The following is a 72,089-nucleotide window of genomic DNA, read 5'->3' on the forward strand; positions in this document are numbered from 1 at the left end:
GCTGCCGCTCCTTCTTCTCTTTTATTAAGGATATTTTCCAATTTAGTCCACCAAATGTTACCAAACTCGATTGTCAAAATGTGTGAGTGCGAAAATTTATGTTCCATGTGAATGGCAAAGATATTCCTGAATGCAAAAAATAAAAACCAAAAGGACTTTCAATCTAAGTTCAACATGGTTTTCTCCTGACTTTAATAACCGACATTTATCAGAGGCAAAAGGTTGTCCTACTTTCTTTTGCCATACGGGTGTTTTTCAAAATTGTTTTTTTTTTTTTATTTTTGCAAACGATTGATGATGGTAGCATTATAAGGCCTGCAGGCTGGCAATACCATTAGCTTATATTCTCCAGTGACTGCTTTATGTAGCCTGTTGGTTAAATGTTTGGTGTCAATAAATGGGCAATATGCCAAAAATTGTTAAGGCTGATGACATTTTGCCAATGCGTACCACATATATATTTTTTTTGTTTTCCTTCTGCTGAAGAAAAACTCCGTTCAAATCGTAAATTGCAGTAATAGACCTGGAATAGAAAATCATTCCATTTCATTGCAAATGTCTTAGAAAGTAAGTTGCTTCTATGAGACAATGTAGAAGGCATACCATTTTAGCCAAGACACACTGTAGACAATAGTAGTACTCTATACGATTCTTAGATATGAAACGGAAACTAAATGTAATTCTCAAACTCATACCCATAATTCGAAATGGCAATAGCTAGAGTTTTGAGTGCAGATGTTTGCAAAAAAAATGGGTGTTCCATAATTTATTTTTGTCACTTTGAAACAGTGGTATCAAGAAATCAAACTGAGCTTTTTTGCAATGTTGGATGAAAAGTGTTTTATAAAAACTAGGTTTTTCGACTCACTCGGCCTCAACTCCGACTCCAGGTAATGTGACTAAAACCCAGTCTATTTGTAATTATATGATGGAAGGTATCAAAAACAAACAACAACAAAATTAAATCGATATAAATGGTCATACTTTATGTGCCCAAAAAAGCAAAAAGTTTCAACTTGGGCGCGAATTGTACACCGAAAAATTTTAGCAATTTATGCATTTATAAAAACACAAAATTTTGAATTTGGGCGCAGAGAAATGGCTAAGGTTTCTGGGGAGTACAAAGCAAATTGGGTTGGAGAGCTTTGATCCATACGAACCATATATTTTAAGATTTTATACGCTCAAAAAAACGTTTACGAGAATCCAAAGATTTTGACCTTCCCTTAAGGATTTTTGGGAGCCACCGTGGTGCAATAGTTAGTATGGCCGCCTTGCATACATAGGATCGTAGGTTCGAAACCAATTTCGACCAAACACTAAAACGATTTTCAGCGTTGGATTATCCCAACTCAGTAATGCTGGTGACATTTCTGAGTGTTTCAAAGCTTCCCTAAGTGGTTTCACTGCAAATTGGAAGGCCTTTCGGACTCGGCTATAAAAAGGAGGTCCCTTGTCATAGAGCATAACATAGAATCGGGCAGCACTCAGTGCACTCAAAAAAAAAAAAAAGTTTACTTGGATCCAAAGATTTTGACCTTCTCTGAAGGATTTTGGTATTGACTCCGAGCTACAGGTGTGGCTTCTTTAAAATAAAGACATTTTTAGCGACCTATCTGGCCTTAAATCTAGGATCAATAAAATTAAAATTAGGATTCAGATATCATTTATCGAATTTAAAATAAAGACATTTTTAAGCGACCTATTTGGCTTTAAATTTAGGATCAATAAAATTAAAATTAGGATAGAGATTTGATTTATGGATTTTTCCGGAAATCCAAATTATAACAGATACTTCCAAGTAAAAACTATTTTCTTAGTTTCAAAAAAAAAAAAAAAAAAAAACTTTAAACCAAAAATGCTGAATCCTCAAAATAAATCTTAGCCTATATTTGACGCTTTTTATACCCTCCACCATAGGATGGGGGGTAAATTAACTTTGTCATTCAGTTTGTAACACATCGAAGTATTGCTCTAAGACCACATAAAGTATATATATTCTGGGTCGTGGTGAAATTCTGAGTCGATCTAAGCATGTCCGTCCGTCTGTTCAAATCACGCTAACTTCCGAACGAAACAAGTTATCGACTTGAAACTTGGCATAAGTAGTTGTTATTGATGTAGGTCGGATGGTATTGCAAAAGGCCTCTTAGAGGAGCAAAATTCATCCTATCCGGTTGCAATTTGGTACATGGTGTTAGTATATGGTATCTAACAACCACGCAAAAATTGGTCCATATCGGTCCATAATTAACATATAAGTAGCCCCCAAATAAACCGATCCCCAGATTTGGCTTACGGAGTTTCTAAGAGAAGCAATTTGCATCTCATCCGGCTGAAATTTGGTACATGGTGTTAGTATATGGTCTCTAACAACCATGCAAAAATTGGTCTAATTGGTCCACATCGGTCCATAATTATATATAGCACCCATATAATTCGATCCCCAGATTTGGCTTGCGGAGCCTCTAAGAGAAGCAAATTTAATCCGATCAGGCTGAAATTTGGTACGTTGTGTTAGTATATGTTCTCTAACAACCATGCAAAAATTGGTCCATACCGGTCTTAATTATATATAACCCCCATTTAAACCGATCCCCAGATTTGACGTCCGTAGCTCTTGGAGGAACAAAATTCATCCGATCCTGTTGAAATTTGGTACGTGGTGAAATTTGGTACATTGCGCTAGTATATGGCCGCTAACAACCATGCCAAAATTGGTCCATATCGGTCTTTAGTTATATATAGCCGATCACCAAAAATAATCTACCAAAATTTTATTTCTATAGAAAATTTTGTTAAAATTTTATTTCTATAGAAAATTTTGTCAAAATTTTATTTCTATAGAAAATTTTGTTAAAATTTTATTTCTGTAGAAAATTTTGTTAAAATTTTCTTTCTATAGAAAATTTTGTCAAATTGAATTATATGTTATACGTACTTAATCGGCCTTTTTTAAAAAGACGATGTACAAAGTTTTAAGATACCTTGCCACCGGCAAGTGTTACGCAACCCAAGTAATTCGATTGTGGATGACAGTCTGCAGTAGAAGTTTCTACGCAATCCATGGTGGAGGGTACATAAGATTCGGCCGCATATACTTGAGTATCTTAAATATAAAGATTGAATTCAGCTAATTTAAGGACGATTTCTTTAAATCAAAAACATGCGACTATAACGGAGAGACGCAAATTTAGAAAATTTGTGACCTAAATTTAATGAAAAAAATTTTTGAAATAAAGGTTATAAGCTTTGTTTTAATTAAAATGTCATAACTTTAAAGAAATTTGTCCTTAATATTTTGTAAATTGCACATCCTAAAATTTAAGTTGCATAATCCTTAATATCACGTAAATATTTTTACAGTGTGATAAAAGAGAAGTTCACCACTGTGGTATCACAGTGGACTGAATAGTCTAAGTGAACCTGATACATTGGGCTGCCTAATCTAATCTAAACCTACCTACACTCAAAAAAAGTTTACTTGGATCCAAAGATTTTTACCTACCCTTAAGTTGTTTGATAATGATTTCGAGCCAAAGATGCGTGTTCTTTAAAATAAAGAAATTTTTAAGCGACCTATCTGGCTTTAAACTTAGGATCAATAAAATTAAAATTAGGATAGAGATTTGATTTATCGAATTTTCTGAAAATCCAAATTATAACAGATACTTTCAAGTAAAAACTGTTTTCTTAACCCTTTCACTACCGATGTCCACTTAGAAGGACATTCGAAAAAGACACCAAATTCTATTTTCCCACTTAGTTTCGATTTATTTCTCGATGTTATTTTAAAGTAGAGTCTTTAATCTAAATAAGCTATAAATATTTTCCATATTGGTGAGGTCGAAAATACATTTTTATAAACTTCTTTAGCAATAAACGAAAAATATGAAAATTTGAGACAATTTTTCTACCATATGTTACTAGTAAATGTAAATTTATACAGAAACTATAGCCGATACTTTTTCGTTTTCTTTTTGTATTTTTTCTCACACTTTGCAGGATATTATAGGCCAAATAGCGCTTATTTTGGTAAGGCCATTTGGTCACAATTCAAGAATCAAGTTTTCAGAATAAGCTCATATATCTCTTGAAGTAATTGAGGTAGGTTTTCAAAATGGTAATTTTTGTTCTACATGCTGTTAGTACAAGTAAAAACAGAAGAAAAATTAAAGCTTTTAGCATTAGGTTTATTTCGGTAGTGAAAGGGTTAATTCCATAAAAACTTCAAACCAAAGATATAAAAATCCTCAAAATTAGTCTTAACTTATATTTGAAGCGTTTTTATCTGAAATCTTAGGATTCAATATTTCAGTTAATTTAAGAACGATTTCTTTAAATCAAAAATGTGCTTCTTTACTTTAAGGAAAATGTACCTTATTTCAAAGACATGCAGCTTTAACGGAGGGACGAAAATTTCCCAAATTTGCGCCCTAAATTTAATGAACAAAATTATTGAAGCAAGTTTATAAATTTTATTTTAATTAAAATTTCATTGTTTTTAAGAAATTTGTCCTTAATATTTTGTCAATAGCGCATCCTAAATTTAGGTTGAGTAATCTTTAACATCACGTAAACATTATTTTCAGTGTAATCTAAGGATTTTGGAAGCCAAAGGCTTCCTTAAAATAAATAGTTTTTTAGCGACTTATCTGACTTTATTATAGGATCAATAAAATTAAAATTATCGGATTTTCATTCTTTTTTCGCGGCATATTAATAAAGCTATTCACGTACAAATAAATGCAAGTGTAAATATCAAAATTGTAGCGGATACAAAATTTAAACTGTAAAGGATACCAAGAAAAAAATGTTTTCTTAACTCAAAATAAAAAAAAAAAAAAAATAACCAAAGATACTATATCCTCCAAATTAAGTCTTAAAGCTTTTAAAACTAAATACTAAATATTTCAGTTAATTTAGGACAATTTCATTAAATTAAAAATACGTTTCTTTACTTTAAAGAAAATTTGCCTTACTTCAAAGACATACGACTTTAACGGAGGGATGGAAATTTGTGTCCTTAATTTAATACAAAAAAGTAAAACAAATATTATAAACTTTATTTTAATTAAATTAGATCTAAACAAACTTGTCCTTAATATTTTGTAAATTACGCATCCTAAAATTTAGGTTGCCTAATCTTTAATATCACGTAAATATTTTTTTTCAGTATGAAGAATCTTAAGTTTCTCTGCTAAATCATATGCAGCTTAGTTTAAGCCAACTGTGTACGAGGGTTGCTTCTATCTTAGAGCTTGACATTTTTCAGGCTATGCGTACAGAACGTTTTGACATCACGGTTGCCACAGTTGGTAGAATTCTACCAAAAATAGTAGATTTTTTGGTAGATTTTTCAAAATATTCCTCTCTACAGAAAAAAAATTTTGACAAAATTTTCTAAAGAAATAAAAATTTGGACAACATTTTCTATAGAAATAAAATGTTGACAAAATTTTCTTGAAAATAAAATTTTGACGAAATTTTTATTTTCGTGCAAAGAGGTACTTCAATTCTCCAAAGAAATAAAACATTGACAAAATTCTCTATGGAAATAAAAATTTTGACAAAATTTTCTATAGAAATAAAAATTTTGACAAAATTTTCTAAAGAAATAAATATTTTGACCACATTTTCTAAAGAAATAAATATTTTGACAACATTTTCTATAGAAATAACGTTTGGACAAAACTTTTGTCAAAACTCTATAGAATTTTGACAAAATTTTAATTGTCGTGCTAAGAGGTTCTTCAATTCTCTATAGAAATAAAATTTTGGCAACATTCTCTATAGAAATAAAATTTTGACAAAATTTTAATTTTCGTGCTAAGAGGTACTTCATCTCTAAAGAAATAAAATGTTGACAACATTCTCTATAGAATAAAAATTTTGACAAAATTTTAATTTTCGTGCTAAGAGGTTCTTAAATTCTCTATAGAAATAAAATTTTGGCAACATTCTCTATAGAAATAAAATTTCGAAAAAATTTTAGTTTTCATGCTAAGAGGTACTTCAATTCTCTAATGAAATAAAATTTTGACAACATTCTCTATAGAAATAAAAATTTTGACAAAATTTTAATTTTCGTTCTAAGAGGTTCTTCAATTCTCAATAGAAATAAACTAAATTTGGACAACATTCTTCATAGAAATAAAATTTTGGAATTTGAGATTTTGGGAAAATTTTGTACAGAAATACAATTTTGACAACCTTTTCTGTAGAAGTAGTAGAGATCAAAATATATAGCAGAGATCAAAATAAATAAACATCTAAAATAAAATAATAAAACATTTCTTCCGAAGAATTTTTTTTTATACTAAGCACAAAAATTTGATCAAAAACTTCAAAATAATTTTTTTTTAATGTTGGATGATTTTTGGTAAAATTTTCTTTAAATGTTGGTCAATTATTTTTGGCACGAGGGTATTTGACATACGAGCACTTTTTGTGCTACACTCAAAAAAGTGAACCCTATATGGAGCTAAAGGCAATTTAATTATATTTTAGTTCATGGAGTTATTATGTTTTGAGTAAGTTTTTTTTGTCTTCCGATGTGTCTTGGAAGAAGGCTCAAACAATTAAATTTTTGAGCACTCAAGACAACGATATGATGAATCATTCGCCTTATAGTCCTGACATGGTACCGAATGACTTCTTTTTATTCCCGTCCATAAAAAATAAAATAAGGGGTCAACGTTTTCTGACACCTGAAGAGGCGGTTGATGCGTTCAGAATGCAAGTTTTGGAGGTACCTCAATCAGAGTGCTTCGAAATATTTTGAAAAACAATTAAGTGATTTTCGATTATTAATATTTGTTTTTGTTATCTAGTCGCGAAATATAAAAGACAACCCTCGCATGAGGAAATCTTGCAGGAAGCTCCTAAAAAAGGTGAGTGGTGAGCTGATGGGCGAAGAGGCGGATTTTACACACCATAGGGTAAGAAATAATGCAAAAGCAAGTGAACACGAGCAGAAGCACTTTCAACTTTACATTGGAATAATGCGATAAACAGTCTTTTGTTCTCTCTAGAAAATTAAAAGTTGAAAGTGGTGCCATTTTCAGATGGCGACTGCTTGGGCCAAGTCAGGGTTAGGCAATTCATACGATGAGTCCATTAGATGAATGAAAAATTGGCAGTAACTGGAGGATCGGTAAAATGCTAGCTTTAGTCAATTGTAAGGGATTCTAAAACACTGGACACAAAACTGGATTTGGCTTAAGTAATTTTTCTACTTCCAACATTTTCCAAACCACTGTCAATTTAAACAACAAAAAAATAAAATTGCACAACGGAAATGGTCCACAATGTTTGGGCCAACTATAATTGATATTACTGATGTCGACGTTACCGCTACTGTGTTCCTTCGTCTGCCTATTCATTGGCCCATGTTGTTTGTTGACGGGCCAAAAGTGTCACAATAGGCCAAAAATTTTACATTCCTCATGTTATGGCGGCAAATGATTATGAAATGTCATTTGTGTCAGGACGACACAAATACCATAGCCATAACAACTAACGATAGCTTGGCTGGAGTTGGGGCGGTGCAAATCTTTACGCTATTGCTCCAATTTTTCTTGGCATCATCTGTTCGTTTGTAAATAATGGACGTTATTGATGGCCGTTGTTGCCGTTACTCTGCTCTGCCTATTCTGATGACGACGATGATGTAGGCGGCAACGATGGAGGTGTATTGATTGGTTGGTGTCGTATTCAAAATGAATTATTTAATTTTTATACCCTTCACCACTACTGTGGTACAGGGTATAATAAGTTTGTGCATTTGTATGTAACGCCAAGAAATAATTGTCATAGACCCATCTTTTAGTATACCGATCGGCTTAGAATTAAATTCTGAGTGGATTTAGCGATGTCCGTCTGTCTGTCCGTCCGTCTGTCTGTAAATGTAATTTTGTGCACAAAGTACAGCTCGCAATTTAAGTCCGATCGTCCTCAAATTTGGCATAGGGACGTTTCTTGGGACAGAGACAATCGCTATTGATTTTGGAAAAAAACGGTTCAGATTTAGATATAGCTGCCATATATATTTATCCCCGATGTGGTCATAGTTAGCGTGTTTATCAACCGATTTTTTGAAATACCGTACATCCAAATATTTTATGAATCTCGAAAATCTTGCAAAATATCAGCCAAATCAGTTCAGATTTAGATATAGCTCCCATATATACCTTTCGTCCGATTTAGACTCATATGACCACAGAGGCCAACGTTTACTACCGATCTTCGTGAAATTTTGCAGAGAGGGTAGAATTGACATTCTACTAATGCTTGGTAAATTTGATTGAAATCGGTTCAAATTTAGATATAGCTCCCTTATATATCTTTCGTCCGATTTGAACTTATAAGGCCACAAAAGCCAGACTTACATATATATCTTTCGCCCGATTTGGACTCATATGACCAGGGGGGCCGAAGTTATACTCCCATGTACGTGAAATTTCGCATAGATAGCAGAATTATTATTCTAACTATGCATGTCAAATTTAGTCAAAATTGGTTCAGATTGTATATAGCTCCCATATATACGTACACCAGAGTTGGGGATATGGTAGACTGTTTCATATTTTAGACCCATTTTCAATAGGATTTTCCTCCAATTGACTGGATAGTTTCCTCAGAGAATACAAATATGGCCAAAATTCTCACACTTTACACAAAATTCTGTGATGATTTCCCCATATCTTAGCCATATCCTACACACTGCAATGCCAAAATTTCCACAGAACGGATGAGTTTTAAATAAGGCTCCAAGTCGCTCGACTAAACCAAATAATATATCACAACCCACACTTGACCACATATCTTGGCGAGATCTAACCAATATCCTTGTAAAATCGCCATTGCTGAGTAGCAAAAATTTTAAATATTACTCAAATTGTCCTTTATCTCGAATACATATGTATCGTCTGAAAAATCATAAATCTCTTTTATACAATTTCATTAAAATTTCTATCGCTTCATATTTCCCATATTTACTAACATTGTGTTTCATCCCAGGGCGTTAGCCGATTTAAATTTTAATTCTAGAGTTTTTGTAGAAGTACAAAAAATTGTTTCCATTAAAAGTATTTGTATCTGGAAATGCAAACTTTTATATAGCTCCCAGCAAATTTTAAGTAGTTGAGATGGTAACACAAATGTTTTTCTACATAGTGGTGAAGGGTATAATATAGTCGGCTCCGCCCGACTTTAGACTTTACTTACTTGTTTTATTTACTTTTTATTTTTTGGTCCAATAGGAAATTTTATTTTTCAATTGGCGACGGAAGTTCAGTCGTTTCATATTTTCGTATTGCCCTCTATCACACTGAAAAAACAGTGAACCCACCAGGAAGAAAACTTTCGGTTAATTTTAGAAAATTTTGAATATTTGTAGAAAATTTTAACTAAACAGTATTACAAACGTTGGGATCAAGCCGATGTCATAAAAATAAGTACATATTTTTCGACAAATTCAAGAAAATTTATTAGACATAACTAAGTTTTTTCACTTGTTAAAGAAAATTTTGTAGTTTGAAGGAAAAACTTGGTGTTCAAAATTGCAAGAATGTCTTTAGTGACATACGAAGTTCATGATGGACGCATTTTTAGTAAAATTTACAAATTTAAAGAAATTCTGAACTATTTTGTGGAAGACACGAATTTAGTTCATCTTTATGCTTCATTGGAGTATATTTTTTTCCTCGGGTTTAGTTAATTTAACTAACGTACATAAAAAATTATTAGAGTAAAGAAAACTTTCTCTAAACATAATAATTCCATGAACTAAAATAAAGTTAAATTGGCTTTAGTGAAATAGAGAGTTCACTTTTTTTTGAGTGCATGACCACCGAAATAGAAACTCAGCAAACAAGATTGAAAGCTAGGGTGTCTAACAGACCAATAATTAAATATTGGAGACACCTATTTGTGAAACTAATATACCACTAGATTTCCAATTTCAGCCAAATCGGGTAAAACAAAATGATTTCTAGAAGCCCAAAAAGCCAAATCAGGAGGATCGTCTTTATGGGGGCCATTACGAAACATAGACCGATCAAAATTGTATTTGAAATTCTACCAAAAATGGTAGATTTTTACTGTTTGGTAGATTGGTAGAATTCTTGATGTTTTGGTAGATTTTGAAAAATATTCACCTCCAATTAAGAGGTACTTCACAAATTTTCTATGGAAATAAAATTAGGACAACATTTTCAATAGAAATAAAATTTAAAAAAATCTACAGAAACAAAATTTTGAAAAAAGGGGTATGTGCCGTGGTCAAACGTGTATGGGGAAATAAAACGATTGGTAAGTAAATATGCTACGTTCAAAAGTTATGATAGTATTTTACGAGATATCTTCCACTTGTTAGTACACACAAAGAAAAAAAATGTTTGGAAAACGTGTACCGAAAACGTTTTTCTTTTGTTAGAGTTTTTTGAATTGCTTCGAAAATTTTAAACTTTTATCACCAAAAAAATTCGTTTGTTACAAAATTTTTATTTTTTCAATAAAAAAAGTTATTTTTGAAACAACAACACAGTCCATTTCGTTTATATCGAACACTGTTCTTTTCTGACTTTAGGTCTTTAAGACACATTTTACACTTTTAAGACACATAAAATTTAATATACTACAATGTAATGTTGGGCGGGGCCGACTATATTATACCCTGCACCACTTTGTAGATCTAAATTTTCGATACCACATCACATCCGTCAAATGTGTTTGGGGCTATATATAAAGGTTTGTCCCAAATACATATATTTAAATATCACTCGATCTGGACCGAATTAGATAGACTTCTGCAAACTCTATAGACTCAAAATTTAAGTCGGCTAATGCACTAGGGTGGAACACAATGTTAGTAAAAAAATATGGGAAACATTTAAATCTGAAGCAATTTTAAGGAAACTTTGCAAAAGTTTATTTATGATTTATCGCTCGATACACGCAAAGAAAAAAAACGTTTGGAAAACGTGTACCGAAAACGTTTTTCTTTTGTTAGAGTTTTTTGAATTGCTTCGAAAATTTTAAACTTTTATCACCAAAAAAATTCGTTTGTTACAAAATTTTTATTTTTTCAATAAAAAAAGTTATTTTTGAAATAACAACACAGTCCATTTCGTTTATATCAAACACTGTTCTTTTCTGACTTTAGGTCTTTAGTAAGACACATTTTACAGTTCAAAATTTAATATAGTACAATGTAATGTTGAACATTTTTTCGGAATCTTCCGAATATATCTGGAATATATGTAAAAAAAAAAACAAAAGCAAAAAAAAAAAACTTTGGCCGAAGCAGGGATCGAACCCACGACCTTTGGCATGAGAGTCGGACGTAGCTACCACTGCTCCACGGTGCCAAACTAAATGTTTTTTCCGGTAAATAAACTTTGTTTATTCGGTTTGTGGGCGCCGCAAGCTATGCTATATAAATATAACTTATATGGATATTTATCTATTGATGACCATAACAGGTACATAGCTCAGTGGTTAGTGTGTTGGCTTACAATGTGCATGGTCCGCGGTTCGATTCTCCGTCCAGGCGAAAGGTAAAAAAAATTTTAAAAATTTATAAAATCGTATAATTTCTTCAACATTGTTGGTATTACAGGAAAAGGTGTTAAGAACTAAAAATCCTCGTGGATGTGAGAAAGATGTGGGGGACAATGCAATTAGCAAGAAAATAATGTTTTTTTTTTGAGCTAGTCTTTATGAAATTGTTTTTACATCCTGGAAAAGAATAAACGTTTATCACAAAAAGTATATACTTTTCTTCCAAATACACTTCCTTACAGAGAAAAGCAAATGAGAAACGAACTTTGTTTGTCTAAAATTTCGTTTGGGAGGAAAGAATTATTTTTTTGCGTGTATATATGTATTAAAAGTTTAGGAAAATTAGAGTCATTTTTACAACTTTTCGACTAAGCAGTGGCGATTTTACAAGGAAATTGTTGGTATTTTGACCATTTTTGTCGAAATCAGAAAAACATTTATATGGGAGCTATATCTAAATCTGAACCGATTTCAATAAAATTTGGCACGCATAGCTACAATGCTAATTCTACTCCCTGTGCAAAATTTAAACTAAATCGGAGTTAAAAATTGGCGTCTGTGGGCAAATGAGTGTAAATCGGGCGAAATCTATATATGGGAGCTATATTTAAATCTGAACCGATGTGGCTGATATTTTGCAAGTTTTTCGAGACCCATAAAATATTCGGATGTACGGAATTTGAGGAAGATCGGTTGATATACACGCCAATTATGACCAGATCGGTGAAAAATATATATGGCAGCTATATCTAAATCTGAACCGATTTTTTACAAAATCAATAGGGATCGTCTTTGAGCCGAAACAGGACCCTATACCAAATTTTAGGACAATCGGACTAAAACTGCGAGCTGTACTTTGCACACAAAAATACATCAACAGACAGACAGACGGACAGACAGACAGACGGACATCGCTAAATCGACTCAGAATTTAATTCTAAGCCGATCCGTATACTAAAAGGTTGGTCTATGATTACTCCTTCTTGGCGTTACATACAAATGCACAAACTTATTATACCCTGTACCACAGTAGTGGTGAAGGGTATAAAAAATATGATAAACATTTAAATCTGAAGCAATTTTAAGGAAACTTCGCAAAAGTTTATTTATGATTTATCGCTCGATATATATGTATTAGAAGTTTAGGAAAATTAGAGTCATTTTTACAACTTTTCGACTAAGCAGTGGCGATTTAACAAGGAAATTTTTGGTATTTTGACCATTTTTGTCGAAATCAGAAAATCATATATATGGGAGCTATATCCATATCTGAACTGTTTTCAATCAAATTTGGCACACATGACTATATTTCTAATTGTACTCCTAGTACAAAACTTCAACCAAATTGGGGCAAAACTCTGGCTTCTGGGGCCATATAAGTCCATATTGGGCGAAAAATATATATGGAAGCTATATCTAAATCTGAACCGATTTCAATCAAATTTGGCACACATGACTATACTACCAATTGTACTCCTTGTGCAAAATTGCAAGCTAATCGGGATAAAACTCTGGCTTCTGGGTCCATATAAGTGCATATCGGGAGAAAGATATATATGGGAGCTATATCTAAATCTGAATCGATTGCAACCAAATTTGGCACGCATAGCTACAATGCTAAATCTATTCCCTGTGCAAAATTTCAACCAAATTGGGCCAAAACTCTGGCTTTTAGGACCATATTAGTCCATATCGGGCGAAAGATATATATGGGAGCTATATCTAAATCTGAACCAATTTCAATCAAATTTTGCACACTTGACTATTCTATACTACTATATTACTAGTGCAAAATTTCAACCAAATTCGGCCAAAAATCTGGCTTCTGGGGCCACATAAGTCCATATCGGGCGAAAGATATATATGGGAGCTATATCTAAATCTGAACCAATTCCAATCAAATTTTGCACACTTGACTATATGACTAAGTGTTATGTTTGTACAAAATTTCAAGCAACTCGTTATAAAACTCTGGCTGCTGGGTCCATATTAGTGCATATCGGGCGAATGATATATATGGGAGCTATATCTAAATCTGAACCGATTTATTCCAAAATCAATAGGGTTCTATTCTGACCCAAATCAGGAATATGTGCCAAATTTGAAGGCGAGTGGACTTAAATTGCGACCTAGACTTTGATCACAAAAATGTGTTCACAGACAGACGGACGGACGGATGGACGGACGGACGGACATGGTTATATCGACTCAGGGACCCACCCTGAGCATTATTGCCAAAGACACCATGTGTCTATCTCGTCTCCTTCTGGGTGTTACAAACATATGCACTAACTTATAATACCCTGTTCCACAGTGTGGCGCAGGGTATAAAAACAAGTAAGGAAGTCGGGCAGGGACGACTATATTATACCCTGCACCACTTTGTAAATCCACATTTTCGAAACTATATCAAATCATGCATACTTAGTATTTTAATTTTACTCTCTGTGCAAAATTTCACGTAAATCGGTCTACAACTTTGAACTCGGTGGTCATATGATGGAAAATCGGGTGAAAGATATATATGGCAGCTATATCTAAATCTGAACCGATTTCAATTAAATTTAGCACACTTGACTACACTACTAATTGTACTCCTAGTGCAAAATTTCAACCAAATTGGGCTAAAACTCTGGCTTCTGGGTCCATATAAGTCTATATCGGGCGAAAGATGTTTATGAGAGCTATATTTAAATCTGAACCGATTTCAATAGAATTAGGCATACCTGACTATAGTACTTATTGTTCTCCTGGTGCAAAATTTCAAGCAAATTAGAGTAAAACTCTGGCTTCTGGGGCCATATAAGTCCATATCGGGCGAAAGATATATATGGGAGCTATATCTAAATCTGAACCGATTTCTTCCAAAATCAATAGGGTTCTATTCGGACCCAAAACAGGAACTTGTCCCAAATTTGAAGGCGATTGGATTTAAACTGCGACCTAGACTTGGATCACAAAAATATGTTCACAGACAGACGGACAGACAGACATGGCTAGATCGACTCAGGAACCTACCCTGAACATTATTGCCAAAGACACCATGTGTTTATCTCGTCTCCTTATGGGTATTGCAAACATATGCACTAATATGTTATATTTAATACCCTGTTCCACAGTGTGGCGCAGGGTATAATTATAGAAAATTTTGACAAAATTTTCTGTAGAAATAAACTTTTGAAAATATTTTCTAAAAACAAAAAACAACATTGACAAATATATAGAAATAAGATTTAAACAAAATTTTCTATAGAAATAAAATTTTGAAAAAAAAAATCTATAGAAATTAAAAGTGACAAAATTTTTCCATAGAAATAAAATTTTGAAAAAAATTTTTATAGAAATAAGTTTTAGCAAAATTTTCTATGGAAATAAAATTTTGAAAAAAAAATTCTATAGAAATAAAATTTTGACAAAATTTTCTATACAAATAAAAAGTGACAAAATTTTCTATAGAAATAAAATTTTGTAAAAATTTTCTATAGAAATAAAATTTTGAGAACATTTGCTATAGAAATGAAACTTTGAGAAATTATTCTATAGAAATAAAATTTTGGGAAAATTTTCTATAGAAATAATATTTTTAGAAATAACAGTTTGAGACAATTTTCTGTAGTAATACAATTTGAGAAACTTTTCTGCAGAAAAAAATATTGACAAAAATTTTTATAGAAATAAAATTTTGAGAAAATTTTCTATAGAAATAAAATTTTAGAAAATTTTCTATAGAAATAAAATTTTGAAAAAATTTTCTATAGAAATAAAAATTTGAGAAAATGTTCTATAGAAATAAAAATTTGAGAAAATTTTCTATAGAAATAAAATTTTGACAATATTTTCTATAGAAATAATATTTTGAGAAATTATTCCAAACAAATAAAATTTTGAGAAATTTTTCTATAGAAATAAAATTTTGAGACAATTTTCTATAGAAATAAAATTTTGAGAAAAATTTTTATAGAAATAAAATTTAAAAAAAAAAATTCTTTAGAAATAAAATTTTGACAATATGTTCTATAGAAATAAGCTTTTGAAAATATTTTCTACTAAAAAAAAATTGACAAAATTTTCTATAGAAATCACATTTAAACAAAATTTTCTTTAGAAATAAAATTTTGACAATATGTTCTATAGAAATAAACATTTGAAAATATTTTCTAACAAAAAAAAAAAAAAAAAAAAAAACATTGACAAATATATAGAAATCAGATTCTAAAAAAATTTTCTAAAGAAATAAAATTTTGACAAAATTTTCTATAGAAATAAAATTTTGACAAAATTTTCTAAAGAAATAAAAAAATAAGAAAATATTTTCAAAATATTAACAAAATTTTCTATAGAAATAAAATTTTGAGAAAATTTTTTATAGAAATAAAATTTAAGAAAAATGTTTGTAGAAATAAAATTTTGACAATATGTTCTATAGAAATAAGCTTTTGAAAATATTTTCTACAAACAAATTGACAAAATTTTCTATAGAAATAAAGTTTTCTAAAGAAATCACATTTAAACAAAATTTTCTTTAGAAATACAATTTTGACAATATGTTCTATAAAATTAAGCTTTTGAAAATATTTTCTACAAAACAAAAATTGAAAAAAATTTCTATAAAAATAAAATGTGGCAAAATTTCCTCTTGAAATAAAATTTTGACAAAATTTTGCATTACCATCCTACATTAATAACAACTACTTGGGCCAATCCTATAGATTGTTTCTTTCGGAAGTCGGGATGATTTCAACAGACGGACGGAAATCGACTCAGAATTTCACCAAGACCTTGGTTTCAGGAAAATATTTCGATGCATTGCAAACGGAATGACAAAGTTAGGATATCCCCCATTCTATTGCGGAGGGTAAAATAAGTTAATGAGGAGATGTGTATTTTGAGCACAGCAAAAAAAGCGTCGCCAAGGTAGTGAAAATGTTCATTTTGGATCCGGAAGTGGTGCAAACTTGACGCAGAAGGGATGAATTTAACATGGGCTTGTCATGGGACGAATGTCCACCATTTCAACATCCGTTGCACTGCATCACTTCTCAAGGTGTGATGCGAATTCAGTGTTTTGGATGTGAATTAAGAAATTTTGTGATATTTTGACGAATAAATAATTTTTAAAATTTTTCATGATTTCTAACGCATTATAACGCTTGACTGGAACGTTTGACATAAAATATTTTCAAAAATTCTCAATTTTTCCAGAAAAGATTTAGCATTTTTTTTGGCAAAATTTAAAGAATTTGCAGTATTTAATTAATTATTACGAGTAATCTGTTGTTAACCTATTTGAAATAATAAAATTTTAAATTTCCCATTAAAAATATGAAAAAAGCGAGTAATAAAAAAAATTGACTCAAATGAATTTCCTGTGCAGTTAAAATAAAGAACATCTTTGGGAGGACATTTTTGGAAGTGCTTTTAAAGTTGTGCCTTCAGAATTCCAATTTTTCCAATTTTTTTGCTGGGAAATATAGTATTTTCAACTGCAAAGCGCTATCGTCATAGTTGTGTTTCTATCTTTAACAATGTAACTTTGAAGTTTGTTTTATGTGTTACTTGTCACTATAGACATTATTAGTATTTATTTGTTTACAAAATAACAGGGATTGGGAAATGAATTTGCTAATAAAATATTTGTTAATTTCGATTTTTTCATGTGCTATTTTCAAAGATGGTAATATGCGATATAAATCAATATAATATCTAATAAAAACTATTTGTGATAACCCTCTTCTAGTATTAGGCATTGAATGCTTTTCTTGCAATACAAGAGATGATGAAGGATGTGAGAATTTAAAAAGATCGGACAATACTACTTTTGTGACAACATGCGAAGGGGTCTGTGCCATGGTCAAAGGTGTATGGGGAAATGAAACGAATGGTAAGTAAGTTCAAAAGTTGTGATCATATTTTAAGATATTTTCGACTTCCTAGGAGAAGAACGAAAATACGCAATAAGGCGCTTCTGCGGTCCCATTGATTACTGTACACAGAATGATGCTCTTTGTTGCCACTGCACTCATAACTATTGTAATTTTGGAAATGTTTGTTTCAATCGTGCTGGTATCTTGGAAGTGCCTAATATAATGGTCTTTTGTGTCCTATTTCTAAAATTATTATGTATAGTAAGTAATTGGTAAATATATATGTATGACAGAACAGAAAAATTTCAATGTTAACACTAAATGTGTTAAAAGATGTGGAGGTAATAGTTTTAAGTACCAATTGAAGCCTAGATTATCTACATCTAGTAATATCCCACCGACTTTCAGTAGTTTATCAGTTCTTTTCTTGTTTAGGTCACCTAATTACATATTCTTTGTATTTCCGATATTCTACGACAAAGATAGGCTATATAGGACGAGGTTCTGATGTAGACCCCATATAAATCGAACTCCCCAATTCGGTTTCTTTGACATCTACACACCGTAATTTTTATCTAATTTGCCTGAAATTGGAAATCTTAGGTTTACAAAGACCAGTGCCCAATTTGGAGCTTTACTTGTTTAGGTCACGTAATTATATTTCCCTTGACGTTCCGATTTGATCATGACGATCTTGCAAAAAAGTATGAAAATAATACTTTTGGATCCGGAAGTGGTGCAAGATTGGCGCAGAAGCGATGAATTTGACATGGACTTGTCATAGGACGAATGTTCTGCATTTCAACAGCTGTTGCACTGAATTTGCAACACTTCTTAAGGTGTGATATTCAGGGCAACTAGAATCAGTTGGTCTGCCTCTGGCTACATGCAAGTTCATACTTCGTGAAAAGGCTGTTATGATGGCGAATGTCCGATGGGAGCAGTGTAAAGGTTGCAACGACACTAAGCAAATATGGCCCCCATCTAAACTTAAACCGCACACTAGATATCTTAGTGTTTTCAAGACGTCAGATATCACTCCTGATATCAGCTATAACGGGTCGCTGCCTGATAGGCGATATATATTCTTGCATGTGTGTGAAGATAAATTCGAATTTAAAATTGCGGCAGAGGCCTTAGCCGAGACACAAACCAGCACCTTGTATGTAATTTTAAATTCGAATTTAAATAATTAAATTCGAATTTAAAATTTATAAATATATTATTTTCTTGAAAACGCTAAGAATTTTTAAATGGAATTTGATAGAATTCGTTAGAGACGGATCTAAGTATCCTTAATTCGAACAAATTTCTCACAAAAATAATTTAGAAACCGGCAAAATTAAAATGTTGTTTAACAAAAAAAGGGACAACTGTGCCAAAACCGTTCGGGGTTCCAAAACGGGGTTAGTGCGTACTATTCAAATTCGAAATAATTTCATTAGAAAAGTATTTCAGAAAGCGGAAAATTGAAAAATATTTTCAGAGTTAATTCACATCAACGAGGCCACTGTGCGAAAATGGAAAAATACTTTCAGAGTTAATTTACATCAACGAGGCCACTGTGCGAAAACCCTTCGGAGTTCCAAAACGAAACTACCACCATTGGATAGGTCTTAGTGTGTACTATTCAAATTCGAAGTAATTTCATTAGAAAAGTATTTCAGAAACATATTCCTTAAAGAGAAGAAAAAACTATTAATTTTCATAAATTTTCTTCAATGTGACAGAACTAACTTAACTTATTTGTAAAATGTTGCAAATTGAAAACTATTTTACTTAAAATTTTCTGAAATAAATCTACATTTTCTTTCATGGTGGGTTCACTTTTTGGGTGTACATTTTTTGACAGTTGACTGGAATATTCCAAAAACTCATTTAGTTCTATTCGAATATTCTTAGAGACTGGTTTTACTCACAAATCGAGGAACAATGGAATCTTTTATTTCATGCTTTCTCGATGTGAGAAGTTCTCACTAAAAATACAGAACATGGGTATAGATTTGATTTTCGAAGCTTTCTGGAGGGGCAAATTTCATCCGATCCGATTGAAATTTGGTACGTGATGTCAGTATTTGCTTAATATTAATCATATAAAATTCGTTTCACATTGGTATAGCTCCCATATAAACCGATTCCCAAATATGATTTCTAGAGCCCCATGGATGTACAAATTTCATCCGATCTGGTTGCAATTTGATTCTGTACCGTGCGAATATTGTTTCATATCGGTTCATAATTATTTATACACTCCTCTATATAAACGAGTTAAGAACTCAATTGGCTTACATTGGTATTTAATCTGTCTTTTTTTGTTTAATATAGAATCTTTACAATTTAGAAGACAATGTTAGCAAAATCCAAGTAATCCGATTATGGACGACAGTCTTTCGTATAAATTTTTTTTTTTACGCAATCCATAATGGATGGTACATTAGAGTCATACTGGCCCAATTATACGCGAGATTTATTCGTTATATATCTTTGGAATCCAGAACCTGTCACATATTTGACTACCTTAATTTGTATTATGTGAGAAAATTAATTAACTAACACGTTGTACAAAATATCTTAAAACAAAAGCCAAAAACATCATGAATGTCCTCATGATCTCATACATTATTGTACTGGACTACTTCATGGAAGGAGTACACACACGTATACTAAATACATTTTCCGTAATGACATCATTTTTGTCCGTTGATGGGGCTACATAAAACCAGACAACAGGACAACGATAATGATTGTGTCTCTTGACCTGTGTTCTTGAATGAAGAAAACATTGTCCAACATCTGCTGATGATTGCAATACTTTGCCTTTCACAACGACTATGATACGGTATATGGAGGAATACGGAGCTGAAGATAGACTAATTTGTAGAACAAATGGTAACAACTGTTAACGTAAATCAGTTTATGTTCGTTTCTTCTGTATAATTATAGAATACTGGATTTTTACCTCTCTCCTTCGAAATAATGGAAAGGGAAAAAAAATTGTGGTATATTGTGAAAGGATGCAAAACTATTAGGATGTCTGGTATGTGGTTTTCATATGCCATTAAAATACCTGTACTTATGATGTCCTGTGGTATTTTGTTAATGTTAATTGTTGTCTAATATACACAAAATTTTCTATGGACCAGGTAAATGAAATGAATTTCGGGAACAACTGGAATGCATTGTATGGGATGGATTATTAAAATTTAGATAAGACGGACTGACGCTACTGTATTAGACAATGTTTGCTTATTCTGGGTGATATTAACATTTGGTAAGGGAGCCACCGTGGTGCAATGGTTAGCATGCCCGCCTTGCATACACAAGGTCGTGGGTTCGATTCCTGCTTCGACCGAACACCAAAAAGTTTTTAGCGGTGGATTATCCCACCTCAATAATGCTGGTGACATTTCTGAGGGTTTTAAAGCTTCTCTAAGTTGTTTCACTGCAATGTGGAACGCCGTTCGAACTCGGCTATAAAAAACAGGTCCCTTGTGATAGAGCTTAACATGGAATCGGGCAGCCCTCAGTGATACGAGAGAAGTTCACCAATGTGGTATCACAATGGACTGAATAAATAGTCTAAGTGATCCTGATACATCGGGCTGCCACCTAACCTAACCTAACCTAACCTATGGGGGCTATATACAATTATTGATATGGACCAATTTTTGTGTGATTGGGGATCGATTTATCTGAGGGCTATATAACTATAAACCGATATGGAACTAGTTAGTTATGGTTGTTAACGGCCATATACTAGCACAATGTACCAAATTTCAACTGACTCGGATGAAATTTGCTTCTCTTAGAGGCTCCGGAGGTCAAATCTGGGGATCCGTTTATATGGGGGCTATATATAATTATGGACCGATTTCGACCAATTTTTGCATGGCCATTAGAGACCATATATTAACACCATGTACCAAATTTCAGCCGGATCGGATGAAATTTGCTTCTCTCAGAGGCTCCGAAAGCCAAATCGGGGGATCGGTTTATATGGGGGCTATATATAATTATGGACCGATGCGGACCAATTTTTGCATGGTTGTTAGAGACCATATACTAACACCATGTACCAAATTTCAGCCGGATCGGGTGAAATTTGCTTCTCTTAGAGGGTCTGCAAGCCAAATTTGGGGGTCCGTTTATATGGGGGCTATACGTAAAAGTGGACCGATATAGCCCATTTGTAATACCATCCGACCTACATCAACAACAACTACTTGTGCCAAGCTTCAAGTCGATAGCTTGTTTCGTTCGGAAGTTAGCGTGATTTCAACAGTCGGACGGACGGAGATGCTTAGATCGACTCAGAATTTCACCATAACCCAGAATATATATACTTTATGGGGTCTTAGAGCAATATTTCTATGTGTTACAAACGGAATGACAAAGTTAATATACCCCATCCTATGGTGAAGGGTATATATATATATAATTATGGACCGATGCGGACCAATTTTTGCATGGTTGTTAGAGACCATATACTAACACAATGTACCAAATTTCAGCCGGATCGGATGAAATTTGTTTTACTTAGAGGTTCCGCAAACCAAATCTGGGGATCGGTTTATATGGGGCTATATATAATTATGGACCGATATGGACCAATTTTTGCATGGTTATTAGAGACCATATACTTACACCATATACCAAATTTCAAATGGATCGGATGAATTTTGCTCCTCTAAGAGGCTCCGGAGTTCAAATCTGGGGATCGGATCGGGCTATATATAATTATGGACCGATATGGACCAATTTTTGCGTGGTTGTTAGATACCAGATACTAACACCATGTACCAAATTTCAGCCGAATCGGATGAAATTTGCTTCTCTTAGAGGATTTGCAAGCCAAATTTGGGGGTCCGTTTATATGGGGGCTATACGTAAAAGTGGACTGATATGGCCCATTTGCAATACCGTCCGACCTACATCAATAACAACTACTTGTGCCAAGTTTCAAGTCGATAGCTTGTTCCGTTCGGAAGTTAGCGTGATTTCAACAGACGGACGGACATGCTCAGATCGACTCAGAATTTCACCACGACCCAGAATATATACTTTATGGGGTCTTAGAGCAATATTTCGATGTGTTACAAACGGCATGACAAAGTTAATATTTCTGTGGTGGAGGTTATAAAAAGTTGTATACAAATATAGTACAAAATTTTACTAAAACAAAATAAAATAGTTCAAATTTTTCTAAAATGGGAGAAGGTTGTTAAAATTGAGTTTATAATTCTCTCAAAAAAGAGTAAATTTAACTAAACTTGTACCTGTAATTCGTATAGCGCTAAATACATTTTATGAAATTATCTTAAACAACAGAAAACAATTTACTATTTAGTTTTAAAAAAAATTTCTTTAATTTAACAAAAAAGTATCTACTTATTAATACCATGTTGCAATTAGAAAACTATTTTAGTTAAAATTTTATTAAAAAAACCTACATTTTCTTTCGTGGTGGGTTCTTTTTTTGGGTAAAAGTGGTGAAGTGGTGGATATGATACAGTCGGCCCCGCCCAACATTAGACTTACTAACATATATACGGGCGTCAGTTCGGCTAGGCCGAAGCTTATGTACCCTCCACCATGGCAAGGTATCTTAAAACTACCTATCACCGTAATATATACCACATAGCCCATACTTGGTATATATTAAACTAAAAAAGGCCGATTAAGTTTAAAGTTTCTATAGAAATAAAATTTTGACAACATTTTCTATTGAAAATTTGGAAAAAATTTTCTATAGAAATAAAATTTGGATAAAATTTTCTATAGAAATATAATTTTGACAAAATGTTCTATGGAAATAAAATTTTGACAAAATTTTCTATAGAAATAAAATTTTGACAAAATTTTCTATAGAAATAACATTTTGACAATGTTTTCTATAAAAATAAAATTTTGGTAGATTATTTTTGGCTCTAGTGGCAACCATGATTATGAACCGATAAGGACCAATTTTTGTGTGATTGGGGATCGCCTATATATAACTATAGATCGATATGGACCAATTTTGGCATGGTTATTAGCGGCCTTATACTAACACAACGTTCCAAATTTCAACCGGATCGGATGAATTATGATCCTCCAATAGGCTCCGGAGGATAAATCTGGGGATCGATTTATATGGGGGCTATATATAATTATGGACCTATATGGACCAATTCTTGCATGGTTGTTAGAGACCATATACTAACACCACGTACCCAATTTCAACCGGATCGGATGAATTTTGCTCCTCTAAGAGGCTCCGGAGGTCAAATCTGGGGATCGGCTTATATGGGGGCTATATAATTATGGACCGATATGGACCAATTTTTGCACGCTTGTTAGAGACAATGTACTGACACCACGGACCAAATTTCCATCGGATCGGATGACTTTTGCTCCTCTAAGAGGCTCCGGAGGTCAAATCTGGGGATCGATTTATATGGGGGCTATATATAATTGTGGGCCGATGTGGACCAATTTTTGCATGGTCATTAGAGAACATATACCAACACCCTGTACCAAATTTCAGCCGGATCGAATAAAATTTGCTTATCTTAGAGGATCCGCGAGCCAAATCGGGGGATCGGTTTATATGGGGGCTATATATAATTATGGACAGATGTGGACCAATTTTTGCATGGTTATTAGAGACCATATACTACCACCATGTACCAAATTTCAGCCGGATCGGATGAAATTTAGTTCTCTTAGAGGCTCCGCAAGCCAAATCGGGGGATCGGTTTATATGGGGGCTATATGTAATTATGGACCAATTTTGGCATGGTTGTTAGAGACCATATACTTACACCATATACCAAATTTCAAATGGACCGGATGAATTTTGCTCCTCTAAGAGGCTCCGGAGTTCAAATCTGGGGATCGGTTTATATGGGGGCTATATATAACTATGGACCGATGTGGACCAATTTTTGTATGGTTGTTAGAGATCAGATACTAACACCATGTATCAAATTTCAGCCGGATCGGATGAAATTTGCTTCTCTTAGAGGATTTGCAAGCCAAATTTGGGGGTCCGTTTATATGGGGGCTATACGTAAAAGTGGACCGATATGGCCCATTTGCAATACCGTCCGACCTACATCAATAACAACTACTTGTGCCAAGTTTCAAGTCGATTGTTCCGTTAGGAAGTTAGCGTGATTTCAACAGACGGACGGACATGCTCAGATCGACTCAGAATTTTACCACGACAGAATATATACTTTATGGGGTCTTAGAGCAATATTTCGATGTGTTACAAACGGCATGACAAAGTTAATATTTCTATGGTGGAGGGTATAAAAAGTTGTATACAAATATAGTACAAAATTTTACTACAACAAAATAAAATAGTTCATATTTTCCTAAAATGGGAGAAGGTTGTTAAAATTGAGTTTATAATTCTCTCAAAAAAGAGTAAATTTAAATAAACTTGTACCTGTTATTCGTATAGCGCTAAAGACATTTTATGAAATTATCTAAAACAACAGAAAACAATTTACTATTTAGTTTTAAAAAATTTTTTCTTTAATTTAACAAAAAAAGTATCTACTTATTAATACCATGTTTCAATTAGAAAACTATTTTAGTTAAAATTTTATAAAAAAAACCTACATTTTCTTTCGTGGTGGGTTCTTTTTTTTTGGGTAAAAGTGGTGAAGTGGTGGATATGATACAGTCGGCCCCGACCAACTTTAGACTTACTAAAAATGTAATCATTTTCCGAATTATAAATTCTTACCAATAATCTCAAAAAACATCAAAAGTGGACATGACATCAATTTTTTTCCAAACCCTAATTACACTTATATCATTACTTGCTGTTATCAATTTAGCATATGTTCCCTTCGATTATATGATAATGGTTGACTTCTTAATTTCACTAAAAGTGAAAGTTCAGTTTTATCTTCCGCTCTTTGGCATCTATTATTGTCTTCTCGTCGGGTGAATATGGTGCTCAGGTGTTTTTTGTATTGGTTAATTTCATTTTCATATCTTTACGTGAACATCTCACACTCACACGAAGAAAACAAAGAAAAACAAACAGAAATAGAAAACTTGTTCATTGTTCTCCATGAAGGAAACAGACCATCAAACACATACAAAAGGAACAAAAAAAACTTTTATGCTCATTCATTTAAGGATTCATTTCATACCTGGTTCCATTTAGTTCATCATCATTCACTCTCTTTCATTGAGAATCTCTCATTCATTGATGCTGTTCATCTGTCATTAGCTAAATTAGGTTTTAACTTTTGCCACCCTCTTCTCGCCATCAAAACGTATTGGAGGAGTATATGATGGCATGGACCAGTATTGTATTGCCTCACCTCATCTCATTTCTAGAATAATGTTGGTCCTTTGTGTTGAATGTTTTCGGCTGCCATTGATGTTGCAAGGGCCAGGTATATTTTTTCCGTTCTCAAGTAACTTTGCTGTAAAAGAGAAAACAAACAGACATTCTCAATCTCGTTACACAGAGTATAAGATTTGTTGGTATTGTGGTTGTATCGGTGTGAGTGGATATATATGTTTTTGGTAGAACTTTTATGGTTTGCTCTGTAAGTCAATATAAAAGATAACCTTTGCCTGTTTTATATTGGTTTCTTTGAAATTCTTTGAGAAAAGTTTTTCTTCGTTTTTTTCCTTTCTTTGTGAAATGTTAACAAAAGTGAAATTAATTTGATTAAGTATCCGAGAATGGGATGTAGGGTAATATTGATTACAAAGTTGTATTTTTTCTTATACTCTTTTCCATTAGGGTTGTAAAGAGTGTTGCAAGTTCTTGCATTTATAGGTAATGCCCATCACTAGAAGTTTGAAACCCTGTTTGAGTTATATACCAATCTTCTCAGAATAAGTAAAGGGTAAAGTTTATCTCGAAATTTAAATATGATCATTCTGAAATTCGGCATAAGCGTTTGATTTAGCTCAAAGCCAAACACTATTTTGATTTTCCAATACCACAAATGTGGCAGAAATAATTTTTTGATTTTTGCAAAGATAAAGTTTTAGATTTTCGATAATACCAAACAAAATTTAAAAATTAAAATTTCGTGAACAATGATGTTTCGAGTTTAAAATTTGGCACCCAACATCCTTCACTCAAAGAAAAAAGACTTTCCTCCGGAACGGAATACTATACAAGCGAAATTCGCCTTAGTTGAAAAGGATTTCCTTTGTGGCAATAAATAGTATTATGTCTGGAATGAATGATTTGGACAGGATCGTGGTTTTGGGCGATTTTAATTTGCCTATGGTGTCTTGGCTCGACTTGCCTGATACGGAGGCGTTGACTCCACTGACTACTTCTAGTGGATCGCGATGGGTGACGACTTTTTTGAATCTTTTTCTTGATGCTGGTTTGGGTCAGATAAATGGAGTTATGAATTTCTTTGGGAAGATTCTTGATTTGGTTTTTGTAGACGATCCTTATAATTTTGATTTGTCCAGATGTGATCCTGAGCATAGGTATCACCCTGCTTTCTCTCTTTGCCTCTTGGATGTTGCTCATGAGTCTCAAATGGTTGCTGTTCGGGATGAGGTATTTTCACTATGTTTTAAGAAGACGAATTTCGATTTGTTGAATTCGCTTCTTTCGGGTGTTGACTGGAGCTCTGTTTGTAGATGTGATCGGTTGTCTGATATCGATATGGCTGTTGATAATTTCTACAAGGTTTTGGACGGTTTTGTGTTACGGACTGTACCTAGGCGAAGGGTGGATTTCCCTAGGAATCGACCATGGTATTCTCCTGTGTTGACGAAACTCAGGAATGATAGGAATAGATGTTTTAGACGTTATAAGAGAACGGAATCTGATATTGATTATGCTCGGTACTCTGTCGCTAGGTCTATTTATAATATGGAATCAAGAGCGTGTTATGTTCGTTACAGTGATAAGGTTAGAGGTGACATTCATTGTAAACCGAGGTCTTTTTAAGTCTTCGACTAGGCTTTCGAAGATCCGGAGGGATAGTGTTGACTTTTATGGTGACCAGTCCATTGCGGACTGTTTCGCGGGCTATTTTGAATCTGTTTATAGAAAGGGTGCTTATGATGCTGATGGTTCATATCCCTATTCTATTAGTCGCTTGATAGGGTGGCAATTCCATTATTTGATAGTCTGTCTGTGTCTGGGTATTTGGGTGGGGTTGAGGCGTCCACCAGTGGTGGTCCAGATGGGATTCCTGGGATAATTCTGAGGTTTTGCTCCGAATGTCTCTCTGCTCCATTGTCGATGTGATTTAATAGTTCATTGAGGTTCGGTTATTTCCTTCTAAGATGGAGGAGCTCTTTTGTCGTACCACTTCATAAGCCGGGGAGCCCCTTTGATGTGGGTAATTATAGAGGGATAGCAAAATTGAGTCCTATTCCCAAGGTTTTTGAAAAGATGGTGACTGATGTTTTGTCGCATGGCATTTCTTCGATACTGGATCCCTGCCAGCATGGTTTTCGTAAGGGCCTATCGACTACTATGAACTTGGTGGAATTTACTTCTCATGTTATTAATCAGTTTGTTGTTAGGAATCAGACTCATGTTATTTATACGGATTTTAGTAAGGCTTTTGATCGGGTGAATCATAAGCTCTTGTTATATAAGCTGGATAGGATTGGATTGGCCAGTGCACTTTTGGCTTGGATTTCGTCGTATCTTGATTGCCGTACGCAGATTGTGTCTTTTGGTGATTCCTATTCAAGGTGCTTTGATGTCCCATCAGGTGAGCCTCAGGGTAGTCATTTGGAGCCTGTCTTATTTTTGTTATTTATAAATGATTTACCTCAGTCCGTGGTTAACTCTAGGATTTTGATGTATGCTGACGACGTTAAGTTATTCTCCTCGTTTGTTAATTCTGATCAGGTGCATTTATTACAAGGTGATTTGGATAGCTTTGATGATTGGTGTAGGGTAAATCTGATGGATTTGAACTTGAAGAAATGCAAGTCTATGCGATTCTTTAGGTCTAGGCCTATTGATATTCCGTATAGTATACGGGGCTCGTTATTGGAATAGGTTGTTTCTTTTGTTGATCTTGGCATTGTTATGGATCGTAGGCGTTGGGCGAAGGAGTTTTCGGACCCTTATGTTATAAGGAGGCTTTTTACTGCCCTTGTTAGACCCATTCTAGAGTATGGTTCTATCGTGTGGGATCCTCAGTATGAAGTTTACATTGATAGGATAGAATCGGTTCAGAAGCAGTTCTTGTTGTTCGCTTTGACACATCTTCGTTGGTACAGTGACTTTGTTCTTCCTTCATACACTTCTAGATTGAGGCTGATTAATTTGCCTACTCTTAGGACGATGTTGAGCTCCATGACGGACGATGTTGAGCTCCATGATGATGTATAGTGGGGATATTCCATGTTCGGAATTGATATCTAGGATTAGGATAAATGTTCCTTTTAGGGCATCTAGGAATTACCAGTTTCTTTATATTGATTTTCAACGTTCGAATTGTGCTTTTGTGGAGCCTATTCGTAGGATGTGTATTATTTTTAATTCAATCTATCATCTAGTTGGCACTAACCTTAGTATTGATATGATGAAGTCTAGAATTTTAGCATATTTGGATAACTAATACATTAGTTTTATTGAATAACCTAATATTGATCTTGTGTTTTAATATACCCGACTGATGAGTCTTTCTCTGTAGCTGGTCAAATCCCTCTGCCTCCACCCCGCCATGGTCCGGATCATGGTGTGTACGCTGTCCCTACGTTATGGGGACGAGGCCCTCACGGACGGAAGGGGCGGGAAAGTGGGCGATGGGACCATTCGAAAAAAAAGAGAAAAGAAACATGAATTTATAAAAAATGTTGTAAAGTCAAAAGAAAACTTCCTTTGTTTACAATTTCATTCCTCAGAAAAGAAAACTTTACATTCAGTGTAGGAGTTTTAAAACAGCACAGGAAAATAATTATCACATTGATGGGTCGAAAATGGATAAGTGTACGAGACTGGACCTCTATTAATAAATGATCAACGATTATTCCGAATATTGGATAGGCAAAACAAATCGTTTCTCTTAAAAGCAATTTTTGGCCATCGAACATAGTTTGAAATTTTCTTTTCGAAGTAAAAAGATTTGTTTGAAAGAAAAGTATATCAATAATCCCTAAAACACATACCCCCATATGCAAAAAAACGTTAAAGAAGACTTTACTTTTATCATATAAATTCCTTCGATAAACTGTCAATAAATTATTTTACATATGGGCAATAGTGTTTAGGGTATAATAACTTTCATCTGCACAAAATGTGCGTACCAACAATGTGCCAATAAAAATATGTTTTCACTTTTTGCAATCTTTATTAAATATAAAATGTCTAGTAAGGCCCACGAAGATTGGCCAACGATGACTGGAAATAAATTAAATGGTCTGATGAAATAAATTTGATGCAATAGATCATTACTGGTAACGATATCCGAACATTACTGGTAATGACCTGATAATGAAAAAGACTCCAAAACACCACATCACGTGAAACATAGAAGTGAAAGCTTCATGGTATGGGGATGGTGACACACTTGGCCGTTGGTTAGTGATAAGAAATCATGAAAAAAGGAGACTAACCTTGAAATTGTGCAATTAAATTTGCCTAAGTTTGTGGAGGTATGCGCCTACCTTGAGGTTCAAGTTGTTTTTCAAAAAGACGGCAAACCCAAGTATACTTACAAAATAGTATGGAGATGGAAACAGTTCTCAAATTCTCAAAAGGCTATCACAAATCCCCGATTTCAATCCCATTGAGAATTTATCGTCTCTGGTTAAAAGGAGCTTGAGATTACATCAAAGAGCACCAAACTTGAGATCTAGAGACAAGTTCAGCACAATTAGTCGGATATTCCAAAATAATAAAAAAACTTAGTATAAATACGTCAAGAAGAGTTAAAACCATAATTTAAAAATATGACTATATTTCAGATAAAACTCCCATAAATACAGTGGCTCAATTTAATAACCGGACAGTTGTATTTTTTTTATACCCTCCACAATAGGATGGGGGGTATATTAACTTTGTCATTCCATTTGTAACACATTGAAATATTGCTGTAAGACCCCATAAAGTATATATATTCTGGGTCGTGGTGAAATTCAGAGTCGACCTAAGCATGTCCTAACTTCCGAACGTAACAAGCTATCGACTTGAAACTTGGCATAAGTAGTTGTTATTGATGGACGGTATTGCCAATGGGACATATTGCACAACTTGTAGTATATGGTCTCTAACAACCATTAAAAAATTGGCCCATATCGGTCCATATATAATATATATATATATATATATATATATATATATATATATATATATATATATATATATATATATATATATATATATATATATATATATATATATATATATATATATATATATATATATATATATATATATATATATATATTTATATATATATATATATATATATATATATATATATATATATATATATATATATATATATATATATATATATATATATATATATATATATATATATATATATATATATATATATATATATATATATATATATATATATATATATATATATATATATATATATATATATATATATATATATATATATATATATATATATATATATATATATATATATATATATATATATATATATATATATATATATATATATATATATATATATATATATATATATATATATATATATATATATATATATATATATATATATATATATATACACAGATAAAAATAAGTTTGAGAACCAATAACTTTTGTTGGAAAACCAATAACAAAATTTGTTAATTTTCCTGCAACAAACTAATTTGTACTTTTAATAACCATTATTACAAAAAAGTGGTTAGCAATCGTTACCATCAGAAGGCAACAAATAATTTGTGTTCTCAATAACATAATTTGTAAGTAATTTGTTGAGCATCCAATAGTACAAAATATTTGTTGTTGATCGTTACGTTTAATCCTCAACAAATATTTTTGAATTTGAACGAAAAAATTTGTATGTGAATTGTTGGAGTCTAACAATGACCTGTAACAAATTTATTGGTGTATTGACAAAAAATTAAATTGAAATTGAATTGCACCAAAATTGCAAAATTGCCGGAACAATTTTGGAGATATTTTGTTAAGTACAAACAGAGAAGAAATATGACCAAAATGCTATTTTTGGACGGGGAACATGTAACATTTTTGTGTCGAAAATCCTATACTCAGTTTTGTAAATGTATGACGATTTTAAATTTGAGTAGTCCAGGGTCTAGCAAGCATTTTGACAACTTTTTGCCCAGTGATATATATTCTAGTTAATTACAATTGTATAAACTCTAATCCCGATCTTAATATGGTTTTATTAATTATCTCATACAACAAACACATTTAAAAATGAAAAATATAAATTTTTCACAGACATTTATAAATGTTTTTCTGTATTCTCCGATGAATAAACTCTTTGCTTGCTATCATACACGTGCATGTGCTCATACTCATTTTGTTCTAACGGTATTCTTCGCATACTTCTTTTAGCTTTCGTACATATTCTCAGCGATGTGCGCGTAACCAGTCTTGTATTTTTGTTTTTGTTTTCATATCGATAGCAGTCAACTATTTTCGCAACAAAACAATTTGTTGAAAATTCAGAATATTTCTATTATTTCGTCTGTCAAGCATCTACAAACACATTTCAACAACAAATGCCTCTATTCAATAGACAAATTTGTTGAGCATCAGCAGATTTTACATACAAATAAAGTTGTTAATATTTATTTGCAGTTATTTTTTTGTATATATATATATATATATATATATATATATATATATATATATATATATATATATATATATATATATATATATATATATATATATATATATATATATATATATATATATATATATATATATATATATATATATATATATATATATATATATATATAGCCCCCATATAAATCGACCTACAGATTTGACCGCTGGAAGCACTTTGTGGAGCAAAATTCATCCGATTCGGTTGAAATTTGGTACATTTACTATGGCCGCTAACAACCATGCCAAAATTGGTCCATATCGGTCTACAGTTATATATAGCCGATCCCCTATCACACGACATTTGGTTCATATCGACAAAAATAATCTACCAAAATTTTATTACTATAGAAAGTTTTGTCAAAATTTTATTACTATACAAAATTTTGTCAAAATTTGATTTCTATAGAAAATTTTGTCAACAATTTATTTCTTTAGAAGATTTTGTCAAAATTTTATTTCTATAGAAAATTTTGTCAAAACTTTATTTCTATAGAAAATTTTGTCAAAATTTTAATTCTATAGAAAATTTTGGCAAAACTTTATTTCTATAGTAAATTTTGTCAACAATTTAAAGCTATACAAAATTTTGTCAAAATTTTATATCTATAGAAAATTTGGTCACAATTTTATTTCAACAATTTAGTGCTATAAAAAAGGTTGTCAAAATTTTATTTCTAACATATAGAAAATTTTGTCAAATTTGTATTTCTATTGTGGATGACAGTCTTTAGTAGAAGTTTCTATGCAATCCATGGTGGATGGTACATAAGATTTGGCCTGGCAGAACTTACGGCCGTATATATTTGTTATGTCTTCTTTTTTGGACCAACTTTCTATACTAAATTTTGTCAAAATTTTATTTCTATCGAAAATTTTGTCAAAACTTTATTTCTATAGAAAATGTTGTCAAAATGTTATTTCTATAGAAAATTTTGTCAAAATATTATTTCTATAGAAAATTTTGTCACAATTTTATTTCTATAAAAAATTTTGTCAAAATTTTATATCTATAGAAAATTTCGTCAAAATTTTATTTCAACAATTTAGTGCTATAAAAAATGTTGTCAAAATATTATTTCTATAGAAAATTTTGTCAAATTTTTATTTCTATACTAAATTTTGTCAAAAATTTATTTCTATAGAAAATTTTGTCAAAATTTTATTTCTATAGAAAATTTTGTCAAAATTTTATTTCTATAGAAAATTTTGTCAAAATTTTATTTCTATCCAAAATTTTGACAAAATTTTATTTCTATAGAAAATTTTGTCAAAATTTTATTTCTATATAAAATTTTTTCAAAATTTTATTTCTATAGAAAATTTTGTCAACAATTTAGAGCTATACAGAATTTTGTCAAAATTGTTTATCTATAGAAAATTTCGTCAAAATTTTATTTCAACAATTTAGTGCTATAAAAAATGTTGTCAAAATTTTATTTCTATAGAAAATTTTGTCAAATTTTTATTTCTATTGCGGATGACAGTCTTTAGTAGAAGTTTCTATTCAATCCATGGAGGAGGGTAGATAAGATTCGGCCTGACACAACTTACGGCCCTATTTACTTGCTATGTCTTCGTTTTTGGACTACCTACCTTAAAAGATTTACTCATTTTTATACCCATCACCATAGAATAATAAGTTTGTCATCCCGTTTGTAACGAAATATCGATTTTCGACTATATAAAGTATATATATTCTAGATCAGGGAGAAATTCTAAGACGATATATGAATGTCCGTCTGTCTGTCTGTTGTAATCACGCTACAGCCTTCAATAATGGCGCCATCGTTCTGAAATTTGGCACAAATTCGTTTTTTGTTTGCAGGCAGATCAAGTTTGAAGATGGTCCAAGTTTTCATATAGTCCCCATATAAACCGACCTCCCGATTTGGGGTCATAGGCTTATAAAAACCGTATTTTTTACCCAATTTGCCTGAAATTTGAAATCTAGAGTTATTCTAGTACCATAAAAAGGTGTGCCGAAAATGATGTTTATGGGTCCATGTTTTGATATTCCCCCATATAGACCAATCTCCCGATTTTGCTTCTTGGGCGTCTAGAAATTGTATTTTCTCTCCGATTTGCATGAAATGTGAAATCTAGAGATATTCTAAAACCACAAATAGGTGTGGTGAAAATGGGGCATATCGGTCCATCTTTTGGTAAAGCCCCCATATAGACCGATTTCCCGACTTTATTTCTTGGGTTTCTAGAATCCGTAGTTTTTATCCAATTTGCCTGAAATTAAAAATCTAGTGGTATCTTAGGACCGTAAAGAGGTGTGCCGAAAATGGTCCGTATCGGTTCAAGTTTTGGTATATCCCTTATATAGACATACCTTCGAATTTATTCACCCAGAAAAAAGTGACCCCTTCTTTAAGTTAAAATGAACTCATTGTGAAGAAAGTTGAACTTCGTATAGCGCCAAAGACATTTTTATTTGTTTGAACGATGTGATTTTCGTAGAAATTAGGAATAATGCATTCCATATATTAGTTAACATTTTCCTATATTTATATACCACTATACTACAGAATGAAAAAATTTAACTAATTTGAATTCATATATGGAATGATTTTATTGAAATTTTGTCATTCATTTCGACAAATCTTACACATTTGTGGTAAAACTTTTACTTCATAATTAGAACTGCTTACCTTCGTTTTTAAATACAATTTTATTTATTTCTATAAGCAATTTTATCTTCAATAAAAGACATGTTTTATTAATATATTGAATATATTTATTAAGAATCAACAGCATCGAATCTCTTTGAAATATTAGTTTATTATTCCACTATTTCCAATTTCCGTGTGATATTATCAACTGTAAAACGCACTTTTTCTTCTTCTTGTACTTTTCACTTTTAATAAGTTGCTGCCTAACGATTTTGTCCTCCTTTTACAATTTCAATACCTACAAATATAAAAAATCATACAACATTTTTGTTGCAAAATGTTAGCGTCACTGAATATTACCTGATAATTGAAGATTCCAAAATGAAGACAAATGAAAGGTTTGTTATTCTGCTGGTGTTTTCTTTCTTTATACACTATCACGAACGTTGATAGATTTATTTAAAAAAACGAAAATTTTTCTCACTAATTTAAAATAACAAATATTTTATATATTTTATTTGTTATTTATTATATTATTTTACCATATTATTTTTTAACAATCTCTCCGTATATCAAAACAACGCGATTCCAACTAAAAAAACAACCGACGCGCAAATATATCGATTACACCCACGCGCAAACACATCGATTACGATGACAGGTATCGATTACAGGTAGACAATAGAAATTTAGGAAAATTTCCTATATTCTAACAAGTGTGTTTCCTTAAGTTTTAAAGGATTGCATACTTCTTAGTACGAATGAACTAAAATATTTTTCTATGCCAAGTGTTGTTCGTATGTATGAAAAACTTTCTATTATAAAGGAAGTCGCAATTATCATTTTATAAGAAATTTTACTAATTTTGAGGAAACTTGGTTTTAGTTCGGTTTTTGTTTATTTTTACGAATGCTTTGTTATCGGCGAATAAAATTTTCTTTTTCAGTAGTAAATTCTTATACCCAGCGAAGAAAATAGTATGAGTAAAATTCCATGCCTTATTCTAGTTAATGAACTATTCCTAACTGCTTACAGTTTAGGATTTTTTTACTGAAACGAGTAAATTTTATTATTTTGCACAAAAATGTACCTTAATGGAAATAAAGTGGATAAACTATATTGATGAAAATTTTTTCCTTTAGTTTCGAAGGCACTTTTTTCTGGGTGTTTCTACGACTTCTAGAAGCCGGCTGACCACAAATATGTCAGCCGAATACTGGGTGTCGACCCATATTTTGATATAGCCTCCAAATAGACTGATCTCCCGAATAAACTTCTTGAACTTCTAGAAACCGAAGTTTTAATCTGATTTGCCCGAAATGGTAATTATACTGGTATTTTAGACCCTCAAAAATTTGTATCGCATTTATTTTTACCGGTTCATTTGGTAAGGCATCGACATAGACCGATTTCACTTCTTGAGGGTACACCCGAAGAAAAGATATTTTCCTCCGGAATGAAATTTTAGGCAAATGAAGTTCCCCTTTCGTATAAAGTATTTTCGTTTATAGCAAATTAATCCGATTTTTTTTATAAGCGATTCAACGATTGTCTCTAAAATTTGTGTCAGAAGAAAATGTTGCTTGTCTAAAATTTCGTTCCTCAGAAAAGAAAACTCTTCTTTCATTGTATAGCAGGCGCACTGACCATGAAAATTGATCCTTTCGTAATCATTTAAATAATGGCGGTAAAAATCTACACATTTAAGATTTCAAATCAAGGCGTTATTTCATCATTTACACGATATGTTTATGATTTCTCTAAAACTCAAACAAAATTCGGTCTTATAATCCAGAATCTGATATAGTCTTCATAGGTAAAATCTTTAAAATCATCATCGGGAAGCGTATTGGTTGAACTGATTTGCTTGGGAGAATATTTGTCATCAAACCCCCTGAAATTCTATATAATCCCAGCAAAAAAATTTGGAAGTTCTTCCAAAGGCACAACTTTAAAAGCACTTCCAGAAGATGCACTCCCAATGATGTTCTTTATTTTAACTACCCAGGAAGTTCTTTTAATTAAATTTTTTACAACTTGGTTTTTTCATACTTTTAATGGGAAATTTTAACTTTTTTGTTTCAAAAAGGTTAAACACAGAGTAAAAATTCATAAAATGATACAAATAATTTAAATTTTGTCGAAAAAAATAATAAATCCAATCCGAAAAAATTGTGAATTTTTGAAAATATTTGAGGTCTAACATTTCCGACAAGCGTTAGAATCCATTAAAAATTATAAAAAATTATGAAAATTATTTATATGACAAAATATCACAGAATTTTTTAATTTACATCCAAAATATTGAATTCGGATCACACCTAAAAAAGTGATGCAAATTCAGTGCAACGGCTGTTGAAATGGAGGACTTCCGTCCTATGACAAGCCCATGTAAAATTCATCGCTTCTGCGTCAATTTTGCACCACTTCCGGATCCAAAAAGAACATTTTCATTACTTTTTTGGCGACGCTTTTTTTGTTGGGAATACCAATTAACCCGCTACGATGAAGAGTTTTTAAAGTAAACTATTATATTTGATTCATAGTGGTGGGTATATAAGATTCGGCCCAGTCGAACTTACTGCTGTATATACTTGTTTTATATAAAGTTTTTTTCATTGTCAAAAAGGGATAACGCATGAAGAAAAGCAGCAAAAATTAATAAATTCAAATTTGTTTGCTTGGATCGAGAACGCAAAACTCAACTTTATTTAATTATTTAAAACGATACAATATAGATTTATGTTTTTTAGCAGAGTAATTATATTCATAAAACCTAAAACGACTCCATTTCTTTTTGAAGTATTCCATTGCCATTTTACCATTTAGTTCTTTCATTCAATTAATATTTGCCGGGCAGTTTAAAACATTAGGACATAGGTCGCAAATCGAACGTTCACGATCGAACCACATACCATTGGGACAGTAGCACAGAGTGGGCATACCACCTTGACATTTCCAAAAATATTGACAATGATTGGGATATGGAAATGAGGCACCTTCGGGAGAAGATAAACAACTGGGATTTGTACAGTCATGGCATTCTGTCAAGAGAAGTTGAGTCAGCATCATAAATGGGGCCGATTGTCGACAGATGGCTTCCTGGGGTATAATGGCGGGTGCTGGTGTCGTAGCTTTGGTTGTTATAGGACATGATTTATTGAGTTCACACCTTGTCTGTAAACTTCCTTCATTAGTAGGAATAGAATTCGCTGTAACTTCATTGCAATTTTGTAGTATAATCAGTACAAGGATTAAAACTAAAATCGAGAGAAATTTTGATTTATTTTGATTTTATATAATATAGAAACTACTTACAAATAAATTTAAAACTTCTGATGTCCATAGTTTTCCCGATGTTATGATGTGTTACCTTAACCGTTACTGCAGTACTAATCTACCATATGCAACTGGCAGACATTTATAGATGATTGTCACATCGACATTCTTATGCAACTTTGAGGTTTTTGCTCTTTTTTTCTATTTTTTTTATAAAATATCTAGTAATAATAGATAATATTTATAGAAAAATTGTAATGTTTTGTTTTATTATTATTTATTAATGAGTTATTAGTTCTTCAGAATCATTTCTCAGATTACGTGAATTTACATTCTTTGTCTTATGTCTAGCCATATATGCACTCTTATTAGCTCTCATTAAACTCTTATCAATTCTAAAGAACATGACGATAAAATTTATTGATATCTCTAAATCCGTTCACTAGGTCATTTTGAAGAGTTTCATAATATTCTTCTGTTTATTCACCATCGATTGGTTCGATAAGTGATGATTGAGTAATAATGTGTTTACTTTATAAAAATCCCCGTATAATGTACACTATCTCAAAAGATTGTCCGTACACCAAGCTGCTAAAGATATATTTCATTTAATTTCAGAAACTATATGGCCGATTGCGTCAAGTAAATGGTATATTAAAGATCAAGCTTGAATAACTATTTTCTATTTGATACCAAAAAAGATCGAATCAAATTATCTACATGGACGGAAAAGACTGTTTCTTATATGTTTGGGTGTAAAAATTATATGTTTGACACTTAAATTTTTTAACACAATAACAGGTTGGCTGATAAGTCCCCGGTCTGACACATATATGGCGTCTCTAGTATTAAATGCATATTATTTTTATATAGTACCAACCTTCAAATGATTCGTGTCAAAATTTGACGTCTGTAAGTCAATTAGTTTGTGAGAAAGAGCGTCTTTTGTGAAGCAACGTTTGTTATTGTGGAAAAATTGAAAAAAAGGGAATTTCGTGTTTTGATAAAATACAGTTTTCTGAAGGGAAAAAATACGGTGGAAGCAAAAACTTGGCTTGATAATGAGTTTCCGGACTCTGCCCCAGGGAAATCAACAATAATTGATTGGTATGCCAAATTCAAGCGTGGTGAAATGAGCACGGAGGACGGCGAACGCAGTGAATGCCCGAAAGAGGTGGTTACCGACGAAAACATCAAAAAATCCACAAAATGATTTTGAATGACCGTAAAATGAAGTTTATCGAGATAGCAGAGGCCTTAAAGATATCAAAGGAACGTGTTGGTCATATCATTCATCAATATTTGAATATGCGGAAGCTCTGTGCAAAATGGGTGCCGCGCAAGCTCACATTTGACCAAAAACAACAACGTGTTCATGATTCTAAGCGGTGTTTGCAGCTGTTAATTCGTAATACACCCGAGTTTTTCCGTCGATATGTGACAATGGATGAAACATGGCTTCATCACTACACTCCTGAGTCCAATCGACAGTCGGCTGAGTGGACAGCGACCAGTGAACCGTCTCCGAAGCGTGGAAAGACTCAAAAGTCCTCTGGCAAAGTAATGGCCTCTGTTGTTTGGGATGCGCATGGATCGATTATCTTGAGAAGGGAAAAACCATCAAAAGTGACTATTATATGACGTTATTGGAGGATTTGAAGGTGGAAATCGCGGCAAAACGGCCTCATATGAAGAAGAAACAAGTATATACAGCACTAAGTTCGGCATGGCCGAATCTTAAATACCCACCACCATGAACCAAATATTAGGGTTTCCTTTGAAATTTCAGAAGGGCTTGAGGACTCTTCCCGAACATAAATTTAAAGATTTCACCTATGAGGACTATATCAGATTCTGTTTGAGTTTTAGAGGAATCATTAACATCTCTTGTAAGTGTGCAAGAAAATTATAAAATAACGTCTTGATTTGAAATCTTAAATCTGTAGAAGTAAAATCTGGAAATTTTACATTGAGTTTCGAGCAATTTTCATGATCAGTGCGCCTTCTACACCATCAAGAAGTGAAGTCGGTCTATATAGAGGCATTACAAAATTTACCGATAAAAACTTAATCCGATACACGTTTTTGTGAGCATAAAATACCAGAATATTTACAATTTCAGGCAAATCAGATAAAAACTACGGTTTCTAGAAACCCAAGGAGTTAAATCGGGAGATCGTTCTTATGGGGGCTATACTAAAATATGGACCGTTTTCGGCACACCTCTTTATGACCCGAAAATACATCTAGATTTCCAATTTCAGGCAAATAGGATAAAAACTTCGGATTCTAGAAGCCCAAGTAGTAAAATCGGGAAATCGGTATATATAGGGGCTATACGAAAATATGGACCGATACTCACCATTTTCGGCACACCTCTTTATGGTCCTAAAATACCTCTAGATTTCCAATTTCAGACAAATTGGATAAAAACTACGGTTTCTATAAGCACAAGACTCCAAATCAGGAGGTCGTTTTATATGGGGACCATACTAAAACATGGACCGATACTCACAATTTTTGGCATACGCATTTGTGGTTCTACAATACCTCTAGATTTCCAATTTAAATTGAATAAAAACTGCGATTTCTATAAGCCCAAGAATTAAAATCAGGAGGTCGTTTTATATGGGGACCATACTAAAACATGGACCGATACTCACCATTTTTGGCACACCTCGTTATGGTCATAAAATACCTCTAGATTTCCAATTTCAGGTAAATTGAATAAAAACTGCGATTTCTATAAGCCCAATAATTAAAATCGGGAGATCGGTCTATATGGGGGCTATACCAAAACATGGACCGATACTCACCATTTTTTGGCACACCTCTTTACGGTCATAAAATACCTCTAGATTTCAAATTTCAGGCAAATTGGATAAAAACTTCGATTTCAATAAGCCCAAAACCCCAAATCGGGAGGTCGGTTTATATGATGACTATATCAAAACCTGGACCGATATAACCCATATTCGAACTTGACCTGCCTGCAGACAAAACACGAGTTTGTGCAAAATTTCAGCACGATTGCTTCATTATTGAAGACTGTAGCGTGATTACAACAGACAGACGGACATCGTTATATCGTCTTAGAATTTTTCCCTGTTCAAGAATATATATACTTTATATAGTCGGAAATCGATATTTCGATGTGTTACAAACGGAATGACAAACTTATTATACCCCCGTCACCATTCTATGGTGGTGGGTATAAAAAGTGTTGTTCCACCAAGACAACGCACCGTGCCACAAGTCATAGAGAACGCTGGCAGAAATTCATGAATTGGGCTTCGAATTGCTTCCCCACCCACCGTATTCTCTAGATCTGGCCCCCAGCGACTTTTTCTTGTTCTCAGACCTCAAAAGGATGTTCGCAGGGAAAAACTTTGGCTGCAATGACGAGGTGATCGCCGAAACTGAGGCCTATTTTGAGGCAAAACGGAAGTAGTACTACCTAAATGGTATCAAAAAATTGGAAGGTCGTTATAATCGTTGTATCGCTCTTGAAGGAAACTATGTTAAATAATAAAAAAAAAATTGACAAAAAAAATGTGTTTTTCTTTGTTAGACCGGGAACTTATCAGCCAACCTGTTATTACAGTAGCGATTTTTGTTGAGGGTGTAGTTTCTGATATTAAATATATTTTCAATAGTTTGGTGTATTCACAATTGTTTGAAAACATTTTTAATGAAATTTTCTTTATGGGTATATATTTTTAAGTCGCCAATTGGTTACATCCGTTTCTTTTTACGACTTTCCAAAGGTTATTTTATGACTTTTACATTAGGCGACTGAGCACGCCAGTCAAGCACCCGCAATTTTTCATCGGAAATCCATTGTTTTACTACTTTAAACATATGCTGGATGTCATAATTGCGCTGAATAATCCATGTAGAGCGCATTTCTCGGAATGCTTATGGCAATATCAAATGGGACAAAATATTTTTGTATACTTCCGACAGCATTAATACCCTCGACTCTATAAATTGGGCCAATAACTTGTCCAGAAAAACACCTCCACACCATAATATATACCCAGGTGAAATTAATTTTTGACTTCTTTGGATGATACTTGATTGAATTGTTGCATAGTTCTTTTGATTATATGATCTTCTTTTGGCGTAGTCTTAGGTTTTATTCTACCGCAGAGTAACTTATTGGTGCATCAACTGTTTATAACTCGAGACGCAGTTGGTTTTTGGACGTTGTACTCTTCCGAAATTCATTTTTGTGATACCCCAACTTTAAAATTATCGATATTTTGCTTTTTATTATGTTGATTATGCTTATTGCCGGTCACTTTATCGAATTATTCAAAAAATAAGACATAAAGGCCTATGGTGATCACTTCATGAACAAATTAGACCATGAATTTAACTATATTCCTACAATGCCCTGTTTGCACGTTTGCTTATATAGAAAAATTTCCTAAAAATGTATTTTTATATAAAATTTCGACAAAATGTTATTGCTTTAGAAAATTTGGTTAACACTTTATTTCTATAGAAAAATTATATTTATTTTGTCAAAATTTTATTTTTATAGAAAATTTGGTTAAAATTTTCTATCTGTAGAAAATGTTATTGCTATAGAATAATTTGTCAACATTTTGTATCTATAGAAATTTTGTTGATTTTATTTTACTTATTTATTTTATTTTTATTATTTATATAAAAAATTATTTCTATGGCCGATAGAATTTCTATTTAGATAAATTTGGTCAACATTTTAGTTCTATAGAAAAGTGGGCGAATTTTATTTATATCGACAATTTGGGCAAAATTTTCTTTCTATAGAAAATATAGTCAAAATTTTATTTCCATAGAAAATTTGGCCAAGATTTTATTTCTATAGAAAATTTGGTCAACGCTTTATTTCTTAAGAAAAATTTCCGAAAAACTTATTTCTATATAAAATTTGTCAAAATTCGGCCAACATTTAATTTATATTGACACTTGAAGTACATCTTAGTTGGAGAGAAATATTTTTGCAAAAACTAACAAACCATCAATAATTCTACCAATCTTCCAAATAGTAAAAAATCAACAACTTTTGGTAGAATTCTACGAACTGTGGCAACCGTGGTCGCAACTGTTCCACAACTCAAGTAATTCGATTCTGGATAACAGTCGTTAGTAGAACTTTGTACGTTCATGGTGGCAGGTTCGGACGGGTAAATTCATTATAAGAAACATGAGTTGATGGACCATTCGATTTGTTGACGAAAAGTCAAGATTGACGGACAAATTCCCATTAAAAATAAATTATCATACTTACTCGCCATCCAATATTAGATTTCCTCTTCTATCATCCCCCTATTTTTGTAAAGCTATGGAATCGGCCATTAAAGATCCTTCAAATATTTCCCTGAGCTGGACAGGAATTGATAAGGATGGGGATATCATGTGCCTGATGATAAATTGTAAATAGCTAAGACACAAACCAGACAGATTTAGCCGCGCACCGAATGGATTAATTGAGTTATGCTAAAGCGACCAAAACATGGTTATATATATTTTGACTACTTTTGACCAATAATAAATTAACTAATCGACAAATTTGATACCACAACAAAGGCCCAGAAAATAAGGTCACGATTGAGATATTGTAGAAATAAAACCGCACTAATGGACCTCTATTTTTTATAAAATCGGGCCACTGTGCAATCCTGCCCAGGATATTTCGGTATCACGAGAAAGCCCGTGACGTGTTCTTTCTGGTTCTCGGTCGCTATATTCGAAACCACTCAAGAAAATTGTGTTTTATCCAATTTAATGGAAAAATACTAACTTGGAAAAATGTCCCACTGTGCAATCCTGCCCAGGATATTTTGGTATCGGGAGAAAGGGCGTGACGTGTACTTCGTGACTAAAAGGTTTCTATTTTCGAAACCAATCCAAAAAATTGTGTTTTATCCAAGTTAATAGGAAATTACAAACTAGGATAGAAATATAAAGAAAACTGGACCTTATTTTCTGAAAATGCGTTCCTGGGCTTTTTTTATGGCATAAAATTTTTATGGTATAATATATAGTCAAAATATACATAACCATTTTTTTGGTCGCCTTAGCATAACTCAATTAAGAATTTAATCACAGTTCCGACCAAACGCTTAAGTAATGCTGGTCCCCTTCAATACAAACAAATCTTTATTTATGGTATCCGTTGCCATATTTCTCATCAACGAACTTTGTTTGGCTTGAAGGAAACAACATTAACAGCAAAAGAAAATTTCGTTTGTTAACAAGAAATCAAATTTTGTGTGTACACGTATGTGCTGCATTAAGGAGGGTATTTAAGATTTTGCTGGGACGATCTGTATACTATTTTTTATACCCTCCACCATAGGATGGGGGTATATTAACTTTGTCATTCCGTTTGTAACACATCGAAATATTGCTCTAATACCCCATAAAGTATATATATTCTGGGTCGTGGTGAAATTCTGAGTCGATCTGAGCATGTCCGTCCGTCTGTTGAAATCACGCTAACTTCCGAACGAAACAAGCTATCGACTTGAAACTTGGCACAAGTAGTTGTTATTGATGTAGGTCGGATGATATTGCAAATGGGCCATATCGGTCCACTTTTACGTATAGCCCCCATATAAACGGGCCCCCAAATTTGGCTTGCGATTGCTCTAAGAGAAGCAAATTTAATCCGATCCGGCTGAAATTTGGTACATGGTGTTAGTATATGGTCTCTAACAACCATGCAAAAATTGGTCCATATCGGTCCACTTTTACGTATAGCCCCCATATAAACGGACCCCCAAATTTGGCTTGCGATTTTGATTTCTATAGAAAATTTTGTCAAAATTTCATTTCTATAGAAAATTTTGTCAACATTTTATTTCTATAGAAAATTTTTTTCCAAATTTTATTTCTATAGAAAATTTTGTCAAAATTTTATTTCTATAGAAGATTTTGTCATAATTTCATTTCTATAGAAAATTTTGTCAAAATTTTATTTCTATAGAAAATTTTGTCAAAATTTTATTTCTATAGAAAATTTTGTCAAAATTTTATTTCTATAGAAAATTTTTTTCCAAATTTTACTTTTATAGAAAATGTTGTCAAAATTTTATTTTGTCAAAATTGTATTTCTATAGAAACTTTAAACTTAATTATATACGTATTTAATCGGCCTTTTTTAGTTTAATATATACCACGTATGGACTATGTGGTATATATTACGGTCCCAGCAAAAAAAATTGGAAGTTGTACCACAAACATTTCTTTTAAAGCCCATCCCAGAATCCCCCATCGAGTTTTTTCAACTTCCGATGCAGTCCTTTTGGACAAGTCCACAAACATTTCTTCTAAAGCGCATCGTGGGACCCCCCAATAATTTGTTTCCACTTCCGGTGCAGTCCTTTTGGACAAGTGCACAAACATTTCTTCTAAAGCGCATCTTGGGATCCCCCAATGATTTTTTTCTACTTCCGATGCAGTCCTTGTGGCCAAGTATTAGAAAGAACGCAATCAGGCTATTTTAAGTGCAAATTTTTTACAATTAAATTTGACAAAAAAATAGAAAACTTATAAAAAACTAAAAAAAAAATAGAAATTAATAAAAAAGTAAAAAAATAATAAAAAAAAATAAATTTCATCCCCGCTGGGATTTGAACCTATGCCGTATGACTTTTTCGCTTCCATGGAAGTTCTTTTGAGAAGGTTTTGCAAATTACGAGAATTTTTAATTTTTTGTTGATTTTTAATGGAAAAATATATTTATACGAAAATATATGCCGAAAATAAAAAATAAAAACGATGCATGACATAAAAAATAATTTTTTAGAAAAATATTTGATAAAAAATTGCCGCTAGTGAGATTTGAACCTGCGTTTCTTATTTTTCCGTTCATACTAATAAAGAACATCTCGAGAAGCAATTAGAATGTTATTCCTTGGTGTCGTATTACGATCATATCACAAACATTTGGATTGACCTTTCGACGCTTTATGTTCAATGGCGTTTGTGGCTGAGTGTGCTAAGGCGTTCTGTTATGGTGCCAGCAAACCCAGGTTCAACACCTGGTCGGAGCGAAAAAGTTTTTCAAATTGTAAAAATTAGATAATAGGAAAATAATCCTGAATAATAAAACATATTGATGAAAAAAAAGTGAAATTGGTTGAAAAAAATTGTTTTCGCTTTTTAAATTTCTTCATTCAAATTAACTTCCAGGGCACAACTTCTAAAGCAATGCAAAGGATCCAAAAAGGGAGTACTTCGGTCCTATGACAAGCCCATGTAAAATTCATTGAAGATGATCCAAGTTTGCACTACTTCCGGATCACAGATTGGGGATCCAAACTACTTTTTTGGAAGCTCTTTTTTTGCTGGGGTGTTAGGAAGTTTTAAGTTACCTTGCCATCGGCAAGTGTTACCGCAACCCAAGTAATTCGATTGTGGATGACAGTCTTCAGTAGAAGTTTCTACGCAATCCATGGTGGAGGGTACATAAGCTTCGGCCTGGCCGTATGTACACTAAAAAACAGCATACTCGGTTCCAAAGATTTTGTCTTTACTTTAAAAAATTTGGTATTGATTGCGAGCCAAAGAAGCGGAGAATACAAGTAAGGATACTTTTAAGACACAATTCTCTTTTAAATTTAGGTTTTGTGTACTTGCTTCTAGGAAGCAAATTTTAATTTTTCGCTTTCTCAGCTTTTTTGCTTCATATGCTGTCAATGACCTATAAAAACGAGTTAACGGCAACTTTATTTTCTAAATTAAGACTCGACTTCCAGTAGAAATTATGCTATGTTTGAAGTAAAAAACTTCTTTAAAATAAAGTTTTGAAAAACATGTCCTATATTTGAAAAATTGTTTGCTTTGTAGTCAAGATGCAAAAAGACAAGAAATTTAAAGACAATTTCATTAAATTTAAAGAATTTTTCTGAATTATTAAAGTCAAGTTGACCTTAGCCTATAAATTTTTTCTTTCATGTTAAGATACCTATTTTTAAATGAAAACACTTAATTATAAGGACAATACGACTTCATTGAAAAATTTATCGGCTTTTGGACAAGGAAAATAACTTTATTTTAGAGAAATGCGTCTTCTATGCTAAGCAAAATTTGTATTCGTATTTTAAAGACATGAAATCTTTGACCTCACGACAATATTTTTTTCAGTGTACTTGTTCTATTTCATTTAAAACTTGAAACCCCATATGAGAGTTTTTAATAAGTAAACTTAATGTGTAAATAAAATGACTATAATTTCTTCATCAACACGGTGAATTACCTTTCTCATACTTTTCATATTTCCAACATTAACATATAAAGGGGCTATAAAGAAATGTTGGTCTTGTTTTTTGTACTTCTTGGCATATGTAAGCACTCTTTTAGAGACGTGTTTATTAGTTGCTTCTTTAAAATATCATTGTTGAATATTTTTGAACAATTTCATGCAGTAATCAACACCTTTCTTCACGGGAGTCTAGCCAAAATGACACACCACCATTGCGACACATATCATCACATTATCCTTCCAAATCTGCAAAGGATAAGTCTAAAAATGAAAATAACATAAAAAAGGAGACAAACGAAAGGAGCATATGTTCACAACAAAGTCTGGGAGTCTAGGAAAAATTGCAACTAATGTTACGGGCCATATTAATTTTTGTGTTTTTTTCTGGGGTATCATCAATAGCTCCTGCCGTTGTTCCTTTACCCCATGTACTCCATCAGAAAGGCAGCTCACGTATGAAAATAGTATTTTGATACGTCATGTATAATGGGATTTGTTTATTGCTATCATTTGCTGTAGCCCACCGTGGTCCCCCCTTAAGAAAAACCGGTGGTCTTATTGCAAAATGAAACACAGAATGGTGCGAAAACGTGAACCATTTCTTCTGATTGTGGAGGGTAGCAAAAACGAATTTAAACGCATGTGACTGGAAAATGAAACTCTTGGCAGCAAAAAGGCACTAGACTGTTGCAGCCATTTTGGTGTTGTTTTTTTCGTGTGTTATTCATCTTCTACTTCATAAGTCCTTTAAGGATAAGACAACCATGGTAGCATGCACGTACCACAAAAAGTTTTTCGGTATGAGAGTTTGCACTTGACATTGGAGTTTGGTTTTCTAACGGGGGATAATACTTCTCCCTTACTCATTCAGAGAATGAAGTTTGGATGCATTTCCTTCAGATGACTCAGGAAGAAGTTGAAAAAATGTATCCGGATGAGAGATGAAAACAGAAATGAAACGGTTGAAATTTTTGGAAAAGTCGACATTGTATTTCCTTACACATAGGCCATTGCAATACAACATTAACTAAAAATAACTATAATATTGACCTTAAATGAAAGATTATGCAACCTAAATTTCAGAACTCGAAATTGACGCAATGTTAAGAACAAATTTCTTCAAAATAATGACATTTTACTCAAAAGAAAGTTTTGTAATCTTTGCTTCAAACATTTTTCCAATAAATATAGGACACACATTATGGAAATTTGCGCCCTTCTGTTAAAGTCGTAAGTCTTTGAAGTAAATCATTTTCAATTTAAAGAAATCGTATTTAAATCAAGTTATATGAAAGATTATGCAACCTTACATTTTAGAACTCGAAATTTACGCAATGTTAAGAACAAATTTCTTCAAAATAAAAACATTTTACTCAAAAAAAGTTTATAATCTTTGCTTCAAACATTTTTCCAATAAATATATGACACACATTTTGGAAATTTGCGCCCTTCTGTTAAAGTCGTAAGTCTTTGAAGTAAATCATTTTCAATTTAAAGAAAACGTATTTAAATCAAGTGATATATTGAATCTTTATATATAAGAAAAAACGCTTCAAATATAGGCAAATATTTATTTTAAGGATTTGAATCTTTGGTTTAAAGTTTTTTTTTTTTGGAATTAAGAAAACTTTTTAACTTAGAGGTATCTGTTATAATTTGTATTTTGAAATTGGAATTTGTTTGTATATGAATACCTTTATTAATATATCACAAAAATAGAATAAAAATTCGATGAATGAGATCTGCATCCTAAGTTTATTCTATTGATCCTAAATTTAAAGACAAAAACTGTCTTTATTTTAAAGATGCCGCCTCTTTGGGGGAAGGTCAAAAACTTTGAAACCAAGTAAAATCAAATTTCAAAATTTTATTTCCAAAAAAAATTCAAAATTTTATTAGTATAGAAAATTTTGTCAAAATTTTCTTTCCATAAAAAAATTTTATCTAAATATTATTTCTATAGAAAATTTTGTCAAAATTTTATTTCTATAGAATATTTTGTTAACAATTTATTTCTCTGTTTGATATTGTTGACCTTTTTATTTTAATTGTTATAATTTTTATCTCATAGTCTCGGGTATAGGTCTTTAAATAAAACGTGAAACTTTTGGTTTCTTGTTGTTTTTAATATCCGATAGTTCGGTTGACTCCATCAAAACCTTTTCAAGGCTACAAATTGCAAAATTTTTCAAAAATTAGTTACAACAAGTATATACAGCAGTAAGTTCGGCCGGGCCGAATCTTAAATACCCACCACCATGAACCAAATATTAGGGTTTCCTTTGAAATTTCAGTATGGCTTGAGGACTTGAGGACACTTCCCGAAGGTAAATTTAAAGATTTCACCTATGAGGACTATATCAGATTCTGGATTTATAAAAACCATTTTTGTTTGGGTTTTAGAGGAATCATTAACATCTCTTGTAAGTGTGCAAGAAAATTATAAAATAACGTCTTGATTTGAAATCTTAAATCTGTAGAAGTAAAATCTGGAAATTTTACATTGAGTTTCGAGCAATTTTCATGATCAGTGCGCCTTCTACACCATCAAGAAGTGAAGTCGGTCTATATAGAGGCATTACAAAATGTACCGATAAAAACTTAATCCGATACACGTTTTTGTGAGCATAAAATACCAGAATATTTACAATATCAGGCAAATCAGATAAAAACTACGGTTTCTAGAAACCCAAGGAGTTAAATCGGGAGATCGTTCTTATGGGGGCTATACTAAAATATGGACCGATACTCACTGTTTTCGGCACACCTCTTTATGACCCGAAAATACCTCTAGGTTTCCAATTTCAGGCAAATAGGATTAAAACTTCGGATTCTAGAAGCCCAAAAAGTAAAATGGGGAAATCGGTCTATATGGGGGCTATACCAAAATATGGACCGATACTCACCATTTTCGGCACACCTCTTTATGGTGCTAAAATATCTCTAGATTTCCAATTTCAGGCAAATTGGATAAAAACTACGGTTTCTATAAGCCCAAGACCCCAAATCAGGAGGTCGTTTTATATGGGGACCATACCAACACATGGACCGATTCTCACAATTTTTGGCACACGTATTTGTGGTCCTACAATACCTCTAGATTTCCAATTTCAGGTAAATTGAATAAAAACTGCGGTTTCTATAAGCCCAAGAAGTAAAATCGGGATATCGGTCTATATGGGGGCTATACCAAAACATGGACGGATACTCACCATTTTTATCACACCTCTTTATGGTCATAAAATACCTCTAGATTTCAAATTTCAGGCAAATTGGATAAAAACTTCGATATCTATAAGCCCAAGATCCCAAATCGGGAGGTCGGTTTATATGGGGACTATATCAAAACCTGGACCTATATAGCCCATCTTCGAACTTGACCTGCCTGCAGACAAAAGACGAGTTTGTGCAAAATTTCAGCACGATTGTTTCATTATTGAAGACTGTAGCGTGTTTACAACAGACAGACAGACAGACAGGCGGACATCGTCATATCGTCTTAGAATTTCTCCCTGATCAAGAATATATATACTTTATATAGTCGGAAATCGATATTTCGATGTGTTACAAACGGAATTACACACTTATTATACCCCCGTCACCATTCTATGGTGGTGGGTATAAAAACTGAATTTATTTTAAAGATGCCGCATATTTGGCTCAGAATCAATACCAAAATCTTTAAGGGAAGGTCAAATACTCTGGAGCCAAGTAAAGTTTTATCAAAATTTTATTTCTATACAGAAGTTTGTCAAAATTTTATTTTTATAGAAAATTTTGTCAAAATTGTATTTCCAAAAAAAAAAAAAAAAAAAAACATTTGTCAAAATTTTATTTGTATAGAAAATTTTGTTAACATTTTATTTCTATAGAAAATTTTGTCAAAATTTTATTAGTTTTGTTTGTTTTTGTTGGTTTATTCTTCAATCATTATTGTTGTTTTTGATTTCAGCTTAAAACCTTGCATTGACTAAACTACAAGTGTAGCTTAACCAACAGAGGAAAAGTATACTTGTCAAATTTATTTATATATATTATATTTTTCCTCTGTTGGTTAAACTATACTTGTAGTTTATTCAATGCATGGTTTTAAGCTGAAATAAAAACAACAATAATGATTGAAGAATAAACCAACAATAATAAACAAAACGAATCTCATAATCTCGGCTATAGGTTTATATATAAAACGTAAAATTTTTGGTTTCGTGTTATTTTTATTTTCCGATATTTCAGTTGACTCCATCAAAACCGTTTTCAAGGCTACAAATTACATTTTCTTCGCTGCCTTGTTGTTTCGCTGTCTGTTTTTCTACTGGTGATTACTTTATCCTGTGTTTATGTATCGTGTGACGATATATTCTCGCGCAGTTCCCAATATCTCCCTTATATTTTATTTCTATAAAAAATTATGTAAAAATTTTATTTCTATAGAAAATTTTGTCAATATTTTATTTCTATAAAAAATTATGTAAAAATTTTATTTCTTCACAAAATTTTGTGAAGATTTTATTTCCATAGAAAATTTTGTCAAAATTTTATTTCCAAAAAAAAATTTGTCAAAATTTTATTTTTATAAAAAATTTTGTCCAAATTGTATTTCTAATGAAAACTTTGTCAGCATTTTATTTCTATAGAAAATCTTGTCAAAATTTTATTTCTATAGAAAATTGTGTCAACATTTTATTTCTATAGAAAGTTTTGTCAACATTTTATTTCTATAGAAATTGTTTTCAATATTTTAGTTCTATACAAAATTTCTTTAGAAAATTTTGTCAACATTTTATTTCTATAGAAAATTTTGTCAAAATTTTATTTCTATAGAAAATGTTGAACCTCGTATTTGGAGAGGAATAAATGTGGTAATCGTGCCTATAATACCTTTAGATTTTCAATTTCTGACAATTCGGGTAAAAATTATGGTGTGTAGGAACCAAAGAAGTAAAATGGGAAATCGGTCTATACTCGTATGTGGGCCATACCAAACCATGGACTTATACACACCGATTCTTTATATACGAATTTTTATCCGATTTGCCTGAAATTAAAAATCTGAAGGTACTTTGTGATTCGGTCCACATTTTGATATAGCCTCCATAAAGCCAGATCTCCCGATTTGACAACTTGGGCGTTGAGGTATCCGAATTTTTATTCGATTGGCTGAAATTCAAAATATAAACGTATTTTGGGTGCATAAACAAGTGTGTCGAAGAAGGTCCCAGCAAAAAAAGAGCTTCCAAAAAAGTAGTTTGGATCCCCAATCTGTGATCCGGAAGTAGTGCAAACTTGGATCATCTTCAATGAATTTTACATGGGCTTGTCATAGGACCGAAGTACTCCCTTTTTGGATCCTTTGCATTGCTTTAGAAGTTGTGCCCAGGAAGTTAATTTGAATGAAGAAATTTAAAAAGCGAAAAAAAAAATTTTTTTTCAACCAATTTCATTTTTTTTTCATCCATATGTTTTATTACACAATTATTTTCCTATTATCTAATTTTTACAATTTGAAAAACTTTTTCGCTCCGACAGGGGTTGAACCTGGGTTTGCTGGCCCCATACCAGAACGCCTTAGCACACTCAGCCACAAACGCCATTGAACATAAAGCGTCGAAAGGTCAATTCAAATGTTTATGATATGATCGTAATACGACACCAAGGAATAACATTTTAATTGCTTCTCAAGGTGTTCTTTATTAGTATGAACGAAAAAATAAGAAACGCAGGTTCAAATCTCACCAGCGGCAATTTTTTTATCAAATATTTTTCTAAAAAATATTTTTTTATGTCATGCATCGTTTTTATTTTTTATTTTCGGCATATGTTTTCGTATAAATATATTTTTTCCATTAACAACAAAAAAAAATTAAAAATTCTCGTAATTTGCAAAACCTTCTCAAAAGAACTTCCATGGAAGCGAAAAAGTCAATCGGCACAGGTTCAAATCCCAGCGCGGATGAAATTTATTTTTATTTTTTTTTTATTATTTTTTTACTTTTTTATTAATTTCTACTTTTTTTTAGTTTTTTTTAGTTTATTTATTAGTTTTCTATTTTTTTGTAAAATTTAATTGTACAAAATTTCCACTTAAAATAGCCTGATTGCGTTCTTTCTAATACTTGTCCACAAGGACTGCATCGGAAGTAGAAAAAAATCATTGGGGGATCCCAAGACGCGCTTTAGAAGAAATGTTTGTGCACTTGTCCAAAAGGACTGCATCGGAAGTGGAAAAAAATTATTGGGGATCCCACGATGCGCTTTAGAAGAAATGTTTGTGGACTTGTCCAAAAGGACTGCATCGGAAGTTGAAAAAACTCGATGGGGGATTCTGGGATGGGCTTTAAAAGAAATGTTTGTGGAACAACTTCCAATTTTTTTTTGCTGGGGTGTGTATCGGTCAATGTGTGTATCGGTCAATGTTAAGTATTCCGATTTCCATGGTATATATGTTTGCTTGGCAGAGTATCTGTCATCAAATCCATCTGAATTTGTATATATTTTCAAGTAACGAGTATCTTAACCTTTGAATGCGAACTGTATCTTTTAAGATACAACAAGAAAAAATTCTTACGTCTTAAAATTTTGAGCGAATGGTATGAAATTACATTTGGTGCATTTAAAACATCATAACGCTATATTTAACAATATGTTTTTTTCCGGAAAGTTCGTACTACTTCTGAGTAATTTGCAGTCAAAATTGAAAATCAAAATCTAAAAAATCACAAATTGGAAGTTAAATTATATTTACCAGAGATGATGTTGGTAAAAAAGCTGTATAGTGTAAACATATCTTTATTCTCTATTCTTTACCAAAATCAATTTGTTTATTTGTAAATAAAAACTTAGTTTTATAAGCACTATATTTTTAAGATACAGTCACTATTAAAAAAAAAAAAAAAAAAAAATATATATATATATATATATATATATATATATATATATATATATATATATATATATATATATATATATATATATATATATATATATATATATATATATATATATATATATATATATATATATATATATATATATATATATATATATATATATATATATATATATATATATATATATATATATATATATATATATATATATATATATATATATATATATATATATATATATATATATATATATATATATATATATATATATATATATATATATATATATATATATATATATATATATATATATATATATATATATATATATATATATATATATATGTATATATATATATATATATATATATATATATTTTTTTTTTTTTTTTTTTTTTTGAAAAAAATGTGGTATGCAGATTTTTACCATTTTGCATATTATATATTTTTGGAAGGAATCGGTGAACTTGTGCATTACAGGGTTAAAATGGAAACTATGCCTACAAAAAGTCCTATACATTTATCGTGTGGATGAGCCGAAAGTATGGTGCCTACTATGGGTCAATTGTTGAGTACTTCGCACCAAAATTTCTGGGTATAATGATGCAAAATCTAATAATTGGGGTATAGAAACTATAGATAATTTGTTGACCGACTGAGCCCATTGTGGACTCAAAATTATCCGGGCCATAAAAATACGCCCTTGATGAAAACTCTCATTGGTGCTGTAATTAAATGTAAATAACTAATTAATTGAAGCAAGCTTAGGATTTTCACAATGGAAACCCAAAATACGATTTCGATTTTTTCACCAACGGAAGAAATTTCCACTCGTTCTGTTGCTTTTTTGCAGGGTTTTACAAGTTGTATCCAGCAAAGAAAATATAGTGAAAGTCGGTTAACAATTGTGGATTGGGCAGCGAAATAAAATTTCATACACCAGAGATGACCAAATAAGGACCGTTCTTACTTGATAATTAATTAAATAATTAATAAATAATAAACCACTGCTAAAAACTAGTTTGGTGTTTCTAAAAAACATAACTTGAACTCACAATTCAAACCTAATGATCAAATGAGTACACGCAAAGAAAAAAAACGTTTGGAAAACGTGTACCGAAAACGTTTTTCTTTTGTTAGAGTTTTTTGAATTGCTTCGAAAAGTATACACTTTTATCACCAAAAAAATTCGTTTGTTACAAAATGTTAATTTTTTTAATAAAAAAAGTTATTTTTGAACCAAAAACACAGTCCATTTCGTTTATATCAAACACTGTTCTTTTCTGACTTTAGGTCTTTAATAAGACACATTTTACAGTTCAAAATTTAATATACTACAATGTAATGTTGAACATTTTTTCGGAATCTTCCTAACATAGAATAGAATATATGTAAAAAAAAAAAATTTTGGTCGAAACAGGGACAATAACGGCTACATAGCTCAGTGGGTAGTGTGTTGGCTTACAAATTGCATGGTCCGCGGTTCGATTCTCCGTCCAGGCGAAAGGTAAAAAAAAAATTAAAATTTATAAAATCGTATAATTTCTTCTACATTGTTTGTATTACAGAAAAAGGTGCTAAAGAACTAAAAAACTTCGTGGAAGTGAGGAAGATGTGAGGGAAAATGCAATTAGCCAGAAAAAATGTTTTTTTAGTTAGTCTTTATGAAATTGTTTTTACATCCTGGAAAAGAATAAACGTTTATCACAAAAAGTATATACTTTTCTTCCAAATACACTTCCTTTCAACGAAAAGCAAATGAGAAACGAACTTTGTTTGTCTAAAATTTCGTTTGGGAGGAAAGAATTATTTTTTTGCGTGTATACTCCACATTTTGTTAAAGCGAATATAATGAGCCTGTACCATATCAAAATAGCGCAATTGTCTGTGTCGAAATATTTTATGTTCATACCTGGGTCATGTTGAAAAGTTGCAACATCTCTTGCATAATGAGCCATACCAGACCAAAGAAACTTTTTTCCTCGGTTAGTCGTGGAAAGTGTCATAAGAAGCAAAGGTTGTAACATTTACAACACAACGAACTTTTAAGCCAAAAAGTGTTAAGTAATCCCAACCAGACCAAATTCTGAAGCAATGAGAAAGGAAAAATATAATCGTTTTTCTAGAGGAAGCAATAGTGCTGGAGTTGCTAAAGAAAATGATAAAATTTTGTGTCTTTCCACATTTATATTGGTACGCAAATAGAAACTTAGATGACAACCGAAAATAGCAACAGTAACTACAAGTATGGTTTCAGTATGAGAACTTTTAAATGCTCCCCTCATTGAATATCATCAGAATGTTTAATGTCTTTCCTTTTTGGTGTTTTCATTTATGTTCACTTCTTTTTCTTGATTTTTTTTTGTCTTTTTAGACTTCATAGTTTCATTTACTCTCTGGGATATTTGTACATTTTTCTACGAAGTTTACACCTGATCCTCCACAATGTTTTAAGCTGCATAAGAGTGAAGAAAATTGGGGTTGTTTCTTTCTATAAAATTAAGGATATACTACCTCCACTATCATTATTCCAGTGGGATTTTGTGTGAAACGCATTTAGACTTTTCTTATACAATGATACATTTGTTAGATAATTTCATAGTATTCGGATATGAGAACTGCGTTGCAGTTGGTAAGGTATCTTAAAACTTTTTAACATAGACTTCTAAATTTTATGTTAATCCGTATAGATCTATGTTAGGAGGAGTCGGTTTATACGGAGGCTTGACCGGTATGAAATTTTGCGCGGTAAAAAAGAGGCAGAAGTGCAATATGGGGGTCGGTTTATACAGAGGCTATATACAATTATGAACCTATATGGTCCAATATTTGTGTCATTAGTACCAAATTTTAGCAAGATCATAATGAATTTGCTTATGCAGGAAGAAGTAAAATGTGGGGATCGGTTTATCTGTGGGCTATATATAACTATGAACCCATATGAACCACTTTTGGCATGGTTGTTGACATAAACATATGCTAACACCACGTAACAAATTTCAACCGGCTCGAATGAATTTTGCTCCACCAAGAGGTACCGAATGTCAAATCTAGGATCGGTTTATATGGGGGCTATATATAATTATGGACCGATATGGATACATTTTTGGATGGTTGTTAGAGACCATAGACTAACACCACGTTCCAAATTTCAACCGGATCGGGTGAAATTTGTTCCTCCAAGAGGATCCGCAAGCAAAATCTAAGGATTGGGGGCTATATATAATTAATATACTAACACCACGTACCAACTTTCAACCAGATCTAATAAAATTTGCTCTTCGTAGAGCGTCCGCAAGCCAAACTGGGGGTCGGTTTATGTGGGGGCTATATTTAAACGATATGGCCCATTTGCAATACCATCCGACCTACATAAATAACTACTTGTGCCAAGATTCAAGTCTATAGCTTGTTTCGTTCGGAAGTTAGCATGATTTCCACAGACGGACGGACGGACATAGCTAGATCGACTCAGGATTTCACCACGACCCAGAATATATATACTTTATGAGGTATTAGACCAATATTTCGATATGTTAAAAACGGAATGACAAAGTTAATATACCCCCATTGTATGCTGGATGGCCAATTCAGTCCTTGATCGGTTTATATAGAGGAGTCTATAAAGAAATATGAACTCAAGAAGTCCAATTTTTGGGGGGCTATATATAATTACGAACCAATTTTTGCATTATTAGTAGAAAATTTCAATCGGATCGTACCAGGAAGCTGAAGAAGTAAAATCTTGAGATCGTAAAGAAGTAAAATCTTGAAGAAGTAAAATCTTGATTATAAGAGGACTACATATATAATTATGGTCAGATATGGACCAATTTTTTCATGGTGGTTCAAGATATTCGAGACGTTAGTATGTTTCAAATATCTCGAACAAAGGTACCAATTTTCAACCAGCTGAAAATTGGTTGTTAAAGAGCACACACAAAAAGAAATAATATATGAATTTGTTCATAAATTTGTAAAATCTGGGGATCGGTTTATATGGGGGCAATATATGATTATGGACTGATAGGAACCAATTCCTGCATGGTTGTTGGATACCATATACTAATACCACGTACCAAATTTCAACTGAATCAGATGAATTTTGGTCTTCCAAATCTGGTGATCGGTTTATATGGGGATATATATAATTATGGACCGATGTGGACCAATTTCTGCAAGGTCATTGGAGACCATATACTAATACCATGTACCAAATTTCAATGAAATTTGCTTCTCCTAGAGGCTCCGCAATCCAAATCGGGGGATCGGTTTATATGGGGGCTATATATAATTATGGACCGATGTGGACCAATTTTTGCATGGTTGTTAGAGACCATATACTAACACCATGTACGCCCATTTGCAATACCATTCGACCTACATCAATAACAACTACTTGTGCCAAGTTTCAAGTCGATAGCTTGTTTCGTTCGGAAGTTAAGTTAGGTAAGGTTAGGTGGCAGCCCGATGTATCAGGCTCACTTAGACTATTCAGTCCATTGGATACCACATTGGTGAACTTCTCTCTTATCACTGAGTGCTGCCCGATTTCATGTTAAGCTCAATGACAAGGGACCTCCTTTTTATAGCCGAGTCCGAACGGCGCTCCACATTGCAGTGAAACCACTTAGAGAAGCTTTGAAACCCTCAGAAATGTCACCAGCATTACTGAGGTGGGATAATCCACCGCTGAAGAACTTTTTGGTGTTCGGTCGAAGCAGGAATCGAACCCACAACCTTGTGTATGCAAGGCGGGCATGCTAACCACGCTAACTTCGTTATTTTATTAAATATTATGATATTATAACGATTTTAGCTTGCACTAAAAAGGGAAAGGAAAATTTAATTTCTATACAAAATTGAAGTAACTCTTAACAGGTTGGCTGATAAGTCCCCGATGACACATAGATGGCGTCGCTAGTATTAAATGCTGTATTAAACGTCTGTAAGTGAATTACTTTGTGAGATAGAGCGTCTTTTGTAAAGCAACTTTTGTTATTGTGAAAAAAAATGGAAAAAAAGGAATTTCGTGTTTTGATAAAATACTGTTTTCAGAAGGGGGAAAAATGCGGTGGAAGCAAAAACTTGGCTTGATAAAGAGTTTCCGGACTCTGCCCCAATAATTGATTGGTATGCAAAATTCAAGGGTGGTGAAATGAGCACGGAGGACGGTAAACGAAGTGGACGCCCGAAAGAGGTGGTTACCGACGAAAACATCAAAAAAAATCCACAAAATGATTTTGAATGACTGTAAAATGAAGTTGATCGAGATAGCAGAGGCCTTAAAGATATCAAAGGAACGTGTTGGTCATATCATTCATCAATAATTGGAAAATGGTAAGCTCTGTGCAAAATGGGTGCCGCGTGTTGATGATTCTGAGCGGGGTTTGCAGCTGTTAACTCGTAATACACCCGAGTTTTTCCGTCGATATGTGACAATGGATGAAACGTGGCTCCATCACTACACTCCTGAGTCCAATCGACAGTCAGCTGAGTGGACAGCGACCGGTGAACCGTCTCCGAAGCGTGGAAAGACTCAAAAGTCCGCTGGCAAAGTAATGGCCTCTGTTTTTTGGGATGCACATGGAATAATTTTTATCGATTATCTTGAGAAGGGAAAAACCATCAACAGTGACTATTATATGGCGTTATTGGAGCGTTTGAAGGTCGAAATCGCGGCAAAACGGCCCCATATGAAGAAGAAAAAAGTGTTGTTCCACCAAGACAACGCACCGTGCCACAAGTCATTGAGGACGATGGCAAAAATTCATGAATTGGGCTTCGAATTGCTTCCCCACCCACTGTATTCTCCAGATCTGGCCCCCAGCGACTTTTTCTTGTTCTCAGACCTCAAATGGATGCTCGCAGGAAACAAATTTGGCTGCAATGAAGAGGTGATTGCCGAAACTGAGGCCTATTTTGAAGCAAAACCGAAGGAGTACTACCAAAATGGTATCAAAAAATTGGAAGGTCGTTATAATCGTTGCATCGCTCTTGAAGGGAACTATGTTGAATAATAAAAACGAATTTTGACACAAAAATGTGTTTTTCTTTGTTAGACCGGGGACTTATCAGCCAATCTGTTAGTTGGAGAGGAATATTTTGCAAAATCTAACACTAAAAAATTTACCATTTTTGGTACAATTCTACCAACGTGGCAACCGGGATTGCAAATGGTCCATATCGGATCACTTTTAGGTATATCCCCCATATAAACCGACCCCAAATTTGGCTTGCAGAGCAAATTTCAGCCCAGCCCGTTGAAATCTGGCACGTGATGGCATATACTACCCTCTAACAAGTATGCTAAAATTGGACCATATAGGTCTATTATTTATATAGCCCTCATATAATCGAATCCCCCGATTTGACTTCCGTAGTCTCTTGGAGTAGTATATTTTATCCGATCCGGTTGAAATTTGGTACGTGATGTTAGTATATGACCTCTGACAATCATGTAGAAATTGATCCATCTATTAGTATACATAGTCAAATTTGAGTTTTGGGATCTCATGGAGAAACAAATTTCAAACGATACGGTCTTGAAAATTATATCTTTAATGTACCGTGCGAAAATTGGTTCATAATTATTTATAGAATCCTCTATATAAACCGATCAAGAACTTAATTGGCATATATAGGTATTATATGCCTCCATATGGGCTAAAGTAATGTTAAGAAATTTTTGAGATATATTACCATAGGCAAGTGTTACCACTGCCCAAGTAATTCGATTGCGGATGACAGTCTTTCGTAGCCATTTATACACGCAAAGAAAAAAAAACGTTTGGAAAACGTGTACCGAAAACGTTTTTCTTTTGTTAGAGTTTTTTGAATTTCTGCGAAAATTTTAAACTTTTATCACCAAAAAAATCGTTTGTTACAGAATTTTTATTTTTTCCAAAAAAAAAAAAAAATATTTTTGAACCAACAACACATTCAATTTCGTATATATCATGCACAGTTCTTTTCTAACTTTAAGTCTTTAATAAGGCACATTTTACAGTTCATAGTAAAAATTTAATATATTTAGTAGTATGTAATGTTGAACATCTTTTCGGAATTTTCCGAAAATATCTGGAATATATGTAAAAAAAAAGTTCAGTCGAAGCCGGGCTCTAACTCACGACCCTTGCAAGGCGGACGTAGCAACTACTACTCCACGGTACCCAACTAAATGTTTGTTTCTGTTAATTAAAGTTTGTTTAATGGGCTCGCGGGCGCCGCAAGCTATGCTATGTTAATATAACTTATATGGATAATTATCTATTGATGACAATAACAGCGACGTAGCTCAGTGGATAGTGTGCTGGCTTACAAATTCATTGGTCCGCGGTTCGATTCTCCGTCCAGGCGAAAGGTAAACTTTAAAAAATTTATAAAATCGAATAATTTCTTCTACATTGTTTGTATTACAGAAAAAGGTGCTAAGAACTAAAAAACCTTGTGGAAGTGAGAAAAATGTGAGGGAAAATGCAATTAACCAGAAAGATTGTTTTTTGAGTTAGTCTTTATGAAATTGTTTTTACATCCTGCAAAAGAATAAACGTTTATCACAAAAAGTATATACTTTTCTCCCAAAGAAACTTCCTTACAGTGAAAAGCAAATGAGAAACGAACTTATTTGTTTGCGTGTACGCAATTCATAATAAGATATGTACATAAGATTTGGCCTTGGCCGAAAATAGTGCCGTATTTTTACTTTTTTTACATTTTTTTTTTTCAAAAAAAAAAAATGTTGAACATAACATTCATTTTATATTTGTTCGAATTGGATACCTTTGACACGAATTATGGGCTTCCAATAACAGACATTTAAATGCTGGAGGGCTCTAACGAAAGCCATTTGCAGTGTTGCCAGGTGAGTTTTGATTCTTCTATAAACATTTTTCAAAAAAGCCCCAAAAAATTTAAGAATGTAAATAGTACAAAAATTGTTCCCAAATTTTCCAATTTCGTGAGAAAAAATCTTGTAGTGATACACATTAAGAATTAAATTTAATACAAATATATATACTAAAAGAAGAATTTTCTGAGGAACGAAATTTTACACAAACTATTTTCTATTGATCATAAAAAATTTTCTTTTGAAGTAAATATAAATCATTGGATAAAATCATTACAATACTTGTCACAAATTCGTGTTTATTTTCTCTTTACGAAAATTCTTTATAACAAAACGGAATTTCGTTTGTCTAAAATTTCGTCCCTGAGTAAATTTTTTACCCCCCAAAAATCCGCCCAAGTGAATGTTACCCCTAAAAACGTGAAAAAAAAAACATTAAATTTGTCATCCTGGCAACACCGGCCGCTTGTGGTTTTCCAGCTAAATACAAAGCATTCGCACTATCATGCTAGAATTCCATTACTAATAACATAACTCTATTTGTGAATGAAATACAGTGAAACAACTGAAACAACAAGCGGCCACCCACGGCCGCCTAAATTTTGTCTACCTTTGAGAGGTGCCTAGTTACAAGATGTTAATATAGAAAACGTCCCCAGACAACTTGGAGATGTCCAGTTTACAGAGTGTCTAAGTTTGAGAAGTTTCACTGTATATCAAAAAGCTTTTGTACGCTTGTAAACAATTAAATGAACTGTCACTGGCAGACAGCTGTAAGCTGTTGGACGAGCGCTTTAGAAATGATTACAGTATATGTCAGCCACCCTCTATAGTCTTGTGGATTAGGCTTCTTCAGTTCTATTTAAAACAATAAAATTATATTAAAATAATACGCATGTACGAGCTATTGTCTCCAAGAGAATTTCCTAAACATTATTCGGCACTTCTTACAGCTCATTTGTCTTTAATTTTTCTTTTTTCGAAACCCTATGTATATATTCCGAAGACTGTGAAGTTGGATGTATTTCACGGTCTAGTGAGCAATAACAGGCATCGTCATAATCATCACCCTAGTCACCAGGTACTCACCACCTAAGGTGTAAGCCAAACTGCATGATATCTTCCTGTACTGACTCAAAACAGGAGCTTTGAAATATTGTAGGTTATACTCATCTTCAGCGGATAAAAATGGTGATGATGATACCGAAGTGCAAAGACAAAGCCATAGCTAACCAGAATATCAACAATGGGTACGAAGACAACAGGATATTTACAGTATTGTCATTGTCATTTTCATAGTTGTTCCTTGTTGTTTCAGCTGCTGCAACTACAAACTCCTAAGGCTGTTGATGTTATTCCTGGTCGATATGCTGCTTGCTCCTCGTGTTGTTTTTGAAGCTGTCGCTGCTGCTGTGTTGTGCTTTGTTGTCATTGTGTTTTAAATCTCATTTGAGTTATTGCTGCAATTATCCTTCGAAGTCTGAAGTTTTATTCCAATGCTCAACAACTACTGCTGCTGTCACTTTACAGCACTGCCAGTTGAGGTTTTTGATATATTTCACAAGTTTTAAGCTCTTGTCGTTGATGTTTTTGTACCTCAATGCTGCCAAAGGTTTCTTACCCTGATTCACTGTTGCCAGTATCGCTCTAATTTCTTAACAAAATGTCGCCATGTATTGTAATACATCAATGCCTGAAATGGGGATAACAGAAGCAGCAACAGCAACAGCCATGTTTCCGGTAGTTATCATAAGGATTGTATGGTGATTTCCTCCTTTACCTTTCGATGTTGCCAATGTCTTGACGAGAGTGTTAATGACTGTGATGATCCAAGCGATTATGATTTCATTATTATGCATAGAACTTTGACACTTTTGTTATTTGCTTCGTGGTGATAGCAGTGGGAAAAATATCAGTAAAATTAGGGGAATTTTCTTAGAGGTTTATGTTTTTGAAAAAGATTCTGAATCAATGGAGAGCGTTTAATAGTACCATTGTGATATTTTTATACCCTCCACCATAGGATGGGGGTATATTAACTTTGTCATTCCGTTTGTAACACATCGAAATATTGCTCTAAGACCCCATTAAGTATATATATTCTGGGTCGTGGTGAAATTCTGAGTCGATCTAAGCATGTCCGTCCGTCCGTCCGTCTGTCCGGCTGTCCGTCCGTCTGTGGAAATCACGCTAACTTCCGAACGAAACTAGCTATCGACTTGAAACTTGGCACAAGTAGTTGTTATTGATGTAGGTCGGATGGTATTGAAAATGGGCCATATCGGCCCACGTTTACGTATAGCCCCCATATAAACCGATCCCCAAATTTGGCTTGCGGAGCCTTCCGGAGCAGCAAAATTCATCCGAAATTTGGTACGTGGTCTAAGTATACGGTCTCCAACAACCATGCAAAAATTGGTCCATATCGGTCCATAATTATATATAGCCCCCATATAAACCGATCCCCAGATTTGACCTCCGGAGCCTCTTGGAGGGGCAAAATTCATCCGATCCGGTTGAAATTTGGTACCTGATGTTAGTATACGGTCTCTAACAACCATGCAAAAATTGGTCCATATCGGTCCATAAATATATATAGCTCCCATATAAACCGATCCCCAGATTTGACCTCAGGAACCTCTTGGAGGAGCAAACTTCATCCTACCCGATTGAAATTTGGTACGTGGTGTTAGTATATGGTCTCTAACAACCATGCAAAAACTGGTCCATATCGGTCCATAATTATATATAGCTCCCATATAAACCGATCCCCAGATTTGACCTCCGGAGCCTCTTGGAGGGGCAAAATTCGTCCGATCCGTTTGAAATTGGGTACCTGATGTTAGTATACGGTCTCTAACAAGCATGCAAAAATTGGTCCATATCGGTCCATAATTATATATAGCTCCCATATAAACCGATCCCCAGATTTGAACTCTGGAGCCTCTTGGATGAGCAAAATTCATCCGATCCAATTGAAATTTAGTGCGTGGTGTTAGTATATAGTCTCTAACAACCATGCAAAAATTGGTCCATATCGGTCCATAATTATATATAGCTCCCATATAAACCGATCCCCAGATTTGACCTCCGGAGCCTCTTGGAGGAGCAAAAGTCATCCGATGCGGTTGAAATTTGGTACATTTCGTTAGTATATGGCCTCTAACAGCCATGTAAAAATTGTCAAATTTTATTACTATAGAAAGTTTTGTCAAAATTTCATTTCTATAGAAAGTTTTGTAAAAAGTTTATTTCTATAGCAATGTTTGTCAACATTTTATTTCCATAGAAAATTTTGTCAAAATTTTATTTCTATAGAAAATTTTGTAAAAAATTTATTTCTGTAGAAAATTTTGTCAACATTTTATTTCTATAGAACATTTTGTCAACATTTTATTTCTATAGAAAATTTTGTCAAGTTTTTATTTCTATAGAAAATTTTGTCAAAATTTTATTTCTATAGAAAAATTTGTCAAACTGAATTATATACGTATTTAATCGGCCTTGTTTTTTGTTTAATATATACCCCTTATGGACTAACTTACAATTTAGAAGACAGTGTTAAAAAGTTTTACGATACCTTGCCATCGGCAAGTGTTATCGCAACCCAAGTAATTCGATTGTGGATGACAGCCTTTAGTAGAAGTACCTACGCAATCCATGGTGGAGGGTACATAAGATTCGACCTGGCCGAACTTACGGCCGTATATACTTGTTAAATTCAAAGTTTGTGCCTAGGAATTTTAAATTTTCAGACTCGGAACTTCGACTTTGAGAGGCTTATTGGGCATTAAAGGGTGATACGGTCAAAATTTGGTCAAACACCCCTCATTTTGTGTTTGTGTGTGTGTAGAATGTTGCTCCTATTTTGATTTTGGAATTCACTCTTCAGTTGTCAAAATGCCGTCCAAGCAAGAAGAGCAGCGTATTAAAATTTTGCTCGCGCATCGCGAAAATCCGAGCTACTCGCACGCAAAGCTGGCAAAATCGCTAAAAGTTGCCAAATCAACCGTTACAAATGTAATTAAAGTGTTTGGGGAACGTTTGTCGACAGCCAGGAAGTCTGGATCGGGGGGAAATCGAAAACCGGAAGCCGCTGAGACGACAAAGAGAGTTGCCGGTAGTTTCAAGCGAAACCCTAACCTCTCTCTCCGAGATGCCGCAAATAATCTGGGTGTATCGTCTACAACCGTGCATCGAGCCAAAAAACGAGCCGGACTATCGACTTACAAGAAGGTAGTGACTCCAAATCGCGATGATAAACAAAATACGACGGCCAAAGCGCGATCCCGGAGGCTGTACACGACGATGCTGACGAAGTTTGACTGTGTGGTAATGGACGACGAAACCTACGTCAAAGCCGACTACAAGCAGCTTCCGGGACAGGAGTTTTATACGGCAAAAGGAAGGGGAAAGGCATAAGCGTAGGAAGGCCTCTGGGGAGGGGGCTTAGACCCCCCCAGAAAAATTTTAGCCCCCCCCCCAGAATTTGAAACTCTATTTATGATTTTCCATTTTTCAATAAATGTCAATAGTTTTTTTTAATTTTTATAAAAATTAAACAAGTATATACAATCGCACAAAGTTCCGCTAAAGACTTTCATGAATAATCGAATTACTTGGGTTGTGGTAGCAGTTGCCGATGGCAATGTTTCAAGTCAGATATTTATGAAATAAAGCTGTGGTTGAACTTATGATTGATTTAGTTTAGTCAATTTAATTAAACAAATAGTAATTGATATTAAAACTATTTTTTCATAAATTAATATCTTAATAATGCTGCGAAAAAGCGTCGCCAAAAAAGTAGTGAAAATGTTCTTTTTGGTCTAGAAGTGGTGCAAAATTGGCGGAGAAGCAATGAATGTAATATGAGCTTGTCATGGGACAAATGTCCACCGTTTCAACAGCCGTTGCAATGAATTTGCATCACTTCTTAATGTGAGATCCGAATTCAGTGTTTTGAATGTGAATTAAAAAATTTTGTGATATTTTCCTAAATAAATATTTTTTATATTGTTTTTATGATTTTAATGCATTCTGACGCTTGTTTGAAACGTTTTTGCTCGAACAATTTCCAAAATTATCGATTTTTCTATAATGGATTTAGCAGTTTTGTGGCAAAATTTGAATAATTTGTACCAATTTATTTATTCGTACTCTTTTTTTAAACTATTTGAAAAAAAAGAAAACAAAAAATTACACATTAAAATATGAAAAAAATCAAGTAAAAAAACTTCCTGTGTAGTTAAAATAATTGAGGACATTTTTGGAAGTACTTTAGAACAACTCACAATTTTTTTGCTGGGAAAAGTGTGGAACTACTTTTAGTTGCTTTATTATAAATTAATTGGCGAGTTATTTTGATGTCTAACTTTTTATTAAATTTTATGAAATAAAACATTAATTGAACCTATAAGTTCAGTCCATAAATTTTTAGCTAGGGGGGCTATAGCCCCCCCTAGGAAAATTGTCTAGCTACGCTAATGGGGAAAGGTAGCAGATATTTTCAAGCACATAAAACTGTCCAAATTCGCAAAGAAATATCTGGTTTGGCAAGCCATCTGTACCTGTGGCTTGAAAAGCAGCATTTTCATAGCTTCCGGGACTGTCAACCAAAAAATTTACGTGAAAGAGTGTTTGAATAAATGTCTGCTGCCTTTCCTGAAGAAACACGGTTGTTCCGTACTGTTTTGGCCGGATTTGGCATCTTGACATTACGGTAAAAAGGCCATGGAGTGGTACGCCGCCAACAACGTGCAGGTGGTTCCCAAAGACAAGAACCGTCCCAACACGCCAGAGCTCCGCCCAATTGAGAAATACTGGGCTATTGTCAAGCGGAACCTAAAGAAGACCAAAAAAAAACTGCTAAGGACGAGCAGCAGTTCAAGGCAAACTGGCAATTCGGATTTGGAAAAGCGAAAGTCTAACTGAATATTTTTCCTGAATTTTATACTAATTGAACTTGAAAAAGAAATTTAATTTAATTTTTTAAATAAACGATTTCACCGATTTACACGCGTTTTCCCTTGACCAAATTTTGACCGTATCACCCTTTATAAGTCAAAAGGATTTATAATGCCCTTAGCGAAAGTTCGTTCCTCCAATATGAAGGCTTTCAGCCATAATCGAATTACTTGGATTATGGTAACTTCTTATCATTGTATTCCATATGGAGTGCACACAGAAAAAAGCATAACCGGTTCCAAAGATTTTGTCTTTACGCTGATGATTTGGGTCTTGATTCCGAGTCAAAGAAGCTAAAGAAGCGGAGAAGTAAGCATACTTATAAAACACATTTCTCTTTTAAATTTGAGTTTAAAAATGTTTTAACGATAACTTTAGTTTCCAAATTTAGACTATCTTTCAATTAAGAACCGTCGTCGAAATAAAATATTGAAAAACATCTCCTAATTTTTAAACTTTTTTTTGCTTTGTATTGAAGATACGAAAATTCAACTAACTTAAAAACGATTTCATTAATTTTTAAGAATTTTTCAAAATTATTAAAGTCAAGTTGACCTTAGTCAAACAAAATTTTCTTTCATGCGAAGACTTAATGCTATGCTTAAGGCTTTTTACCTCTTGATCAATTTATATGGCGTAAAGTGCTATATATTTTTAATTTTACCGTTCATAATCAAAAAATGTCGGAAATACTATCTAAGTTTAGAATCAAATACTACCAAAGTTTAGAATCATTATGACCTAAGAGTATTACAAATATTGATAAGCACCTTCATATAGTAATTCGGAAAATTCCTTAATAGCCCTAAACATCTTCTTCTGAACTTAGTTATTCCATATGCATAGTCTATATCATCCTGATTTTTCTGTACTAAAATTCAAAATTCTGTACTAAAAATCAAAAGCAGATGTTATATAAGAGTAATTAAAGTACATCTTCGTCGTAGGGGAATATTTTGCAAAAATTACCAAATGTTCAGCAATGCTAGATTCATAATTTCTAAAAAAGGCTTTTTTGAAATCAAATAATATCAATAAAATTTAAATGTACAATTTATCTTCACACATACAAAGGAAGGTAATACTCCAAATATCAACAAATAAATCCAAATTGTGTCAACTAAGTTTTAAAACATAGCAGAAAGAAACAACAAGTACACGCGAAGAAAAAAAACGCTTGGAAAACGTGTACCGAAAACGCATTTCTTTTATTAGAGTTTTTTGCAAAAAAGAAAAAAATTGATCCAAAATCACAGTCCATTTTGTTTATCCAAGCAATGTTCTTTTCTGACTTTAAGTAATTAGTGAGACACATTTTGAAATTTCATAGTAAGCATTTAATATAGTAGTATGTAATGTCGAACATCTTTTCGGTGTGTTGGTGGCTATAGCGATATTGGCTGTTGATGACATTAACAGCTACGTAGCCCAGTGGATAGTCTGTTGGCTTACAAACTGTATGGTCCTCGGTTCTATTCTCAGTTCAGGCGAAAGGTAAAATTCAAAAAATTTATAAAATCGAATAATTTCTTCTACATTGTTTACATTACAGAAAAAAGGTGCTAGGAACTAAAAAAACTCGTGGAAGTCAGAACGATGTGACAATTTTTTTTGGCAAGCTTTTATGATTTTTTTTCATCCTGTAAAAGAATCACTTTTCTCCCAAACAAACTTCCTTACAGCCAAAAGCAAATGGGAAACGATATTTGTTTGTCTAAAATTTCGTTTGTGAGGAAAGAGTTATTTTTTAACTGATGTGGGTCAAAATTCATCCGATCCGTTTGAAATTTGGAACGTAGTGTTAGTATGTGGTCTCTAACAAACACGCAAGAATTGGTCCATATCGGTTCATAATTATATAGAGCCCCCATATAAACCGATCCCCAGATTTGACCTCCGAAACCTCTTGGAGGAGCAAAATTCATCCGATCCGGTTGAAATTTGGTACGTTGTGTTAGTATATGGTCTTTAACAACCTTGCAAAAATTGGTCAATATCGGTCCATAATTATATATAGCCCCTATATCAACCGATCCCCGATTTGACCTCCGGAGCCTCTTGGAGGAGCAAATTTCATTCGATCCGGTTGATATGGTCTCTAACAACCATGCAAAAATTGGTTCACATCGGTCCATAATTATATATAACCCACATATAATCCGATCCCCAGATTTGACCTCCGGAGCCTCTTGGAGGAGAAAAATTTATCCGATCCGGTTGAAATTTGGTTCACTGCGCTAGTATATGGCCGCTACCAACCATGCAAAAATTGGTCCATATCCGTCTATAGTTATATATAGTTATATATAGCCGATCGCCAATCACACAAAAACATCGATTTCCGACTACATAAAGTATATATATATTCTTGATCAGGGAGAAATTCTAAGACGATATAAGCATGTCCGTCTGTCTGTCTGTTGTAATCACGCTATAGCCTTCAATAATGGCGCCTGAAATTTGGCACAGTCACCATATAAACCGACCTCCCGATTTGGGGTCTTGGGCCTATAAAAACCGTAGTTTTTATCAGATTTGCCTGAAATTGGAAATCTAGAGGTATTGTGGGACTATAAAGAGGTGTGTCGGAAATGGTCCATATCGGTCCATGTTTTGGTATAGCCCCCATATAGACCGATCTCCCGATTTAGCTTCTTACGCGTCTAGAAACAGTATTTTCTATCCGATTTGTATGAAATTGAAAATCTAAAGGTATTTTGGGACCGTAAAGAGGTGTGTCGAAAATGGTCCGCATCGGTCCATGTTTTGATATAGCCCCCATATAAACCAACCTCCCGATTTGGAGTCTTGGGCCTATAAAAACCGTAGTTTTTATCCAATGTGCCTGAAATTGAAAATCTAGAGGTACTTGGTGGCCATTGGTCCATGTTTTGGTGTAGCCTCCATATAGACCGATCTCATGATTTTGCTTCTTGGGCGTCTATAAACTGTATTTTCTATCCAATATCCTGAAATTGCAAATCTAGAGGTATTTTGTGACCATAAAGAGGTGTGTCGAAAATGGTCCGTATCGGTCCATGTTTTGGTATATTCGTCATATAAACCGATCTCCCGATTTTGATTTTTGGGCTTCTATAAACTGTATTTATTACCCGATTTGTCTGAAATTGAAAATCTAGAGGTATTTTGGAACCACAAATAGGTCAGCCGAATATGGTGTGTGTCGACCCATGTTTTAGTATAGCCTGCACATAGAGCGATCTCCACATTTAATTCCTTGGGCTCCTAGAAACCGTAGTTTTTATCCGATTTGCACAAAATATACTGGTAAATATACTGGAATTTTAGACCTTTAAAATTATGTATGTCATTTATTTTTACCGGTCCATTTGGCAAGGCATCGATATAGACCGATTTAATTTCTTGAGGGTACACCCAAAGAAAAAATATTTTCCTCCGGAATGAAATTTTACACAAACGAAATTCCCCTTCCGTATAAAGTATTTTCGTTTAGAGCAAACTAATCCGAATTTTTGATAAGCGACTCAACGATTGTCTCTAAAATTTGTGTCAAAAGAAAACTTTAATTGTCTACAATTTTGTTCCTCAGAAAACACTTCTTTCAGGCTAAAGCAGGCGCACTGATCATGAAAATTGCTTGAAACTGAAAGTAAAATTTCCAGATTTTACTCATCGTATTGATTTAAATAACGGCGGAAAAAATTTACAGATTTAAGATTTCATATCAGGGTGGCTGGTCTTCAGCAATTGATGATTCTAAAGTTAATTGAACACCGTCGTTGATAACCTTAAGGGCATTTAGAAAGACAAATATAAAATTTCATAGATGCATCTATTACATTTCGTTTCAAAAAACAGCAGATCCCATACAAAATTTTTATCAACTGGTAGGTTGAGAAATTGGTCATTGCACATATTGGCCAAACTGTCGCAAAAACGAATTCGGACACAATGAGGAAATATTGTGGGCTCTTATGTAAAAAATCTTGACCCTCTGGGTTTTCTATAAAAAT

General features: G+C 33.0%; 2 protein-coding genes across 2 annotated transcripts; one reads left to right on the forward strand and one right to left on the reverse strand.

The window, feature by feature from the left end:
- Window positions 1-17,151: 17,151 nt before the first annotated feature.
- On the forward strand, window positions 17,152-17,732 carry LOC142224320 (uncharacterized). The gene is made up of 3 exons (XM_075294088.1): window positions 17,152-17,239; window positions 17,303-17,446; window positions 17,500-17,732. The coding sequence occupies exons 1-3, from the start codon at window positions 17,179-17,181 to the stop codon at window positions 17,703-17,705; spliced, it is 411 nt and encodes a 136-aa protein (XP_075150203.1). The 5' UTR covers window positions 17,152-17,178; the 3' UTR covers window positions 17,706-17,732.
- A 19,793-nt stretch (window positions 17,733-37,525) lies between these two features.
- LOC142226657 (uncharacterized) lies at window positions 37,526-38,329 on the reverse strand. The gene is made up of 2 exons (XM_075296768.1): window positions 38,172-38,329; window positions 37,526-38,113 (listed from the first exon to the last, which is right to left on the reverse strand). The coding sequence occupies exons 1-2, from the start codon at window positions 38,197-38,199 to the stop codon at window positions 37,692-37,694; spliced, it is 450 nt and encodes a 149-aa protein (XP_075152883.1). The 5' UTR covers window positions 38,200-38,329; the 3' UTR covers window positions 37,526-37,691.
- Between the last annotated feature and the right edge of the window lie 33,760 nt (window positions 38,330-72,089).

This window comes from Haematobia irritans, chromosome 2 (assembly GCF_050003625.1).
Source record: "Haematobia irritans isolate KBUSLIRL chromosome 2, ASM5000362v1, whole genome shotgun sequence".
In the NCBI taxonomy this organism is placed as follows: Eukaryota; Metazoa; Arthropoda; class Insecta; order Diptera; family Muscidae; genus Haematobia; species Haematobia irritans.

Bases quoted from the DNA above. Each gene is read 5' to 3' on its own strand.
- LOC142224320 (XM_075294088.1), top strand. From the start codon at position 17,179: ATGAATTTGCTAATAAAATATTTGTTAATTTCGATTTTTTCATGTGCT. The intron at 17,240-17,302 runs GTAATATGCGAT...ACCCTCTTCTAG, and splicing joins ATGTGCTATTTTCAAAGATG to TATTAGGCATTGAATGCTTT. The intron at 17,447-17,499 runs GTAAGTAAGTTC...TCGACTTCCTAG, and splicing joins ATGGGGAAATGAAACGAATG to GAGAAGAACGAAAATACGCA.
- LOC142226657 (XM_075296768.1), bottom strand. From the start codon at position 38,199: ATGGACATCAGAAGTTTTAAATTTATTT. The intron at 38,114-38,171 runs GTAAGTAGTTTC...TCTCGATTTTAG, and splicing joins CAGAAGTTTTAAATTTATTT to TTTTAATCCTTGTACTGATT.